This window comes from Nilaparvata lugens, chromosome 2 (genome assembly GCF_014356525.2).
Source record: "Nilaparvata lugens isolate BPH chromosome 2, ASM1435652v1, whole genome shotgun sequence".
Lineage (NCBI taxonomy): Eukaryota > Metazoa > Arthropoda > Insecta > Hemiptera > Delphacidae > Nilaparvata > Nilaparvata lugens.
The window spans coordinates 51984466-52056554 of NC_052505.1; the positions used below are offsets into that span (position 1 = coordinate 51984466).

Genomic DNA, 72089 nt, shown 5'->3' on the forward strand with positions numbered 1-72089 from the left:
AATAATTAATTGATGTGTTGGAAGTGCTCTGTAGAAGAAGAGTAGTCTAATTGCAGCGAATTTTGTAGGATATGGGGCGGGGCTTAAGAGTCGCCCTCAACTTTATTCATTGGCAATTAATATTTCCCGTTGACAGTTATCAAATTAGCAGTGATCATGTTATTTTTGCTTTGGCAATTGAAGATTAAATTCCAAATTAGGTTGATTTGGAATTTGATGACTCTGGTATCCATCCATGGATCTCTTGCTTATTCTGGAATTTTTGGCATAGCCTGTCGCTTACTTTTCATTTCACTTATCCAAAAGTGTGAAAGCAGCCAATCCACTGATCCTTTCTTGCATGGAAGTCCATTCATAATAGTATAACATTTATTGTGGCTCATTCACATGTCTTAAACTCCACAATCATAAATATCAAAGTGGGATCATTTTAATGTGAATTTGCATAAATCTGAATAGAGTTTATTCAATCGCTTTGATTATTGACTACCATTATATGATTTCTTTCTTCAATCTTAGCTTGAAACCGAAAGCTTAGGGATGAAAATTTGGATGTAAACTAACATGTAACTCAATTTAATCTCTATCTAATTGACAACTTTAGAATTTACTTGTTATCTATCAATATCAATAGGTTTGTCTTGTGTCATAATAACATCATGAAAGGAAATAGGAGCAGCTGATGGAATATTATGTTTTTTTTCGATTTAGTTTTTAGCTGATTTTGAAACATGAAAATATCAGGCCCAGTAGCACAAAAGCATTTTCAATTTCAATCAGGATTAAATTTCATGAGAATTAATCAGAGCAGGGTTTTTTTTAATAAAAGTCTTCTCTGATTGGTTCTCGTGGTATTGAGTCCGGATTATGAATTAACAGACAGGGCAACTGGCTCTCTCAAGGCCATGGCTGCGTAGAAACATAGAACAACAGAGGAACCAATACAACAGAAGCTGAAGGAAATAGTCGCATTTCTATCACCTCACGATAAACATCAATTCAAATACCGTTTGGAGAGATCGACTTTAAATTTATTTTGCTATCATCCGGTCACTTTCTGTACCTATTCTTCCAGATGTTCCATGAATACTGCAATGTTTTAACATAAGATCAGCTATTATAATCTTTTTCACTTGCTCACACTTTCTTTCTCACGTTTTCAACAGAGTATGGAAAATTTTTTTGATCAGCTGCTACTTGAGGAACCAATAATTATTTCTGAAAGAGCTTCAGCGATTTTTCCCAGAGTTGAGACGTGTTCCAAAATAATTTTTTATCACAAATGTACTCTATTCCTAATTTAATAAAAACAAAAATGTTAGAGGCGTTTTCGAGATCCGTTAGACATACATACATATCCGCAAACACACATATTTAAACAGAAATTGTTCGCTTAGTATAATTGACTTCAATGATTATGATTTCATTAGAGCTTATTTCACAAAATAATAACAATCGGTATAAAATGCGAAAATATCAATCATAATTCAAATCGAAACTAATAACAGCTGGCATAAAAAACAAAAATGGCAATCATAATTTTGAAATCGAAACAGTAGCTATCATCTTATCTCCAAAGACCCTAGATGCATAGATGCATAGACTCACATGCAGCGCTAGTGACGTACTTGGAATTGAAATCGGCCATTGAGGGGTATCCTATAAAATTATTACATACCAATGCCTTTGTAATCTATAATATTACAAATATATAGATATAATATCTCGTGCTAAAATACCCCAATGGCGGCCTTCAGTTTCAAGTAAGAGCTATCATTGGGAAGACATAGGCATTGTGGGTCTATATCTCTTTAAGGTCTTTGCTTATCTCCATCTGATCTAATGTAAACAAATTATAGTAAGATTCACATCAATGTGTCAGCATTATTTGAATGGGGAGCATTGATGCTATTAATGAGGTATAGGCTACTGACAGTTTCAAGTGAATATCAACGAACTGTTATGCGTATTCTCCAATATTTTTATCGAAAGCTACCTTCTATTTTCTTTGGTAATACAACTAATGTTTGGGAATGATTGATTCATGGGAAAAGCGCCTTGCTTCGATGGACGATATTTTTACATTAGGAAAAGCAACAACAGCTATTTGGCCGTTTTAATAAATAACTCCTTCCTTTCGCCAAGATAAATTCTGGCCGATTGGAATAAGAAGAATATAGTATACATGCTAAAAGACGAACTTTAAACACTTAAAAACCACCCTTAGAGTTGAAATATTGCCAAAAGATTTCTCAGTGAGCACCTAGGACTTTTAAGGAAGCTATATTTCTAGTTTTGTTGCAATCCGTCCAGTAGTTTTCCAGAAATCGTGATCAGTGATTCAGTGAGGTCAATGAATTTCCTCATTCTTTACAAACAGATTTCACAACGGTCACTTCTGAAGTTTTTAAAATACCCCTTCAAGCAGTTTTCGCGATCTGTCGGATATACAAACAAAATTAGTCTTGATAGAATAGGATCAATTGATAGAAGCAACTCCCGTCATAAAAGTTTGTTTTATGAAAAATAAAAATTATCTATACTCCCAGGAATAGCTCTGATTGAAGCAGCAGCGCCCAATCAATTTGTTCTCTATAAATGCATTTTAATTGATTCTTCAACTTGGTGCCAACCTAATGAAATAATCTCAACTTAATGCCAACCTGACAAAATTATTAATTGGTCGCCAGTTATCAATTGTTTCGAATAGGTACTCTCTCTAGATTATAGTTCTATAGTAACATATGATATGGACAATTCAATTATAATCAAGAGATTGGGAGAAGAAGAATATACATGCTAAAAGACGAACTTTAAACCCTTGAAAACCACCCTTAGAGTTGAAATATCGCCAAAATATTTCTTAGTGAGCACCTAGGACGTATAAGGAAGCTATATTCTAAGTTTTGTTGCAATCCATCCAGTAGTTTTCCAGAAATCGTGATCAGTGAGATAAGAATTTTATAAGTATAGATAATGTTGTCTACTAACGCTTTTCCAGCTTATTAACTTTTTCGTGTCACGTTTTTAGATTCTTGAAAAACTTCATTTTATTCATACAAGTTGAATGAACTTGAAATATTTAACATCATTAGAATCGGTGATTCATTCGCTATAAGTATGGAGAATTTTTAAGTTCTAGGTCATTCTTGAGGGTATTAAACGACGATGTATTTGAAGATACAGTGAATAAACTGTATGCTCAGTGTGGTTACTCTATCACTTTTTTACTACACGTGACGTCACGCTGGCGTTCCCCCCACGACTTCGAATCTTACACCTGTGAGTAATCAACCTTCTGTCTACTAACGTTGACTTAAGCCCATGCCCATATTCCAATACACAAAAAATGACCAATTTCTATATTCAAAGCTGCATGTCTTGTGAAATACTTCTGATAAAATTTCCAAATCTAGTAAGGATGTGAAAATTGTCCCCCTCTACTCACTCCAATAAATAATATTTTCGATTCCAACACAATTCGAAAGTTACACAAGATTTTAAAAATGGCGAATTCAGTTTATAAATTTTTTTCGTGATTTTACTGTTGATCAACAGTTTCTAATACGAGTCTGATACATCATAGAAACTCACGATTGATTCCATATTGTAGATAAATTCATCCTCTACTGGCTCAGTTGCCTAAAATCAATCTTGAATCACTTTTCCCTATTATAGAACTGCCAAAACCGTTAATATGAAAAATATCTACAAATAGAAATAAAAATAAAAATCTCTGTACCCTTTTTGAATTATTTTCACAACATGTTTGATGCCATTTTCAAGTGATATGAAGTAAATAAATAAATAATACTGCTGGAAGATTCTTATTTTTGAACATATGTTAGTGTATTCATATGATTTTATGAACTAGGACTGTAAATTTTGGATTTATTAGCATGATTCTATCAAAAATTGGGTTACTGGTGTCTAATTGGATTGAGTTTATTATTTTATCTCTGTTTAATATTGCCGCTTCATAAATATGAAAATTTTCTTTAACATTCAGTTTTCCACTTTTATTACCATAATTTAGTATTTTCATATTGAAATTTATATATGTAAAATTATGGCCTGAATCTATCAAGTGTTCAGCAAATCCCTAATTTTGTGTATAATTTTTAGATTTTAGTGCTTGGATATGTTCTCGAAACCTAATATGGAAATTTCTACCCGTTTGTCCGATATAGAATTTGTAGCAATCACTACATTTAAGTTCATAGATTCCAGATTTTTTAAACTTATCTTGCTGTACATTTGAATTTGATTTCTTTTTTTTCAGTTCAAATGCATTATTTGTTGTCCTATAACCTAAAATGGATTTATTTCTTGTAAAGGTCTTTCTTATAGCTCTATTAAATATTGTGTCATTTGGAACCCAAATATATTCTCTATTTCCTTGATTATTTTGATATGAAAATGCTAAATTATGGTAATAAAAGTGGAAAACTGAATGTTAAAGAAGAATTTAATATTTATGAAGCAGCAAAATTAAACAGAGATAAAATAATAAACTTAATCCAATTAGACAGACACCAATAACCCCATTTTTGATAGAATCATGTGAATTTAAATTTAAAATTTACAGTCCTAGCTCATAAAATCATATAAATCTCATCTTCCAATAAACGGAATGACTTGAAATTTGTAACTCAAGGTCCTTACAATATAAGGATCCGACAAGAACGTTTTCGATCAAATGCAATTCAAGATGGCGGCTAAAATGGCGAAAATGTTGTCAAAAACAGGGTTTTTCGCGATTTTCTCGAAAACGGCTCCAACGATTTTGATTAACTTCATACATGAAATAGTCATTGATGAGCTCTATTAACTGCCATAAGTCGCATATCTGTAAAAATTGTAGGAGCTCCGTCCAATCTATGCAAAGTTTGATTTTAAATTCCCAATTATCAGGCTTCAGATACAATTAAAAAAAAAAATTGAAATGGAAAAGATTGAGCATGAAAATCTCTAGAATTGATGTTCATTAACATTTTCACCTAAAATTGAAAATAAACACGAAATTCGAGAAAATATGATTATTACTTTCCTTGCCCTATTACCATAGGTAAGGAAAGTATTGCTTCCCGAAAAAAATTAAGGTACCCAAATTTCTATAGGTACGTTTCAAGGTCCCCTGAGTCCAAAAAAGTGGTTTTCGGGTATTGGTCTGTATGTGTGTGTGTGTGTGTGTGTGTATGTGCGTCTGTGTACACTATATCTCATCTCCCAATCAACGAAATGACTTGAAATTTGGAACTTGAGGTCCTTCCCGAACAAATCCAATTCAAGATGGCGGCTGAAATAGCGAAAATGTTGTGTGAGTGCGCCACACCAGATTTTTTCAATATTGCAAACTGTTGGAAACTGTTCATTCCATTAAATTATTCACTACTAGCAGGTACCCGTGCTCCGCAAGGTCTATTTTAAAACTTGGCGTAATGAAATCCAGAAGAATTGAAAATAGGCCTATAAGAATCCTCGGTTGATTAAGAATTTATAAGCAGCATTTCAAGTAAATCAGTCCAGTAGTTCAGACGTGATGATGCGTCAAACATAATTCCCTTATCCTCTACACGTGTGTATACATGTTTAAGCCAGTCCTTTCCACTATTATAGAATAGAAGATGAAAGATAGATGGATATATCATCCATTTATCTATTATCTTCTATACTATAACAAAGGAAATGAATGAGAATAAATTTTGAAAGGTTTGAGATATCGATGTGCGGTTTTCACCATATCTTTTCTCTGGAAATCCTGTCTAGGAATCATGTATCATATGACCACCTTTCAATTAAAACATAATTGAATGCGTCAAACATAATTTTCCCATACTACTTTACACCTGTATACGTGTATAATCCAGTTCTTTAATATAATAAAAATTTTTAATTCCGACCATATGATTTGGTGATTTTTTTATGAAATCGTATGTACTATTAATGAAGTTTGAACATTAATTCTAAAAAATCTAGGAGGAAAAATGAAATTTGGGCTTCCAGGTGCACGAGATTGATATTTTTAGAATATATGTTCAAAATTAGGAGATCTATATCATTCCCGTTTTTCCGGTATGCAATCCACAAGTTGACATGTTTTGATGCGAACAAACGAACACACGAACAAACACAACCCTACTCTCTCTTATTATAATAGATGAAGAGATAGCAGACCTCGTATGTCTCCAGCGTTATTGTTCTGTCACCAGCTGGCTCAGATCTTAGAATAGTAGGCTTGAGATGCGCGTGAACACTAGCGTCAGGTGATCAATTTTCATAACGCAAGGAAAGATGTGTGAGTGCGCCACACCAGATTTTTGTGTATTGGAATATGGGCTGAAGTACACTCAACAATAAATTTTCCATTTTTCGACCGAATTTGACTTATGATGCATGATTTTGGACCGCCTTGACGAGCCGAGAAGAATGAAGTGTAGTACGATGGAATCTGAGCATTGGGTCAAAAGTTATGTGTTTTAAATTTTGATCCTTGAGGTGTCCTTAAGCGCGCCTCTCCACTAGGAAATACTGAAATGCATTTAACGGGTTATTCTCTTAGAACATAATGTCATGAACTTATGTCATTCTGCGAAATATCTATGTGAGGACAATGTAGTTGGTGATGACGGTTGAAGCTGAAAATTAGGCTTTTTTCACAATACAAGGAGCATTGTTGTCAGGTGTACCTGGAATCTACATGAGATAGAGCTCTCAATCAGAAAATATTGTTGATCAAAAACTAAAATTAATTAACTTTAGAGTTAAATTAACTTTAGAGTTAATTGATCAATCAGCTTCAAATTTTGAACTCGAATTCTTCGAACCTTTTTACAGATCAAGTTTGTTGGACAAAAAAATTGACTCACTCCTTCGTCCTTTTTCAGGATATCATAAAAAAATCATAATAATAATATCGTGTGACCTGGCTGGCCCAGGTCAAAATAAGGAAACAAAATTTTTTCGATTTTATTATTTAGTCAGCTGGAATCAATTGCATGCTATTTATTTAATTTTTCCATTCATTTAAAAAAGCTGATGCTATTTGTGAGATATCACACAGACTGTCAGACAGACACACTTTATGCATCGACCCATGATTTCAGCTGAATAATACACAACATTAATTTATAAGTTCTACTAGCCGTCAGGCTCGCTTCGCTCGCCATATCCGTCTGGCCAGGGGGCTCCGCCCCCTGGACCCCCGACTGGATCGTCCAAGAATGAGATCAGCAGGCTCGCTTCGCTCGCCTGCATTTTTCATTTGAGCATTTTTATCATATGTTAGGATAATCCAGTCGGGGGTCCAGACTAAACGTCTGGCTAAACGGATATGGCGAGCGAAGCGAGCTTGACGGCTAGTAATATAATATTCCCAGGATTGAAGTAGCAGTGCCCAATCAATTTTTCCGCGATAAATACATTTAAATCTTCAACTTGGTGCCAACCTAACAAAGTCAACTCAACTTAATGCTAACCTGACAAAATTATTAATTTAGTTGCCAGTTAACAACTGTTTCGAAGAGGTACTCTATCTAGATTATAGTTCTATAGTAACATATGGAAATTTCAATTATAATCAAGAGATTGGGAGAAGAAGAATATACATGCTAAAAGACGAACTTTAAACCCTTAAAAACAACCCTTAGAGTTAAAATATTGCCAAAAGATTTCTTAGAGCGCCTCTAAAGGGCCAACTGAACATACCTACCAAATTTGAACGTTTTTGGTCCGGTAGATTTTTAGTTCTGCGAGTGAGTGAATCAGTCAGTCAGTCAGTCAGTCAGTGAGTGCTATTTCGCTTTTATATACATAGAAGAAGAAGAAGATATTAACTCGCTTCAGTTAACGTCTGTCTGCCTGTCTGTAACAGGTAATTAATACAGCATGTAATTAATACTACTTGTGATAGCAGTTGCTATGAAAAATTATTTTTATTTGAAGTTTTAAAATGTGAGTAGAAGCTACTATTAGTGTTCACTAACACTTGATTATTCAATGTATAGGTACCGTACTCATTCATTTAATTTTTGTATCATTTAAATATTGAGATCACTGAAATGGTTTGAGATATCGATGTGCGGGTTTCGCCATTAATTTTCCATTGAAATTCTGTATCGAAATCATGTATCAAATGAACACCTGCACTTTTGAAAAAATGAAGTTGGACTCAAGATGAAGCTGGATCCTAAATGAAGTTGGATCCATATGACGGATCCAAGATGGCGGACAAAAGTTTTAAAACGACAGAAAATATTTTTTCAATTGGAATAGGATCCCCATTGGAGTAATATCATACTTGTAAAATATCTCAGAGATCAATACAACAGTTCATGAGGGTGTTCTTCAACCCAGGGGGTCTCTAGTACTAGCAGACAAACCGTCTAGTCATCACCCACGCGCTACCAACTAAGCTACGGAGTTACTTGGAGAAAGTCCTATTTGGTTGGACTTTTATAGTTAATTATTAGTTTTAATTATTAAATTAGAATTAATTATTAATTGCAATAAAAGTTATCCTATGTCCATCCTCGGTAAATTCAGAACCTTTATGCATAATTGCAAGTTAATCGGTTCAGTAGTTCAGACGTGATGATGTATCAGTCGTGTATTTTCTATCACGTACATGTGTAAGCAAATTCTTTCCTTCAAAATATTGAATAGCAGGTAACCCGTGCTCCGCAAAGGGCTATTTAAAAAAATTGACAAACTGAAAACTTAATGTAATGAAATCTTGAAGAATTGAAAATAGGCCGAAACCATACTCGATTAATTAAGAATCTATATGCAAAATTTCAAGTTAATCAGTCCAGCAGTTCAGACGTGATGATGCGTCAATAGTTATTTGTATATCTAGAGTGAAACATACCGCTTTTTCTCCTTGAGGGGAAAGTTTGATGCCTGAGGCAAAGCCGATAGCAACAATTTCCCTGAAGGAGAAAAATATTTTTTCACTCGTGATGTACATAACATTTTTCCTCCACCTATTTATAGAATCTGCAAATCAAATAATTTAATAACTCACGTTATTGATCTCTTTTACACCATAACGTGAAATCTGAGAAGTAAAAAACCTTGCTGTCTGGCACTGACTATTTTTTTTGCTGTCTATCGGCAAAAGTTGTAACAATCTCAGCTGGCCGACTCAAGTTCTCGCATTTCAGATTTAAATCTTAGATGTGAAATATTTGTTGGCTGGTATTTTGAATAAAATGGAATATTTAAATTATGTATTCATTATTTTTATCGTCTACTAATATTAAGTATGTAATATCATACAAACAATCATATGAGTTGATAAAATTAAGGTTAATTTTAAGGTATTGAGTCCAGTTGACTCAATGACAGACAATCCTATTATGCTTCCTCATCTGAGCTTCGACCTACCAACCTATTTCCAATGTGAGTTTTTAAAATAGAGATGATTCCCATTTTATTCAAATGGAGTTAATTTTCCTCCCTTGGGAGTTTTTCTGTTTTTTCGTACCGAGGGAAAAAAGTGACACTTTAGTATTATGTTTTAGGGAGTAAAGTAAGTGCTTAAGACAGTGGGTGGAGGGAAAAACATTTCAAGCAGAAATAGTCTAATATTGGAGAAATAGTCTTAGAATTAGAACATTATATTGATTCTTATAAAACTGTCTTCATTTTTCTGAAAAAATGGAATAAAATTGATCTCAATTGAATAATTGTTGGTTGTCGAGTGGATTCATGTCGATTTTATATTGATTCTTATAAAACTGTCTTTATTTTTCTGAAAAAATGGAATAAAATTGATCTCAAGTGAATAATTGGTGGTTGTCGAGTGGATTCATGTCGATTCCAACAGCATTGATGCCAGGATACTGGAGCACAGCATCCATGTGCATGTTGTCTGGCACATCCGTCCCGCTGCTGTAGCTCTTGGATTGCAGCGGACTCCACGTCTCGTTCACCACACGAGACAGCACCGACGTGTAGCGGGGCCACTTGTTATCGGCCGCTGTTTTCGACAGATCGCGTGTGCACTGAGAGAGGTATTCTGAAATAGGAATAGATTATTGGCTATCAAATGAATTAATTAAAAGATATAGATAGAAAGATACTATGGATATAAAAGTGTTTCATTCATGTAAAATATATTTACAAGAAATTCATAGTAATAAACTATAAGGTTCTAATGTGTCCTATATGCTATATATTTGCCAAAAACAAAATACAGAAGAAAAGCTTAGCAAAAAAAATATAAGCTACTGCATCAAACATGGAAATTCAGGAACTGCTAATTTATTTCATTAGAAATAATCAAGAAATGATATCCTTATTCATAATATCACATATAATAGTAATAATAATAATTAAATAAAGATTTAATTAATTATTCTATTAACAGTAACCATAATTATTATGCTCCTATGAGTACAGTAGATGAGGTAAAACACCAACAGAAGGAAGATTCCTTGTGCGCCAGTGTGAGTCACGAAATCAACTTGATCAGAGTAAGATAATACGGTAACTTAAATTCAGCGTATGTAGTGTTCAACATGAAATGTATAATATGAAATTGATTATTATATAAAAGTCAATGATTGGAAATATAATAATTTAAGTTCAGCAATGCCTCTATTATGGCTCTTTTTCTTCGGAAATTATTAAGTGGAAATTCACTTACTAGTATATTTATGAATTTACTGCTAATGTAGTAAAGTTGTTTCTAAGAAGAGTTGAGTTGGTATTATATATTTGATATTTGAAAAATGCAACTATTAAACCACCCTCATCCCTTAAGAACAAGGGGTAGGGATGGGAACTTTTGATATGTTCACCCCCTAACTGGTTCCAACAAAGCTGCAACGTCAAAAATTGTGTTCAAACATTCTCTCCAAATTCCTTTGTCAATTTTAGCTCTATTTTAGCAAAACTGAAGATCTCACACTCAACACTGAAGCTGCAGTTGTGGGGATGTGCGTATACTTGTGAAATTATACATCAAATTGAAGAGAATTCGATGCTGATAAGCTCAAGATCAGCATGAATTTTTTCAAATGATATTCAAAAAGTTATAAGAGCAAAAATTGAAGGAAAATGTGTTTTTTTTCAAAAATGTCACATCTTTAAGAGCGGATATCTCGAAAAGTGAGAGAGATATAGAAAAAGTTGTTGAATCAATATTGTAGGAAATTATTGATGCGTAATTTTCGAGTTATATGCGAGAAACCAAAAAATGGCACCTTTGAACCACCTCCACTCCATTAGCACAGGGGGTAGGGGTGGGGACTTTTGTTATGTTTACTTCCTTACTACCCTAAACAGAGCTGCGGGGTCAAAAATTGTCTTCCAAACTTGTCCCTCTATACCCTTTTTTGAGCATTCATTGCCTGGACTAGATAGAAGAAAACCACAATGAAGTAATAAGCTGGTAATTAAACAAAATAAATAAATAAAAAGGAAATGAAAATTCCGAACAGAAGTCAATAATATTACTTATTAGGTATTTAACTTTGAAAAGAAAAAGCATTCTCATCTCTCAAAAATAAGTAAATGAACATAGTAGAGAAAGAATGCAATAGAGTAATTTAAAATTGGTAAATGTATTATTTATATAATAGTAATTTAAAGTTGGTAATGTAATAAAAGTTGGTAAAAAAAATCTGGTGTGGCGCACTCACACAACTTTCCTTGCCGTTATGAAAGTTTATCACCTGGCGCTTGTGTTCTCGCGCATCTCAAATCTACTATTCAAAGATAATGAGACAGCTGGTGATAGGACAATAACGCTGGAGACACACGAGGTCTGCTATCTCTTCGTAGTGAATGATTTCCTTCTGGTGTAAATCTATACTTATAAAATCCTTATCTCACTGACTCACTGATCACGATTTCTGGAAAACTACTGGACGGATTGCAACAAAACTTGAAATATAGCTTCCTTATAAGTCCTAGGTGCTCACTAAGAAGTCTTTTGGCGATATTTTAACTCTAAGGGTGGTTTTTAAGGGTTTAAAGTTCGTCTTTCAGCATGTAAATTCTTCTTATTCCAATCTCTTAATTATTATTGAAATGTCCATACCATATGTTAATATAGAACTTATCTCTTTTCTGTATAGGGCTACTTTTATAGAAATAGAAAGAAAAATAAAAATCTTAGTACCCTTTTTGAAATATTTAATCACAACATGTTTCCTAAATATTGTGATTTTAACATGTTTCCAAACATGTTGTGATTAAATATTTCAAAAAGGGTACTAAGATTTTTATTTTTCTTTCTATTAGTTAATATAGAACTATAATCTAGAGAGTAACAGTTGTTAACAACCTCTTCGAAACAGTTGTTAACTGGTAACCAAGTTAATAATTTTGTAAGGTTGGCATTAAGTTAAGTTAACTTTGTTAGGTTGGCACCAAGTTGAAGATTAAAATGCATTTATCACGGAAAAATTGATTGGGCACTGCTACTTCAATCAGAGCTATTCCTGAGAATATTATATTATTATTAATTTATTTTCCAATCACTTGATAATGGCATTATTTATAGCCGAAACATGTTGTGTTGAATAATTTTAAAAAGTGTAATCAGATTTATAAATATTAGAATATAAATTTAAGAATAAATATTTTCATTTCTATTCCTGGGAGTAGGCTATAGATAATTTTTATGTTTCATAAAATAAACTTTTATGACGGGAGTTCTATCAAGACTAATTTTGTTTGTATATCTGACAGATCGCGAGAACAGCTTGAACAATTTCGATGAAATTTTAATTATTCAGTATGATGAATGGAGGGTATTTTTAAAACTTCAGAAGTATCCGTTGTGGAATCTTTGTGCAAAGAATGAGGAAATTCGGTCAGAATTTAATTTGACGAAAGAAAAGGGTTATTTATTAAAACAGCCAAATAGCTGTTGTTGCTTTACCTAATGTAAAAATATCTTCCATAGAAGTAAGGCGCTTTTCCCATGAATCAATTATTCCTAAACATTAGCTGTGTTACCAAAGAAAATAGAAGGTAGCTTTCGATAAAAATATTGGAGAATATACATAACAGTTCGTTGATATTCACTTGAAACTGTCAGTATACCTCATTAATAGCATCAATGCTCTCCATTCAAATAATGCTGACACATTGATGTGAATCTTACTACAATTTGTTTTTATTAGATCAGATGGAGATAAGATGATAGCTTCTGCTTCGATTTCAAAATTATGATTGACATTTTTTCTTTTTATGCCAGCTGTTATTAGTTTCGATTTCAATTATGTTTGACATTTATACCCGTTGTTATTGTTATGTGAAATAAGCTCTCATTAAATGAAAACATAATCATTGAAGTCAATATTATACTAAGCAAACAATTTTTGTTTAAATATGTGTGTTTGCGGATATGTATGTATTTCTGACGGATCTCGAAACATGACGCCTCTAAAATGTTTTTATTAAATCAGGAATAGAGTACGTTTGCGATAAAAAATTATTTTGGAACACGTCTCAACTCTGGGAAAAATCGCTGAAGCTCTTTCAGAAATAATTATTGGTCCCTCAAGTAGCAGCTGATCAAAAAAATTTTCCATACTCTGTTGAAAACGTGAGAAGGAAAGTGTGAGCAAGTGAAAAAGATTATTGAATGAAAAAGACTAAGAAATTGTCATAAACTGTTTATCAGAGATTGACAATGGTGTAATAACCGAAACCGGTCTTTCTAATTATCAATAAATCAGTGGTTTTTTGACAATTTCTTAGTCTTTTTCATTCAATATGAAAAATTACCACAATATCAACTTCTCAACTACACAAAAAGAAAAAGATTATAATAGCTGTAGTTGAGTTACCAAATTTAGCGATCTTATTTTAAAACATTGCAGTATTGATGGAACATCTGGAAGAATAGGTACAGAAATTGACCGGATGATAGCAAAATAAATTTAAAATCGATCCCCCCAAACATTTGGTAGTTGAATTGATGTTTATTGTGAGGTGATAGAAATGCAACTAATTTCTTCAACTTCTGTTGTATTTGTTCCTCTGTTGCTCTATGTTTCTATGCAGTCATGACCTTGAGAGAGCCAGTTGTCCTGTCTGTTAATTCCTAATCCGGACTAAATACCACGAGAACCAATCAGAGAAGCCGTCTATTAAAAAAAACCCTGCTCTGATTAGTTCTCATGAAATTTAATCATGCTTGAAATTGAACAGGCTTTTGAGCTACTGGACCTGATATATTCTGTTTCAAAATCAGCTAATAACTATATAAAAAAAAAACATAATATTCCATCAGCTGGTCCTATTTCCTTTCATCCTATACTATTAAACGAGCAATTTCTGTTTATATGTTTAGATGTTTATATGTTTGTATTTCACCAGATTTCGAAAATGGCTCTAACGATTCTCACGAAATTCAGACCATAGTAGGTTTATAATATAAAAATTCGATTGCACTGGGTCTCATCCCTGGAAAAACTCGCTGAAGAACATTGAAATGATAATTATTATTTATCCTTGGAAAAACAGCTGATAATGATTATTTCATCATCTGTTGATGATGGAAGTGAGTGAGCGAGTTCATGTATGTGGGACTGTGTCAAAATTATGACTCAGCTGTTGAACTTTTGTAATCATTCAATCAGGTACTTAGTGCCGGTTGCAAAAAAGCCGGATTATTTTCAATCCTGATTCCAGTAGATCCATCTTTTTGTAATGGTTTTCTCTGATTTGGTTCATGTGTAATTAATTAATCAGGATTAAAATTCAACCGGCTTTTGTGCAACTGGGCATTTGTGAGGGAAATTTTTGCATTCCTCTGGGAATTAATCTCAATTTACTGTGATTAGATAGAACATTTCTGTATGAACTATGAATGATATTATAATTTCTTCTTTTGTAATAAATTGTCTATGCTTTTGTACTCCAGAGCGAAGCTCGGTCCCCAATATTGATGTCATTACATGACACAAGACAAACCTATTGATATTTATATTAATGAATCACAAGTAAATACTAAAGTTCTCAATTTAGATAGAGATTTAATTAAGTTACATGTTAATTTACATTCAAATTTTCATCCCTAAGCTTTTGGTTTCAAGCTAAGATTAAAGAAAGAAATCATATAATGGTAGTCAATAATCAAAGTGATTGAATAAACTATTCAGAATTATTCAAATTAACATTAAAATGTCCACTTAAAAATTCCCACTTTAATATTTATGGTAGTAAAGTTTAGGACATGAGAAATCAGCCACATTAAATGTTAAACTAATTATTATGAATGGACTCTTATATATAAATGGACTTCCATGGAAGAAAGAATCAGTGGATTGGCTGCTTTTACACTTTTGAATAAGTGAAACGAAGAGTAAAAAAGCTGCGTTTACACCAAAGTTATTAACAAAATGTAAACATTTGATGAACATATGTGTTAGTCAAGTTTTGTTCAATCTAATAGAATCCATAAGGATTAAGTTATCAACATTTTGTCAATAACTTCGGTGTAAACCAGCTTGAGCGAAAGGCTATGCCAGAAATTCCAGAATAAGCAAGAGTTCCATGGATACCAGAGTCAACTAATTCCAAATAAACTTGATTTGGAATTCTATTTTTAATTGCATCAAGCAAAAGCAAAAATAACATGATCACTGCTAATTTGATAAATGTTAACAAGAAATATTAATTGCCAATGGATAAAGTCGAGGTCGACTCTCAAGCCCCGCCCAATATTCCACAAAATTCACTGCAATTAGTCTACTATTCTACAGAGCACTTCCAACACATCAATTAATAATTCAAATGATTAGACTCAATAATTTTCATGCCAAGCTGTGGCAAAATTTCTTTATTTATTACTGATAGAGGGCAGATCATAAGATGCTCCTAGCAAATAGTAGGTCCGTGATACAAAAATTTGAGCTAAGTCTCATCTCAGATAACTCGAGAGGAAAAATTGATCATCCAAGTGGCAGCTTATTGAAACAGAAATTTCCATCGTTTGTTGAGAACTAAAGAGAGGAAGAGAGAAAGCTAACAATTAGCAATATAATTTGAAACATTGCATGATTCAATAAAAATATTCCCTGATGTCAAGATGAGAGATGGGTGTCTGGCTTGGAAGTGTTTCGGCCAAATTGCAGGATGACTGTTAACGGTTGCCGGAAGATCAACAGCTGGATTTTTTTCGTTATTTTTGGTAATAGAGAAATTCTGATTGCAGATTCGTTCTCAGCGACCCCAAGGCTCAGAATGTCAACAATGTTTTTAAATAATTAAAAATCATCATGAAAAGTCATTAATATGGTAGTACACCACGTTTCTGGAAACTTTTTACTGGTGACTGGAGTTATTATTGACACACAAAAATAAAAATAGTCGTGAGAAAGAAAACTGCTGATGAACGCGAATAAGACCGTCACTCCATTGTTCTATTGTCTCGGCTGCTTGGCTGAGCCTGGCTGGAGGGATCAAATAACCAACTGGTTTGTTCTTTCGTCTGTCCGCTAGGCGTAACTACGCCGACCATTGCTGGGTGGGAGGTGTTACTGCGGCCGCTTGCATTCCCACCAACGCTGCTATTATTTACTCAGCGCCTAGTCCGATTCAGCCAAGCAACCAGCCTGCACTGTGGAGCTAGGTTAAGAGCTATCATTGTGTTGCTGACTAGTTGAAGACGAGTTGCTCTTTTTAGTGTGTGTGTGTGTGTGTGCTACAGTGCAGTGCAGTTTTTAGTGAATAGCAAAGTAAGTACAATCTATATTGTTTATTATTATTGTTGGTTATTATTTTAAAAGATCCATTTTGATGAATACTTTGTGTGGGGGACTTTAAGATGTCTCCTCACACATCATGATGATCATTCAGTTTGAGAGAGAGAGAGAGAGAGAGAGAGAGAGAGAGAGAGAAGAGAGAGAGAGAGAGAGAGACAGAATAAATATTATTTAGAATTTTAAAAGACCCATTTTGATGAATATTTTGTGTGGGGGACTTTAAGTAAGATGTCTCCTCATCATTATCCATTTTTTTTTTTTTTTTTTTTAGAATTATTGATTTGAAATTCAGTAATAATGATTTAAACTATTCATTTTTTTCTTATTATATAAAACTATTCTTGTTGAATGGGTGGAAAGCATTGTAAAATCCAACCAAATACTCCATCATCCTCATCATCATCCTTAAATATGCTTCCTCCAACACCACTAATGATGTATGTTAGAGAGATTGCTATATTGCCATCTGCCCTGTCTGCCATATTGCAGATCAATGCAACTTACTATTACCATGCATGCACCTTGCATGCAAAAATTGTACTACTGGCGCCCCCACCCAAATGTCCTTGTTGTAAAATACGTTTTCAGGGATGGCTTGAAGTCAATCAAACTATCCACCCTTGAAGTAAATTAAACTGTCCCCCATCTTACCGTGTCCAATCCTAAAAACCGCCTTTCCCCTAACCAAAGCCTCCCTATTTGCACATCTAGAAGCGAGATCATGAAGATGAAATAAGCAGGTTAGATAAAAATATTCACCTTTCAATAGATAGTGAGCAGCAATGTATAATACAGCTACTAATGCATGTGCATGATGATCATCTACTATATAATTCTATGTATGTATGTATGTGTATGGTATAACTGTTTTATACATAATGAAACTTTTTGTTTTGAAACAGATGAACAAGACCTGCAGACGTGAGTTGGCTGAGGAGGGGAAGTTCGTTGTGTTGGAGGACACATTCAACTCATGCCTCCGCACCCTATTCTACAAAACTGGATCATCATCCAACTCGAGCAAGGACTTCCACTCTCTGCTGGGAAAGTTGGAGAGCCAGATCATAGACCTCATCACCCAAGAGTGTATCACCTATGGAGCCAACAAGTTCAACATGATGCTGGAGGCAACATACTACAAGATCAGCCTTGATGAGCAGAACCAGGAGAAGGATGAACTACAAAATATAGCATTCAAAACCCTCAACTATCCAGTGTTCAATATTGATGAAGTTCCCAACATGGTCAAGACTGCTTGTCAGAGGATACTGAAGGAGGAGCTCAAGTTTGAGGGGCAGTCAAGCAGATGGACCCTACTTACCATCAATGGTCTGCTTATCTGCACCAGCAGGCATGTACCACTAAGAGGATCATCATACATTGAGCTTCCACCGAAAATTGCTGCAAGGAAAGCAGTCATCAATCCAAAAAACCAAGACCAAGAGTGCTTCAAGTGGGCAATGCTTGCTAAGCATGTGAAAGGGGGACATCCTGAACATGTCAACCATCAATACCACCAAATTGAGGACAAATACAATTTTAATGGCTTGACATTTCCAGTATCAATCAATCAAATAGATCGATTTGAGAAAAATAACCCTAATATATCAGTGAATGTGTACAGCATTGATTCAAAAAACAATATTTTCCCTAGACAAGTAGTTAAGGAGATCAAGGCAGACCATACAGACCTTCTTCTGCTCAGTAAGACGTCAGATACTTCAGAGGACATTGATAATGATGATGATGATGATGACGATAATGTAAATACTTACTATTGTTATATAAAAAAATTTGAGAAACTTTTGAGAGCACAGATTACTAAACATGAGCATGGAATCATCATTTGCAGATGATGCTTCACCCACTACACCATTAAGAATGATGGAGAACAAAGGCTTAGGGATCATGAAGAGTACTGCGCCAACAATAAAAACGCTCGTGTCATAATGCCTCAGCAAAAATTGGAAAAAAAATAAATAATTAAAAAAAATTAAAAAAAAATAAATAAAAAAAATAAAAAAAGAAAAAAAAAATTAAAAAAAATAAAAAAATAAATAAATAAAAAAAATAAAATCACATAAAATCGGGAATAAATGAGAATAATGGCCATGCCCACCAGCATTAGGGGCATCAATGGGGGACCTATCACTCTAGCTCAAGTTGGTCATGCAGGAGCATGGTTGGGGGTCGTCCACTCAGTGGTCAGTCAGTCAGTTCAATTACTGATCAGTCACTGTTCAATCACTGTTCAGTCACTGTTCACTTACAGCTCACTAGAAGCTGCAATGAGCTTGGATATAGTTGTTAAAGTATACATAATAAACAACAAGTAAATAGATATCCACCATGGTGTAGTGGTTAGCACATCTGCTTTCCATTCTGGAGGACTCGGGTTTGAATTATTCATAAGGTCCCAGGTTCGAATCTTCATTGTATATATGGGGATGTAAGATGTTTGGTTAAGGAATGTAGGTAGGTAGGTAGAGTGTAGGTATAATTGCTTGTAAACCATTACACCACGATGGATATCTTTTGTTGAAATATGATTGAACATGAAAGTTTTCACGTTTCAACTGGTCAAACTCTGAACTCTGAACACTCTGAACTCTGAACTCGGGGCTCTGAACTCTGGACTTCTGGATTCTGGACTCTAGACTTCTGGACTCTGGATTCTGGGACCCTGGACCCTGGACTCTGGACTCAGAACTACTCTGGACCATGGACTCTGGACTCTGGACTTCTGGACTCTGGACTCTGGACTTCTGGACTCTGGACTCAAATGTCCTGCATCGTTAAAAAAGTGTGTCAATGAGATAATACCATGATTATGTAGTTCCTCCTCCTCAAGCTCAATCACTGCATCCCGCAGATATAGCTCACTGTTTGACAACATGTTGCAGTAGACTGAGAAAAAGTGGAGGGGAATACAGCGAAAGATGAGTCATCTAAAAGTATAAGAGGGGATGACAATGGCTATCAATCATCATTCTTCAATCATGGTGGCTACAAGCATGTACCAAGCAGCGCTCTACCTTGTGCTAGCACTCAGTGCTAGTGCATTGGATCCAAAGTACAGGACACAGGAATTTCTCATTTCAAGGGAACATGGACTGGATACATCAAACATCCGTCATATGCAACAGTGTCTGCTAACATCAGGGATTCCTGCTCTACGTGGTAATCAGTCAGCAATCGATCAAATGTACATCAATATCAGAGACTGGTACATGAATATGGCTGGGGAACGAGTGTGGAGGGATCTCTCTGCAAACGAGTCTACTGCGCATACAATCTGCACACCTGTCTTCACCCTACATTCACATTGCTGGACTTTCTGGAAGCGGTTGTTGCAAGGTCAGTCAAGGTCTGTGCACCATGCTGTGAAGAACAAGCATCCATTGTTATTACTACTCCAGTGAGTACTGCAACTGCTACAACAACTCTTGCTGCTAGCACTACTACTCCTGCTAGTACTACTTCAACTAGTACTGCTGCTACTACAACTCCTGCCACTGGAGCAAGCAGACATGTGTGAGTTCGGAGACTGTCTAAACAGCGCCAAGTGTCTTTGAGATTGAAAAGGTTTTAAAGGAAAGCTGCCAGTGCATTGGAAAGGATACAGTTCAAGTCATGACTTGTGGATCAACAAAAGTGACTTGATCTAGGATGAGAGAGGTTGTACAACGGCAAAACCTGTTCAAAGTTATTGATTTCGATCGTGTGGTGAGAGGTTGTGGTCTGGAAATGGACAATAAGAAGAAGCGGAATGGTCCTTTGTTCCCCAACCATATAAGATGCATTATATGTGGACCTTCAGGGTGTGGTAAGACAAATCTACTGTTCAACATGCTTTTTGATCCAAATGGAATACATTTTTCAAATATACACCTTTTCTCAAAGACTACATTTCAGTCCAAGTACAAGCTACTTAAAACCATCATGCAGGGACTAGGCAATGAGATGGAATATGTAGAGTGAGTAGATACAAGTGAGGAAATATCTGAACCACATGAACTGCCTGCCAATTCAATAATTATCTTCGATGATGTAATTTGTGAGCAACAGGATGCCATCAGGAAATACTTCAGTGTAGGCAGACACAGCGATGTTGATGTTTTCTATCTGGCACAGACCTAAAGCCGCATTCCAAAATAGCTGATTCATGACAATGCAAATTTTCTAATCATGTTTGAACAGGATGAGCTGAACTTGAAGCATCTGTATAGAGACCATGTCAGCGCCGATATGACCTTTGATCAGTTCAAGGACATGTGTAACAAGGTTTGGTCATCAGCTGCACATGCATTCATTGTTATTGACCGCTTATCAGGAAAGAATGCTGGGCACTACAGAAATGGTATTGACACCTATTTAGTTGAGGTGTAAGTCTAGTAGAGTATGTCTGTTATTGTGAGGCAAGCAGGATGGTTCGACCTCGTCAGAAGACATTGGAGGAGGTAGCTTCTACCATCAAGGAGATTGCAAAGCTAAGACGTAACATCAAGAGAAAGCATAAGGAGCTCACACTTGGAAGAGAATTGACAGAGGAGCAATATGCAAAACATTTCAAACCGCTAACTGAACCACTGGGAAAAATTATTGAGACTCTTCAGATTCCTACAGCCCAGCAGCAACCACCTCCAGCTCAGCAACAAGCACTTCCAGCTCAGCAACAGCCACTGGCTCAACCATTAGCAGAACAACATCAGCTTATACCGCCTACACCGCCAACAACACCGATCCGACCCAGGCATGTTTGACATCCATTACCATCACAACTAGAAGTTGTTGAGGAGCAGGAGGAGGAGGAGGAGTCACCAACCTATGAATCATTTGGAGAAGCAGCAGGCTCCACTCCGGATCCAAGTACTTCAGCAGTTGCAAGAAAATTATTGTCTGAGGCTAGGAGTGATGAGGAGGAGGAGGAGGAGGAGGAGGATATTGAGGCAGTGTTGAATAACAGCAGTCCTAAGGAAGTGTACAACATTTATACTCAGAGTGGATTGAGTGGAACCAAAGTGGGTCCATATGTTTATAGAGCGATGTTGAATGATAGTAGTTCAGATACTACATTTGGACCAAGATTAGTTGGAAACAAGTACTATTTGGGTAGTAGGTATCTAACCTTTGGAAGTGATGGCTCAAAGATTGAACTGACTGACCCTGTAGATGAAGAACATAAAATGATTTTTGATGCAACAGCCGGACTATGTGAGCTGATTTTTAAAAAGAAGCCAAACAATCAACTTGTTATGTCACCTGACTCAAATGCATACAAATGCATTCTGTATTTGACCAATTTGTATAGAAAAAACTATGACCCAGTTGGACGTATTATGAACTCCAATGATGCCAAGTACAAGAAGACAATTTACTCACTGATAAGGAATGGTAAGCATAGTGGGAGAGGACTGGTGACACCATTTAATATGGTGGCAAGCAATCGAACTAAGATTGAGTATGTCTACTACAACAATCCCAACGAGTTGGTGGACAGACTAAGACTGTTGGATCAGTCCAAGGCAGTTGGCAACACTGGACATGAGAATGAAATCAATTCGATTCTAGAAGAGTTGGTGTAAGGCGGCTATATAGTTGGTAACCCTGCATACTAGCTTTGCTATATAAGAGATCTAATATGTATATACATAATAGTTGAGCTATGGATTCTGTGGGAATCATTAATGCACGCTATAGATGTTTGATAAATTTAGCACATCCATGTGCTGATGGAGATGCTGTTAACTCTGCAACATGTAGAGAACTGATTTCAATGTGGCTGCCAAAGACAAGGGACAATACCACATCACAGGTATTCACAAGTCTCAACAATTCAATACTTACTGATATGCTGGATCCAATTAAGCCTACTGATGGAGTAAACAATCGATATCTTGAGAAGAGGCTGATTGAGTTTGCTGGTAAAATGTTTATATTTTATTTAGACATTGTGTTAGATCCAGAAAATGCTAAAACTATGAAGGAATTGCCACCTGATGAAATGAAGAAATATTTCATAGATCTTGGGATTACCGGAACCACCACCTGAAACATCATTGCCACCAGCACAAACATCACCCACACCAAAAAGTATAAAACCAGCTGCTAAAGCTGTTAAGAGGCATTAGATGGCTGGATGTAAGAGAGTGAGGAGGTACCAAGGGAGAGGGGTACTATCATCAATTGCAAAAGCTGCCGGTTCAATAGTTAAAAATAGTGCTGGCACTATAGTTAATAAAGCAATTGACATTCTACCTGTTGAACTTCACATCCCCGGTTACTAGTACTGTGGACCAGGTACCAAGTTGGAGAAGCGATTGGCACGAGGCGATCCAGGTATAAATAGTCTTGATCGAGCCTGTAAGGAGCACAACATTGCCTACTCCAAAAATAGTGATACAGCGAGCAGAGCAAAGGCTGACAACATCTTGGCAGATCGAGCTTGGAGTGTGGTAAACTCTTCAGATGCAGGAGTACTTGAGAAGGCTGCAGCACTAGCAGTCACCAACATCATGAAGGCCAAGGCAAAGTTTGGGGGAGGAGCAAGAAGTTGTAAGAAGAAGAATTCCAGGGAAAGTCAGCACACATCGTCCAAGAAAGGTAAAGGACTTTATCTGAGACGTCAGCAGACATTGTCCAAGAAAAGTAAAGGTCTTTATCTGAGATGTCAACAGGGGACAGGAAATGGGGCACGCCACCATTGTCAATGCAGAAGACAATGATTGCTCTGCCTGACCGAGCACTCACCGACGCAGACCTCTACAAGTATGTGTGTTGTCTAAAGCTGAAACACTTTCGAGGAGTGTTTATGCAGGATGTCCTACCATTGGATGGGCCCTTGAGACAAGAGTGTGGTATCATTAACCTGGATACCAGCAGTGGAGCAGGCACACATTGGGTGTACTATGTGAAAAAGGATAATGTCACCCAATACTTTGATGGACTTGGCAACCTGAGACCACCGCAGGAGTTTATTGACTACATGCATCGAGGACTGGAGCCAGCATCAAGGATCGAGTATAACTATGAGCAGAAGCAGGAGGATCTATACTCACATATCTGTGGACATTTGTGTTTGAAGTTCTTGATTGATAATAATTAAAATTGATTAATACCACAATCTGTCCATCTATATTTCTTTTACCCTTTACTCTTAGTATATAAGGCTGATGAAGGGGAATTGATAGTCATTGTATAAAAGTATATTGAGCAGGCAACATCATGATGCTCTATTTTGGAGGTAAAACGTCAGTTCTGGAGAGCAACTATTTTCCACCACTTGATGTGAGCAGTGGTGACTGGGGAATTGGATTAACTGGCTTTACAAGTTGTAACTCAATACCAAATGTTGAGGAAGGTTTTAACAATGTACTACATTTTTATGCAGGTAATAGAATTCCTAAGAAGGGTGATACTAGTGCAGAGATAACACATGACGAGCTTCAGAGTATGGCAAAATCAAAGTTTCATAGCTACTGGAATAGTATGATCTCCAAACATAAACCTGGTGAATCTGATGAGGATGAAGATGAGGAGGTTATTGGTAAAAGGTGTACAAGGGCTACTACTACTACTACCAGTAGAGATTTGGTTATGCATTATGTAACATTACCAACAGGCAGTTTTGAATTTACCACAATTGCCGACTTGCTTGCACAAAGGCTGTTGGAGCATGATATTGAATTCCAGGCAACTATAGATCCATCAACCTTGAAGTGTTTAGGTTTGAGCACTGCTAAGCTGGATTTCAGCCATTCAAATTCAATAGGAAAGCTGTTAGGATTTACTAATACTCAAACAATAGAGGCCAACACGTCTACTAGAAGTGATACTACTGTACAAATCAGTAGACCTAATGTGATACGCGTCATATGTAACATTGTTACTGGATCCTACTCCAATGGAATTAAAGATCACGTGATCTATGAGTTTTACCCCAATGTTGATCCTGGGTATAAATTGGTGGTGACTGTGCAGAATATAATCTATTTACCTGTAGACGTCAAGCAGATTGGTAGCATTACACTGCAGGTAGTTGAGAAGAACGGACGTCTGATAAATAATAGAGGAGAGGAGATTAATATAGCTCTGCATCTAAGACAACGTAAGTGAAATGGTGTTGTTATTTGAAAAGTGGAATCAAGGATTGAATATGGAGGCTGCAGTCCATCCTCCTCCTTCTTCTCTCCATCATCATCCTCTTTCACCTATAAAAGAAGATAAAAGGAAACAAAGATTCATTCAGCATTCAACCTTGGTGAGGTTAACATCAAGGAGCATTGAGTATTTGAAGGAACGAGGCTGTCAAGTTAGACAATAGAAGAAATGGGAGTTTTGGATGTGATATGACGAGGACCTTCCTCAGACGACAGTATCATTGGCTATGACTATCATTCTCATGCCCCCTATACTGCAAGCTTCAATGCCAACGATGAAGTGAGGATACCAATCCAGCAACAGGACATTTACACACTACCATCAGAGAGCTATCTACATCTAGAGTATACTGTGCTTGGAGCTGGCAATGCTGCTGTGGCTGGAACACCATGTGTGTCTGGATTCTTTGCCAATCTGTTTTCAGAGATACGCTATGAAATCAATGATGTAGAGGTGGACAGCATATGTAATCCAGGTATCACCAGTCTGATGAAGAATGCTATGACATTCGAGCAGGATGAACGCAGCAAGATGGAAGCGGCCGGCTACAAGTTTAGTTCAACCACTGGTTTTGCCAATTTTGCTGCAGATGGTACAAAAATGGATGTACCTCTACGATACCTGCTAGGCTTTGCTGAAGACTATAGACAGATTCTGTTGAATGTGAAACAAGAGTCAATCCCAATTTCAATGACTGTGTGAGTGTTGCCGGTGCTAATGTTACAATCACAAAGCTTTTGTGGAGAATGTCGTATTTAGAAGTGGCTGATGATGTAAGAATGCATCTGCTACAGATTGTGCAGAATGACACAGCAATCAATATACCATTTTGACATTGGGAATTGTATGAGTACCCAACCTTGCTGCAAACTACAAAACATACATGGACTGTCAAGTCAACAACTCAGCATGAGAAGCCACGCTACATTGTAGTTGGCCTGCAGACTGCAAGACGAGGTGTAGCAGCAGCTAACAGTTCAAAATTTGACAAGTGTAGTATGAAGGATATTCGAGTGTTTTTAAACAACAAATACTACCCATATGAGAGCATTGATGGTGATGATAATCGTGTCTACAACATGTATACAGCTTTCAATGGAGTCTACAATCATGATATTGCTCGCTCATCTAAACCTCTGCTTGAAACAGGAGCCATAAGCACTGGTAATATAATGTTGTTTGCTTTCGATTGCTCCCGCCAAAATGAATCACTCAAAACTGGAAGTGTCGATGTGAGGATTGAGTTTGAAGCTACTGTCAACATACCCGCCAATACACGAGCCTACTGCTTAATGATTCATGAAATGATCAAAGAGTACCGACTTGACTGGTCTAGTACAGTCAGCATAGAGAGAATATAAAATATTCATGATCTGGATTGTGCAGCTCATTCTCATGTGGAGCGTTGAGTGATACAGTCATGTTCAAGTCGGCTACTGTTACCTTCTCTACTAAGGAAGATGGAGAGATAAGTGAAGGAGAGGATGTGTTAGACAAACTGTTGATGAAGGATGATTCTACAAGTACTACAGACCTACATACTGCTTCTGATGATGGCGGTGGTATTTGAGGACTGTAGTGGAGATGACAACTTTGCAACATTTACACCGAGAAGAGCTAGCAACATTTTCGGTCCACTACCAATCTACCTGATAAACTTCCAAGGATTTGAAGGACTGGGTCATGATTTCATTGTGAAGTGATGGCAGTACTGGAATGTGATGATAATTATCATGTAACAACACATCACTACTTTTTCGAGCCACCCTACCCAGATATGCTGTTCAAAGCTAGTGCAGTGCTTGACAACAATTGTCTACATCAAGCTAAACATGGACTAAGATGGTCAGTCAAGGGAGCCGGTCAACAACATCTTCCCTACAAAGCTCTGAAACCAATTGTTTGCGATATGATTGGTCGATGGCTGTCTGACAGCAACTTGGGACGGTCAATCAAGATCTTTGTCTATGGATGTGACACAATCACTCTATTGGACAAGCTGCTGCAGCTGGATGATAAGGAGAATATAGAGTATGTCGACTTGACATCACCCTATCTCTACTACAAGATACCGAACCTGGAGGAATTGCTGAGGACTAGTGCTGGACATGGAAGCTACTGCCTGGAGCATTACCTACTCAACTATGTGGAGTCTGTGCGGAAGAAGCTGACTGGATCAAGGAAGGAGCCTATGGATGCACCACTACTCTGCGCACTCAATATTGTGAACTCAACCCATGATTGGATTATGACGGCAATGCTGGAAGATAGATATTTTTGTTGTAACCTTTTCATGTCAATAAATAAACATTTGATTTAATTTACTGTTTTCTCATTCACTTTTACCCCCACCACCATCATTATTGACTATAAATAAGTGGAGACGTTTGTCTCTTGAACATCAGTCAATCACTAACTGTTGACAATGTCATACTTTAGAGGTTATGTTCTGTTTGGCGATAGCCAAAGAGTACCTTTGGATACTATCTACAGTCTCAAGTATAGTGAAGTAGCTGTTGTAAATTTGGATAAAGTCTATAATTGGCGAAATGAGGATGTCAAGATTGAATTAATCTTTGATGATCGTTCATCCTGAAAGTATTGGTGTGAATTTGAATGCAGTGACAAGAGTCTAACTCTTATCAGCAACAACAGGAAGGTGACCTTTGCAGGATTCTCATACTGCAGAGATGATGGACGTGTGAAGAGATTCAGAGTTACAGAGGGCTGTTCAGGAGACCCTGCTCTACTAATATCTATCTACAGTGCTGTTTTTCGGGATACTGTACAAACTGATGGAGTATGCAGCATTTCAGAACGAGAGGAAAGGTCAGCAGAGGTCTATCAGGAGACCACAAAATATAGAAGAGGATTTTCAATGACTAATATATATATATATTCTGTTTTATAATGGAAATTAAATGTATATGGGAAGAATAAAAATATGGTTTTCTTCTCTCTACCCACTACATACAAAAAAAATATATCCTCTGGTTCTGTTGATACTGACCTTTACCGCCTTGGATTCGAACCTGGAACCTCCAACTTGTAAGCTGACATGTTAACCACTACACCATAGAGGATTTATGTTTAAAGACTTAAATTATATAGAATATGATACTTCTTCCTACTAATGATAACGAAGAATTGAGAAGTGAGTCATGATGGGGTGACATCATCATAGACCTGTTGACAAGGAAAGTTATCCCCACCACCACCACTACTTTTCTCTGTTTGGTATAAGACAGCTTGTCAGCACTGAGAGGTATTCCATCTACTGCAACATGTTGTCAAACAGTGAGCTATATCTGCGGGATGCAGTGATTGAGCTTAAGGAGGAGGAACTACATAATCATGGTATTATCTTGTTGACAGACTTTTTTAATGATGCAGGACATTTGAGTCCAGAGTCCAGAAGTCCAGAGTCCATGGTCCAGAGTAGTTCTGAGTCCAGAGTCCAGAAGTCTAGAGTCCAGAGTCCAGAATCCAGAGTCCAGAAGTCTAGAGTCCAGAGTCCAGAAGTCCAGAGTTCAGAGCCCCGAGTTCAGAGTGTTGAGAGTTCAGAGTTTGACCAGTTGAAACATGAAAACTTTCATGTTGAATCATATTTCAACAAAAGATATCCATCATGGTGTAATGGTTTACAAACAATTACACCTACACTCTACCTACCTACCTACATTCCTTAACCTAACATCTTACATCCACATATATACAATGAAGATTCGAACCCGGGACCTTATGAATTATTCAAACCCGAGTCCTCCAGAATGGAAAGCAGATGTGCTAACCACTACACCATGGTGGATATATATTTACTTGTTGTTTATTATTTATACTTTAACAACTATATCCAAGCTCATTGCAGCTTCTAGTGAGCTGTAAGTGAACAGTGACTGAACAGTGATTGAACAGTGACTGAACAGTGACTGATCAGTAATTGAACTGACTGACTGACCACTGAGTGGATGACCCCAACCATGCTCCTGCATGACCAACTTGAACTAGAGTGATAGGTCCCCCATTAATGCCCCTAATGCTGGTGGGCATGGCCATTATTCTCATTTATTCCCAATTTCATGTGATTTTTTTTTTTCAAATTTTTTTTTCATTTTTTTAATTTTTTATAATTTGTTTTTATTTTTTTTTAATTTTTTTCTTTAATTTTTTATTAAAACAAACTCTCAAACTGAATGATCATCATGATGTGTGAGGAGACATCTCAAAGTCCCCCACACAAAGTATTCATCAAAATGGATCTTTTAAAATAATAACCAACAATAATAATAAACAATATAGATTGTACTTACTTTGCTATTCACTAAAAACTGCACTGCACTGTAGCACACACACCCACACCCACACACACACTAAAAAGAGCAACTCGTCTTCAACTAGTCAGCAACACAATGATAGCTCTTATGGCTAGGAGCTCCCATATATATATATATATATATATATATATATATATATATATATAATATATATATATATATACCCGAACAGTCTCCCACCACTCCCAAAGGTCGTGAAATTAATTCTAATTTATTTTTATTTAATTTTGATTTTTATTATTTATTGTTTTTTTTCTATTTTTTTTTTTTGGTTGGGTTAGGTTAGGTTAGGTTTGAATGTCGTGGATGACCTTGAAATTGAAATGGCGGTTCCAATGTTTCCAATTTTATCATAAAAGTTAAATTTCCTTTTAATCCTTCAACCCTGAAACTTTTTTAACACTACTAGGATATCGGGGATGATATTCTGCATCCAATTCTGACGTTGAATTGGAAATTTGAGAAAGTTGCAATTTTACACGAATTGGCAACCTTGTAATTTCTTCGGATGGAGGGCCAAGTCTCAACTTATTCTACACAGGCTATAGACGGGATACTTGAGAGGGGGGGGCGGCGGTTGCCGATCACGCCCAGGGCGGCAAAGTCCCTAGGGCCGTGCCTGTCCTCATGAATAAACTGTATTATATTGGTTGGTGTAAGGGATTGAACTGGTTAGGAGCCATCTCTCGGACCGTCGCCAGATTGTCACTATTCTCAATGAAAATAGTATGAGTAGAGAGTTGAATTATGGCGTTCTGCAGGGAAGCACCCTAGGAACAATTTTATTTTTGATTTTTATTAATAACTTGGGAAAGCTGAGTCTACAGAACGGTGATTGCTTCTTATATGCCGATGACACATCTTTATTTTTTGATGGTCGCTCTTGGAATGAGGTCAGGACAAACATGCAGAGTGTGGACTGAATAAAGTGAAAAGATGGTTCGATCATAATCATCTAACTGTCAATGTGAGTAAAACTAAGTGCATGCCAATTTGTCTCAGAGAAGATGCCGAACCTGTGGATTTGGAATTAAGATTGCACTCATGTGGAGCGTTGGATGAATGTATGGTATGTGACACAGTTGAAGCTGTCTCAGAATATAAGTATCTAGGAGTATTATTCGATAAACGTTTGAAATGGAGCTCCCATATAATTTTTACCAGGAATAAATTAAGGGAATTATTATACATTTTCAATTTTCTAAGTAAAATCATGAATATTGAAATGCTTAAGCAAGTATATTATGCGTATGCCCAATCTATCTTACAGTATGGTATCTTAGCTTGGAGAGGCGGCACAAAGACTGTCTTGAATCCCTTGGAAGTGACTCAAAAATCCATTATTAAAACGGTGTTACAGAAAAATAGTAGGTATCCTACTAAAACCCTATTTAATGAGTCTAAAGTATTTAATATTTATCAGTTGTATGTTCCGATCCCTACTTATGCACATCTACAAGAATAAACCAGACATATTCGCTCAAGTCCAACATGACTACACAACCAGGAGCTCGGTGAACATTGGCATTGTTATTCCTAGAGTATCCAAATCAATAAACACAACAAATTCCTTCTATAAAGCAAATATACTTTACTCGAAACTCCCCCAACACATTAAAGACTGAAGCACGGTCCATAGGCGTATACAAACGCCACATTAATAGATGGCTATTGGAGGTTAGTAGGATAAGAATTTTAGATTTTCTTAAATCAGACTATACTTTCTGATACGAGTGGAGTCGAGTGAAGTCAGTGGTAGTGGATGGTTGTGTTTTTTGGAGCAGCTCCGTCTCAGATAAGATAGCCTGTTTTCCTTTTGTTTCTTGCTTTCAGAAGTTTACGTAGAATATTGTGTTCATAACCTTAATTATAACTCGATAGCTTAATATTTTCGCGTCATTGAATATTAAAATAAAATTCAAATTAAATTTTGATAGATTATGCATTATATCTTCGTGCTATAAAATGTAGGTTTTAATTTCTATTACAAAATAAATTAAACAAAGTAATTAGCCTTTTCTTTTTCTTTGCTTTTGCAAACAGTTTCACAAATTGAATTACATAATACACTGTGCGGCATAAGTCACTACCCAGCCGCTAGAGCCCCTGTATTGTTACGGTAGGAGTGGAGGGGATGGGCGACCTTGAACGCTGGCCGGGACTTGTACACAGCTACCGTCTCTGTTCACAGTTTAGTTGTTTTAGTAAAGTTGGTGCGGTAGGTTGCAACTCTTCAGTCAACAGCGTAGCCCAGTCAATGAAGGTCCAAAAAAGCAGTTTCGATCCGAAAATTAAATAAAAGCTGAATTTCCCACCATCGATAGAACCCTCCCAGAGGGTCATTCTCCCAAAAGTCCCAAAAAATCCCCTTGGAGCTTTCCGCCCCAACCCCCTAAAACATGAAAAATGCAGGTAAACACGGGAAATCAATTATCTCTGTAACCATTGATCGGAAACAGTTCTATTATATGCCATTCAATTAGTTACATTATGGACTACAATATTAGTTATATTCATTTTTTCAATAAAATTAACATTTTTCTTGATAAAATGATATATATGTAAAAATTGAGGGGGTTTGTGATTTGATTTTTTGGTTTTCTCCGATTAACCTCGAAACAAGTAGTTTTAAAGAAAAATGAGCCAAATAATTAATGTAGCCACTCTCATTGCAAATCCATTGGTGTATATTGTTATGTATTTGTGATTCAATTTGACGCTGTGGAAGGGGAAACAGTCGACGCGGAACGGCGCGGCTGACTCTCTTAGCCATAGTAAACAGCAAACTGGAAATCAATTATCTCTGTAACCATTAATCGGAAAAAAATCTATCATATGTCATTCGATTCGTTACATTATGGACTAAAATATTAGTCGTATTCATTTCCTCAATAAATCAAACAGTTCCCTTGATAAAATAATATATACATAAAAATGTAGGGGTTTTTCGATTTGATTTTTGTTTTCTCCGATTAACTTCGAAGCAAATAATTTAAAGAAAATTAGACAAATAATTAATGTAGCCGCATTCATTGCGAATCCATTGATGTATATTGTTATTCATTTGCGATTCGATTTGACGCTGTGGAAAGGGAAACAGTCGACGCAGTATGGCGTGGCTGACTCTCTTCACCATAATAAACAGTAAAATACGACAGTAGTAGGCCTACTGCTTTCTAAGTTGCATCTTATTCACACCATGGCGCTCGAAACAATCAATTTTGTCTATTGTTTTGACATGCGATGAAACTAATTTTTCACATTTTAATTCTCTAAATTCTCTAAAATCATTTTGTTGTTATAGATGTGCTAAATCATGCATTCTATGACAGACAAAGATATTGTTTGCAACCGATAAAATATTCATACTATTACATAATATAATACATATTTAAAATATGTGTGTATGATTATAATTCTATGCTAAAATTTATCATAAGTTTTTTCAAAAACTGAGATAAATCATAGATTACAATAGTGTTAACAGTGGCAATTTCCTGAAAAATCATAGCGTGCAGTCTTAGCTGTTTTCTACAGTTAATATTCTTCAAGCCAGGTTGATAATATACCTTCAGTTGAGCCAAATATATATGATGGCTGAGGCATAAAAAAAATATACATTGGGATAGTTGAGTCGAAGCTTTCAATGATTCTCTCTGTAAAGTAGCTTATCTTCCGTTCTTACTAGTTGAATCTAGATTATTAAGACAGTTCAATATGAAAATTCAGTAGATTCTAAAGATGAAAGCCATGCAAAAATACAAATTAAGGAAGAGTAAGCATGCATAAAAGGTAGGAAAATCATGAAAGTGTTTCACATTTAACCACAAAGTACCCTACCGTATAAGATTAATTGAAAGACGATTCATCATCTTCTATTATTTTTGTTAACACATCGATTTTTCACCTCCACTCGCATCTTGTCATTCACTATACAAGGTTGGCAGAAGCTTTTCTTTATGTCGATTAATGTTGATTGAAATTGATTTTGATTAGGGCACCAAAAGGATAGATCATTTTCTATTTGAAGCATTCAAATTGAATCTATTTACAGATTTAGTTGGGTGAAGCTATTTGAAAAATGTACCTGATTATCAATTCCATGGTTTTTATACCATTCTAGTTCATTGTGATCATTGAAGGGTTGAAGTGATGAGTTAGTTCAAGTGAATTCTAGTACACAAGTATATTGTGCTTATGATGGGCTCTTCTTTATTTTCTATCGATGTTTTGCTCCAGTAGAGAAAATTAAAAATGTTGGTTCCACATTTTATAAGCTTTATAAATAATATAATTTGATAAGTCCAATATCAAATTAATCGATGTTGACTTTCATTGTATCGCTTTGTATCAATGTTACTTGCACTGTTTGCAATTCATCACTATTCTCTCAAGAATTAGTTTTTTATGAATTTCATGATATGAAAATTGAAATTCAAATGCTTTTTGGATGACGTTCACATTCCACTGGATTTTTCAATAATTGTTACGTTGAAGAGTGAGGCAAGTCAATCCATTTGGAAGTAAAAGGAAATCACAGTGCGATTTGAACAGTGGATAGTAACTTTGAAATTCAGTTGCTCAATTCATTATGGCTTGATACTATCATTTATAATTATAGTTGATCAGAAATATGGATTGTCTATAATGTTTATATTTCAGTTTGACCAATCTTCTATCACAGTCTCGCTTTCATTCATAAACATGATAATCCTAAATATGTTGGGGTACCTTAAAGATGTAGCTTATCTTACGTCGAACAATGTACAATATAAAAAATTTTCATTAAATTACTATTATGATAGGTAATCATTGGAATTTCTGCCTGTGATTGAGAAAAAGTCATTTTATGAGCCTTGAAATTCATACCTAGAGAAAGTTGCATTATTACTAGAAATTTTGTTATTTTTACTATTTATTATAGGTACTGTACATTGATTTCTGTGATTATAGAGATCATATTCTGATCTCTATTCTTTATTCTGAATCAGGATAAGGATAAATAGGGAAATTGTGAGATGGGGATAACATCCATAGTTACATAGCATCAATTTGAAAGCTCTGATAATAATGATTTGAACGGAACTGCGATTCTGGCTTGGTATTGCCTCTTCATGTTCAGTGAGAATAGTAAGCTTCAGAATAATTCGTTCTCACTATATGTGATAATATTTGGTAACATTTGTTAATATTTGAACCGAATGTGCAACAAATTGATCTACTTTCAGCTTGAAAATTTTTTTGTTTTTTTGTTCTTGAAAATAAATTTTGAATCTTAATTTTTCACAAAATAAGGATAAGATGAAGGAGTCGGACACATAATATAACATGAAACTTTGATGAAAAACATCAATATCTGAAATTAGAGTTATCAAATTGTGCTACCTCTGACTCGTATGGAGAAGGCACACTTCAAATTAATATAATAAATTCTGTGAGAAAACAACGAAATCCTGATTTTTATCATGAGCATGGTTAAATCAAGAAAATTGTAATATTTTTTAAGAGTATTGAAAAGTGAAAATCTATATACAGCGCATGTCAAAACAATAGACAAAATTGATTGTTTCGAGCGCCATACTGTAAATGAGATGCAATGTAGACAGCAGTATTATTCTGTTTACTATGGTGAAGGGAGTCAGCTGCGTCGGATGTTTCCCCTTCCACAGCGTCAACTTGAATCGCAAATACATAACAATATACATCAATGGATTCGCAATGAATGTGGCTACATTAATTATTTGTCTAATTTTCTTTAGATTATTTGCTTCGAAGTTAATCAGAGAAAACAAAAAAATCAAATCAAAAAACCCCTAGATTTTTACATTATATTATTTTATCAAGAAAACTGTTAATTTTATTGAAAAAATGAATATAACTAATATTGTAGTCCATAATGTAACTAATCGAATGGCATATAATAGAGCTGTTTCCGATCAATGGGTACAGAGATAATTGATTTTCCGTGATTACCTGCATTTTTCAACTTTGAGGGGTGCTAGGGGGGAAAGCTCCAAGGGGATTTCTTGGGACTTTTGGGAGAATGACCCTCTGGGAGGGTTCTATCGATGGTAGAAGATTCAGCTTTTATTTAATTTTCGGATCGAAAAAACCTTTATTGACTGGGCTAGCGTCTGTCATCATGAATAGAAAACTGTCAGTTCAACAAAGAGTATTTATTATACAGATGTGGATCAAGTTTGATCGTAATTACGAAAAAGTACGTGAACAGTTCTGCATAAAATTTCCTAATGTTGTGCCACCGTGTAGGAAAAGTATGTATAATTTAAATAAACACTTTGAAAGCACAGGCACAGTCGATGATTTACCCAGATCTGGTCGCCCTGTTTCTGTGACTACTGAAGAAAATTTACACCAGGTAGCACAATCATTTGTCATTAGTCCGAAGAAATCAGCAAGACGTGCTTCCAAAGAGTTAGGCATTTCAGATAGAAGTGTTAGAAGAATCTTATCAGAGTTAAAAATGAAACCGTACAGGCCGGCTTTATTGCAAGCTCTACATGAAGACGATCCAGACCGACGCTTAGAATTTTGCGAGTGGTATACGATTCGTGATGAAGGAGATCCTAATTTTTTTAAGACAGTCTTGTGGACAGATGAAGCGTCATTTAAACTAAATGGCAGGATAAACAGACACAATTGTGTTTACTGGTCTGACCATAATCCCTTCCAAGTCATTGAAGAAGAATTGAATGTTCCAGGCGTTACTGTTTGGGCAGGCATTTGCAGCGTTGGTATCATAGGTCCATATTTTTTTCAAGGTACTGTAACTGCCGAAACGTACAGAGCTATGCTAGATGAAGTTATCATTGAACTAGACAATAGTCCTATTTTTGAGTGTATTAGGCATAACCTTATCTGGCAACAAGATGTTGTCCCTCCTCATTACGGTTTAATCGTTAGGGATTTCCTGAACGAAAATTTCAATGAGTGGATAGGCAGACGCGGTACTGTTGAATGGCCGTCACGGTCGCCAGACCTTACACCGTGTGATTTTGCCATTTGGGGCATTTTAAAAGACAAGGTTTTCGCGACAAAACCAAGAAATGTGGAACATTTGAAAGAGTTAATAGAGGAAGCGTTTCAAAATGTTTTCGGTAATGCTTCAAAGCGGTGTGAAGATATCTGTAAATCAGTGGCCAAACGTGCATCAAAATGTATCGAGCAAAATGGTGGACACTTTGAGCAGTTTAATTAAATCACATACACACATGTAAGTTATTTATTTTCACTATTGTTATTAAAGAATTTATAAAATACCGTTGTATATTAGTTTTGATGTTCATAACCTGATTATCCATAAGTTCGGGGTAGTGACTTATGCCGCACCCTGTATTACTAAGTCCTAGATTGATCACAGTCAGCAACAGTAAATAAAAATTTTCTCTGATATTTTCTTAACTTTGTTACTAGTATCGTACTGTTCTTGTATAGTTCAAAATAGTCTTTTTACTTATCATTTTTTACTTGCTCTGCTTCTCATAAAGAACGAATTTATAAAATGGTAATTATTTATCATAACTTATTTCTATTTTGTAAGTGGCAAACAAATTTAATGTGTTCCAAGACTGTCCCTGTAAGCGTCGTATATGGGTGAATAATTTGTAAACCCTGTGCGGCCTTGCTCAGGATATCTGTCGCGCTTGTCCCGGAACTGGACGGGATACGCGCGATTTATATGTTTGGATTCACAAGCGCCACATTACCTTAAACGAACTATCCTTACTTGTTTGAAGTGAGAAGCGGGCTAAACTATTTAACGGTTACTCTGAAATATATTTCTCAATTATTAACTGTTTATTTCATACGAAAGATAGCAAACTATCTAATCAGTTTGTTTGTTTCAGTGCGATAGAATAGTATAGTCTCTTGTTTTGAATTGTCTCCTTTCTAGCTCAAAGTATCACTTCCCGAATTTTATCTTTATAAGCGTAGTAGACTTCATTATCACTCAAAATATATATTCTTACACTTTATCTGTGAGATTCCATCTAGTCACCTTGATACCCCCCTGGTACCAATATCAATTGTTGCTTTTACTTTATTCTTCTGACACAACAGCGTTCTAAGCGCTTTAAATATTACTCTTATTAATTTCCTTTTTTAACTTTGATAACTGATACATCCTATGTCAATCTGTTTCACTCTTCCTATTTGGATTGGACTCTATTTGATTATTGGGCAAACTCGGTAGTAATTGTTTATTGCAAGTTCGAAATGTAAGACTTTTATCCGTTTATCAATTTTACAGAATTAACTAATTTATTCTCACTCATTATTTTGATTCACTTTCTGCTGAGCGACAGTGTCATACGGTACTAACTAATCGTCTAAACTCGATCTTTGAATGGAAATGGATGATATCATCTTAAGTAAAACTAATAAGGGTAGTCCTAAACTCACTTTTAGAGATTTTTCGTACAGACTAACAGGTTTTAATACATCTGGTCTAGCTCAATGGCGTTGTCTATCTAAGTCTTGTAAAGCTACCTTGAAAACCGACAAAGATGCTACGAAGATTGAAGAAATCAATGTTAACAACTTACATAACCATTCTCCACCTGAAAATAAATTAAATCAGCTTTTTAATGATTCGATTACTGAGGATTCAGTAATAACTGTTAAAGAAGGACAGTCTTATCGTGGAGATTCTCCATCACCTTGTGTGTCATTAATAAATGAATCTCTAAGGGAAGTTGAACTCCAAAAACAAAGAGACGACATAATTGCACATTCTATGAGCTAACAGATAGAGTTGGAGAAAAAAAATTCCTTGTTAGAGTCTCTCCAGGCGAATGATGAACTTGAAACGGCCCTCCAAGATCAGGCCTTATTGAAACATGAAAATGAAAACATAATTGAAAACAATGCAAGAATGTTGACAACAATAGAAGTTCTGGAGGCAGAAAATATCTTATTGAGAGCCGAGAATAAATCTCTGAAAATTGAGACAGAAGAATTTAAGAAATTTCTATTCACCAGGTGACACTATAATTGATTCATCTTTCGAGTGTGGTGCAATAAGAGTAAAAAACTCTTTCAATGTTTTCAGCAAATCTGGAAAATTGGCTATGTATAATAAGGAAAATGAGAATATAGATGCAAATTATAGTAAAAGAAAATCATCTGCCCAAACTGACAAAACCCAAAATAAAAATAGGGTGATAAGACAGGATCAAGATGGTAGTAATGATGTGATCGAGAAAAACGGAAATAAAGTTAAGTCACATGTACAAGTGAAGAGGAAAAATTATACTAATTTTAAAAAGAATACTATCATTAGAAATAAAATATTAATTTTGGCGGATAGCCATGGAAGAAAAATAATGGATTTTATTGGTGAAAAACTTCCAAATTAATTTTGAAACCCAGGTTTTCTTCAAACCAAATGCTACACTGAGTCAAATTGTTGAAGGAGCTGATAGGCAAACGAAAAATTTTGGTCCAAATGATTATCTTATAGTTATGGGTGGCACAAATGACATTAAGGCTAACACAGTGCAGAATGTTAATGATGTGAAGAAAGTACTTGATAGCTTGGTTCCGATAAGTCTGAAAACAAATCTTATAATGACAACTATTCCAAATCGCTTCGACAGACCCGACCTGAACCATTCGATAAACAAGATGAACGAAATAATACACAAACACATAAATAGTATTTCAAGAAAGAATGTAAAGAGGATAAGTATTTGTTTTCTCAATGAGAGATTGAGGAGGGAAAATTTCAATCAATATGGGCTTCATCTCAATGGATCGGGGAAAGAAATCCTGTGCACTAGACTGGCAGAAATAATTGTAAATAAATCACCTTGCAACAGTGCAGTAAGCGAAGATTCTTTTTTAGTGAGATGGCTGAAGAGAGGGAAGAAGCCTTGGTGTGTCCTAGTACAGTTATTCGGTTTGATCTTCCTTTGCTGACGGATACAGAGAGTATGGAAAAAGATTCAAACCACTCAAAGTGTTTAAACGATTTAATTCTTATTCACCAAAATATACAATATATCAGAAATAAAGTTGATAGGATAAATGTATTTTTGAAAGCTGAATCTCCACATGTTGCTGTTTTTACAGAACATGGACTCACAGATGCTGAAATATCACAGTTGAAATTTGATGGCTACAACATAAATGGAAATTTTTGTAGAAAATCACACAGAAGTGGTGGAGTTTGTATTCTAGCAAGAAATACTGTTAAAGTCCGTAAACTCCCTTACCTAGATAGTTGTTCGATTGAAATGGATATGGAAATAGCTGGAGTGGAAATAGGAAGAGGTAGAGAGAAGTTTGTGATTGTTGGAGTATACAGATCACCAAATGGAGAGTGGAATAATTTCTGTGATCGAATTGATACAGTTTTGCATGATCTGACAAACAAGTATGATAATATAATAATTGCTGGCGATTTCAATGTGGATCTGAATGTGGAGAGCTCTATGAGTGATACGTTTAGAGACATATCTACTGTGAATAATCTTACCATAAAAGTGAATAAGTTCACTAGAATCACTAGAAACTCACAAACAATAATCGATAATATAATGACCAACATAAATGACTGTGAAGTGGCAGTGAGAAGCTCTGAACTATCCGATCACACATTTCAGTTTTTGAAAGTGACCAGTGGTTTGTATGTAGCTGAAAAAATGAAAAGATGTATTGAAGAAATTAGAGAAATGTCTACAAGTAACCTGAACTGTCTTAATAACCATTTATCCAGAGAGAAGTGGAGAAGTATGTATAGTGAGGTTGATCCAAGCAATCAGTTTTTGGAATTTTCAAAAACGCTTGATTATTATTTCAATATTTCCTGTCCAATAAAGAGAATTAAAATTAGCTGTACGGAAAATAAAAATAAGTGGATCACTGAGGATATATTACAATATATTACAGGATGTAAGAAATGCTTTCAAATTATTCTCGCAGAGTAGAGATGCAACAAAAGAGAGAGAGTACATGAACTTGAAAAAGCACTATACAAATGAGATAAGAAGAGCAAAAAGCAATTACGTTGTGGATACTTTGAGTGCGTCAAATAACCTGAATAAATGTGTCAACTTTTTGACTGAGAATTTATCGTAAATGATTGTGTTGCATTGTTCCATGGTGTCACCGAGGCTGAGTTGACAGAATTAATAGATAAATGGATTATTTAAATAGAGATGATATATAAAAATTTAAAATAATAGTTTCAAAATAAAGTTTTATTGAGAACAAATATAAAATGTGAATTCTAAACTTGTAATTTATAATTTTTTTTGGTGACGTGTCCGTAACATCGACATTGAAGAAGCTCTGCTCTGTTCCTTGTAGCTTGGCTTCTTCCTCCTTCTCTCTGAAACTTATGGCTGGCTATGTGTGTTGTAATTAGTGCTGTCTGAATATTTTTCTGTTTAAGTGAATTTATTAATGTTTTAAATTGAGTTTTAAACAGTTTATAGTGTTCTATTTTGTCTGTATATTGTTTATTGTGTATACAAGCCAATAGCCACTGTTTTTCAACTATATAAACTGGATAAGTACTTAGCTCATAGTGACTTTAGATGCTTAGGCTTGTAAGATACTGTTCTTTGTGTATTTGTGTAGTATATTGCCAAAATTCTTCTGAAGATTATAAGTTCATTTGCTCTGAAAACTGGATTTCTCATTCATAGGCGATAGATCCATTCATAGTTTATCAAGAATCTATTACATTGGAGCCGACAACTATCCTTAGGTTAATAGGTGTGAAATGCTATCCAACCGATTTAGGAAAAATTGGTAGCACGGCAGTATGGAGGATCATAAATGATGAAAAAACTGGATCAAGGCAAACAAATGGTAACAGGCACATTGGTAGTATGAAAACAAAAGAGGGCAATGTTTTGAAAGATGGAAACGAGATTTGTGAATATCTAAATAAGTTCTTCCAGGAAGTTGGCTCAAACATTGAAGACTCAGTTTTGGATGGTTTTACCCAATCATGTGTTGAAACAGAAAATGACTCAAGCCATATTGAAAAGATGGTTGTTGCTCCTTTCACAGAAACAGAAATTCTCGAAATTATTGATCCCCTGAAGAGTAAGAGGGCAACTGGTCTTGATGGGATCTCAACTGTTGTTATAAAAAGTTGTAAAAAGTATTTAATTGCTCCATTAACAGTATTGGTGAATAAGTCCTTGGAGTGTGGTGTATTTCCTCAGAAATTGAAAGAGTCGAAGATAGTGCCAATCCACAAGAGTGGCGAAGAAAATCTGGCAAATAATTTTCGACCAATCACTATAGGGAATGCACTGGGTAAAATCTATGAAAAAGCAATGTTAATTCGTTTTGTGGAGCATTTGTTTCGAAATGGAATTTTATCATCCGAGCAACATGGATTCCAGAAGGATAAATCAACCAGGTCAGCCATTGCGTCTCTTGTGGAGAATGTAATAGATAGAATGGATAATGGTGAAAGGGCAGTGGGAGTTTTTCTCGATATGAGCAAAGCATTCGATTGTGTGGACCACACTATCTTGTTGAAAAAGTTGGAATATGTGGGAGTTACTGATGTGGAGCTTGAGTGGTTCAAATCCTATCTTGTGGGTAGAAGTCAGTGTGTGGAGATGACTAGAGAGGAAAATGGGCAAAAAATTAAATACAGATCAAATAATCTTAGAATAAAAACAGGTGTACCACAGGGTTCAATCCTCGGACCATTATTATTCATTTTATATGTTAACGATTAAAACAAATAATAACAAGTGGTAAGGTTTTGATGTATGCTGACGACACATCCTACATTTGTAGTGCAAAGGATGCAGAAAAATTAGAATTAGATACTTTTGTCAATGTACATGCCATAGCCCAATTCCTCAGTCAACATAACCTCAAAGTGAACGAAACTAAAACGCAGTTCTTGCAGTTCAAACATAGAAATAATTATAGAGATCTTGAAGAGATAAACGTTCAAATAAATGGAGTGAATGTTGAACAACCTCTGTCTGTGGAATTTCTAGGTGTCTTGCTGGACCAGAACTTGTCTTGGCATAACTATATTGATCATTTGTGCTGTAAAATATCATCTGGAGTGTTTGCACTCAGGCAGATTTCAAGATTAAGTACTGGTAACACTATCTTAACATGTACAGTATAATATTCTGTGATTGATTGAATCGAATGCCTTTGAGAGATCCGTATAAACAACATCAACCCGCCCTCCACCGTCAAGAACTCTGGATACCTCATTGCTGAACTCCATTAGATTAGTCACCGTAGAACGGCCTGACAGAAATCCATGTTGCTCGTCCGCGATTACCTCATAATGTCACATATTCGGTATGCAATATTGGTTTGGGGGGGCTCCAGTCTCAAAAATTTAGATAGAATCTTTAGAATGCAAAAGAGAGCTGTGAGAGCGATTGAAGGTCTTAAGCCATTAGAGTCCTGCAGAGAGTATTTTAAAGATCTAGGACTACTAACTGTGCCTGCACTGTACATTTTCAAAGTGATCATGTATATAAGAGATAAAAAATTTATAAGAAACTGTGACATACATAATTATGACACTAGAAATAAGAGTAAATTTTCTGCACAATACCACAGGACAGCTCAGTATGAAAATAAGCCTTCTTATATGGGTATGAAATTTATGAGTAAACTGCCGTCAGCTTTGAGAGAAAATGAGAATATGATATTTTCAAAAAGCTATTGAGAAAATATTTAGCAAACGGGGTTTACTACAGTATTCAAGAATTTATGGCTTTTGGGAGGATTAAATTGCAATGTACATTGTGGAATGTGATGTATATAATATATGTTTATATATATTCCTTTATTATTTTGACAAATAGTCCTTGACGGTTTCCTATACTCTTTAAAGAGTCTCCAGGGAGAAAATTTAATCAAATCAAATCAAAAATCAAATCTGATAAGACTAGCCTTAATGCATGCTGAGTCGGTTGGTTCGTTTAAATTGTATATGAAGGCTGGTAATTGAGAATCTAAAATCAAAATTTGCAATGATGGGGCGGAGCTCCTGAAATTTTTACAGATATAGGACTTAATGCAGTTGATAGAGCTTATCAATGACTATTTCAGGTATTGATTTGATCAAAATCGTTGGAGAAGTTTTGCGAGAAAATCGCGAAAACCCCTGTTTTTTACAATATTTTCGCCATTTTAGCCGCCATCTTGGATTGCATTTGATCGAAATTGTTGGTGTCGGATCCTTAAAGTGTAAGGACCATACGTTCCAAATTTCAAGTCATTCCGTTAACTGGAAGATGAGATACCGTGTTCACAGACGCACATACACTCATTCATACACACACACACACACACACACACACACACACACACACACACACACACACACACACACACATAGACAAATACCCAAAAATCACTTTTTCGGACTCAGGGGACCTTGAAACGTATAGAAATTGTGTGTGTGTGAGTGTGTGTGTGTGTGTGTGTGTGTGTGTGTGTGTGTGTGTGTGTGTGTGTGTGTGTGTGTGTGTGTGTGTGTGTGTGTGTGTATGAGTGTATGTGCGTCTATATACACAATATCTCATCTCCCAATTAACGGAATGACTTGAATGATTCAAATTTGGAACTCAAGGTCCTTACACTATAAGGATCCGACACGAACAATTTCGATCAAAAGCAATTCAAGATGGTGGCTAAAATGGCGAAAATGTTGTCAAAAACAGGGTTTTTCGTGATTTTATCGAAAACGGCTTCAACGATTTTGATCAAATTCATACCTAAAATAGTCATTGATAAATTCTATCAACTGCCACAAGTCTGGAAATGTAAAAATTCCAGGAGCGCCACCCCATCTATGCAAAGTTTGATTTTACATTTCCAATCATCAGGCTTCAGATACAATTTAAACAAAAAAAAATCAAATGGAAAAGATTGACCATGAAAATCTCTACAATAATTAATGTTCAGTAACATTTTCACCTGAAATTGAAAATAAGCTTGAAATTCGAGAAAATGTGATTATTCAATTGCAAACTGTTGGCAACTGTTGATTCTATTAAATCATTCACTATGAAGAGATAGCAGACCTCGTGTGTCTCCAGCGTTATTGTCCTGTCACCAGCTGGCTCAGATCTTTGAATAGTAGACTTGGGATGCGCGTGAACACTAACGTCAGGTGATCAATTTTATAACGGCAAGGAAACATGTGTGAGTGCGCCATACCAGATTTTTTAAAAGTGAAAAAGCATTTTCCTTACACACTAAAAAAAATAATGGAGAACATAAGAAAGAAAAAAGAACATAATAAAGTACAAATCAATAACTGGAAGCCAGTACCGTAGTAATTATTGGTATTTTAACTCCTTAACTTAACCAATTGTCATGTATAACGCCAAGCGTCTCTCCAAAATAATTCTAGATTCTTACAATTCCTGCCATTGAAAACATTGATGAAAGTCTCCTAATTCAGTTCAATAGATTTGAAATATCTGTCTTCATTCAGACAGTATGGGAGATACTGCCATTATATCCTCTATTGCACAACTAGCAGCGCATGCCTCTATTTTCTATTCAGCGCTTGAAATTTGATATTTGTATTTCAGTTTAATGTATTAAATTTTATTTTGCTTTCATCACCCATTCCAAGTTCATTCAATTTGGTCACATACGGTAGCTACCATTTCCCAGACTCAAATTGAGACACTTATAATGTGAGTGATAATTTTACTCATTTGCATTAACCAAACGATCTATAGTGAGGTCCACGTTATAATAGCAGTGTTTGATTAGCAATGGTATTGCTATCCTTGTCTATCATTCAAAGCGGATAGCGCTATCTCTTTCTCGCTTTGCTCTGTTGCCAGATCGTCTTTCAAAAATGTAGAATAATTAATTAAAATATTTCATCTCAATTATGAAATTATTGAAAAATATAATTTCTTGCTTAATAAAATATAATTGATTATTTTAAACGAGAATGAACAGTTAATATTACATCAATAAACCTGTATCAGCTACCGTCTATAGAAGGCATAGAAAAGACAGAGGATTTGCAACGTTCTTCTCCTATGTTTCTCTGCTGCCATTATAACATGGACCTTTCTATAGTCTAAATTCTTCACGCTTCCTACCCAGTAACTTTGACATTACACCCTTCCAGTTAGCAACATTACCATATAAAAAATCCAAGTTCATATTGTTCTCTGTTGCCATTTGCGACCATCAGCTGTGCCAAAAACATCCATTTTCTATTATCATTTTCTAGACCCATAAACTTTGATAATCGATCGTTCCTCATGTTGCCGATGCGGCGGAGACAAATTCGAGCTAAGGATCGCTTCCTTTGAGTGATGGGAAAAGCGGTGCTCGGACACTGTCCGTAGGGGTTGGGGAGTACTGGGAAGGAAGGGGTTATATGAGGCGGAGACTGGGTTTTAGGTCAAACGAGAGGATAGCGGAGCACCGTATCGCTCGGTGAGAGGCCGGCATTCTGGCTAGAGTGCCTGGGACCGGCAGGAAGCCAAGGAAACCGCTACATGTAAGTTCCGGCTGCCTGGCAAGATTTAAAAAAAAGGGTTTTGGTGCGGTACCTGCCGGAGTGAACGGTGAGGTGATTCGCTCAGAAGGTAGCTAGGGGGAGTTCCGCCTGCCTACGAGCACGTAGTTACGAGCTTATCATGTTAAAGGACTCAAGATGTCCTACGGGGTCCAAAACTTTGTTGGAATTTCTATAAGAGGTAACTAATCCTATGCTGTTTTCGTGGCCGGTCATTTGAACAATATTCTAAGCTAAGACTAAGCGTACCTGCGGTGGGCACAGACAGACTGCGCATGGGTTGCCCGCCGATCACCTCTGCCAACCACAGGTAGAGCTCTCTGAAATCGATGCCGTCAGCCTCTTCGACGGTCGGCAGCGCTTCGAAACTGGCAATCATCTTCATAATTGCCGCCAAATTCGACAAACCACCTTTGCCGATTTTGCGCAGCCGTTTGCTCAACATCTCCATCCATAGCTCTATGCCGTCAACCAATCTGTAATTCCTCTGCGCAAACCTGCCTCGCCCTTTACATTTGTTTCTGTAGTTCATCCGATTGAGGCTGTAAATGTTCTTTATGTTGACCTTCATCGCCTCCGCCTTCCAATATTTGATGGCACACATCACCTGTAAATATCATATTATCGTATTAAATTATAATTTTGATTGAATAGAAATAGCCCAAATTAATAGTGCAGCGGACCATACGAAAATTAAGGTAATTGATGATACGTATTGATTTTGTAATGAACATATTTCTGCTCTCTTTAAATCTGGGATATTTTATCTATTTGATAGGGTAACAATGGTTTTCAGACTTATTTGAAAGCGAACTCATTCAGCAATAGTCTAGAAAATACAATAACTATAGAGATAAATGTCTATAAAGAAGCTGGTGATAGCCCAGTCAATGAAGGTCCAAAAAAGCAGTTTCGATCCGAAAATTAAATAAAAGCTTAATTTCCCACCATCGATAGAACCCTCCCAGAGGGTCTTTCTCCCAAAGGTCCCAAGAAATCCCCTTGGAGCTTTCCGCCCCAGCCCCCTAAAACATGAATAATACAGGTAAACACGGGAAATCAATTATCTCTGTAACCATTGATCGGAAACAGTTCTATTATATGCCATTCGATTCGTTACATTATGGACTACAATATTAGTTATATCCATTTTTCCAATAAAATCAACAGTTTTCTTGATAAAATAATATATATGTAAAAATTTATGGGGTTTGTGATTTGATTTTTTTGTTTTCTTCGATTAACTTCGAAACAAGTAGTTTTAAAGGAAAATGAGCTAAATAATTAATGTAGCCACTGTCATTGCGAATCCATTGATGCATATTGTTATGTATTTGCGATTCGATTTGACGCCGTGGAAGGGGAAACAGTCGACGCGGAACGGCGCGGCTGACTCTCTTAGCCATAGTAAACAGCAAACTGGAAATCAATTATCTCTGTAACCAATAATCGGAAAAAAATCTATCATATGTCATTCGATTCGTTACATTATGGACTAGAATAGTAGTCTTATTCATTTCCTCAATAAATCAAACAATTTCCTTGATAAAATAATATATATGTAAAAATTTAGGGGTTTTTCGATTTGATTTTTGTTTTCTCCGATCAACTTGAAGCAAATAATCTAAAGAAAATTAGACAAATAATTAATGTAGCCACATTCATTGCGAATCCATTGATGTATATTGTTATTTATTTGCGATTCGATTTGACGCTGTGGAAGGGGAAACAGTTGACGCGGTACGGCGTGGCTGACTCTCTTCACCATAGTAAACAGTAAAATACAGTAGTAGACCTACTGCTTTCTAAGTTGCATCTTATTCACACTATGGCGCTCGAAACAATCAATTTTGTCTATTGTTTTTACATGTGATGAAACTAATTTTTCACATTTTAATTCTCTAAATTCTCTAAAATCATTTTGTTTATATATGTATGTGCTAAATCATGCATTCTATGACAGACAAAGATAATATTGTTTGCAACCGATAAAATATTCATACTACATACATACGACCGTTCCACGTCGACTGTTTCCCCTTCCACGGCGTCAAATCGAATCGCAAATACATAACAATATACATCAATGTATTTGCAATGACAGTGGCTACATTATTTATTCGGCTAATTTTTCTTTAAAACTACTTGCTTTGAAGTTAATCGAAGAAAACAAAAAAATCAAATCGAAAAACCCCTAAATTTTTACATATATATTATTTTATCAAGAAAACTGTCAATTTTATTGAAAAAATGAATATAACTAATATTGTAGTCCATAATGTAACAAATCGAATGGCATATAATAGAACTGTTTCCGATCAATGGGTACAGAGATAATTGATTTTCCGTGATTACCTGCATTTTTCAACTTTGAGGTGGCTAGGGGGGAAAGCTCCAAGGGGATTTTTTGGGACTTTTGGGAGAATGACCCTCTGGGAGGGTTCTATCGATGGTAAAAGATCCAGCTTTTATTTAATTTTCGGATCGAAAAAACCTTTATTGACTGGGCTATGACTTACATTTAGGAAATAGAACCCAGACATTCTCACAGGCATTTCTCACAAGTAGAAATAAAAATAATTTCTAGTTACCCATAATTAGGTTAAATTCAGTTGGAAGAGGTAGTTGACATAAATGTATGGTTGACATAGTAACTGTTCATTGTTTCCAGACTGTCGTGCCTTTCATATCTAGTATAGGGTGCCTCTATTTCAGTGAAATGGTAAGATTTCAATAGGTGATAAACTATTCTTTAAGAAAATTATTCTTCAATCCAATGGTCATAAATGTGAAGTAAAATGCAATTTTCTATGTAATTCTCAAGTTTCCTTTGACATTTTGCAGTATATTTATTAGTATTCAATATAGGGCTAGGATAGTTCTTATTTCGGAGTTCAGTTCGAGCAGTGTGGCTTGTTGCTCCGTAAACAACATTGCAACACTACAAGAGTTGCCATAAACGTTGTGAATGCTTTGTTTCCAGGCAACGCCATTACCTAAAACAGGGATGAATCTGTTCCCGCCCCCGCACCACAGACTTGACAACCTGCAAACTTATTTAATGGGCTACTAGAAACAAGAGTTTTCCTGAACACTCCACTCAGAACTATCCCAACTCAAAACAAACGAGTTCAGTATTAATTTTATGGAATATGTTGCAAAATGGTATGGGAGAGTTGAAAATTGCATAGCTTCCAATGGAGGACATATTAAGCAGATGTTATATTAAAAAACAATTAACCTCTTGTGGAGTGAATACCTCTCATCTTTACATTCATTACCATTGAATTGGAAAGATACATTTTCTCAAGGAATTAGTCACCTATTCACGGTAGAACGGTAGATCTTACCGTCTCACTGGAAGACAGTATAATATAATAAATTGTATATGATTGAATGAATGAATAGTAAAACCCTATAAAGGTTGCAAATCTGCTTTAAACTCCCCCAAAGGCTAGCACTAGCGATTGATGTTTTCATGGATTGAACGTTCAACTTGAAATTTGAGTAGCTGTCAAGCAGTCCACATAAGGTTGAAAAATATCTCAATCTCAAAATTTTAATTCTCAATCAAATACTGCTTATTTTTTATTTATTATTCAACGTATACCCTTCATAATATACTGTAATTTTTAATAATACAACGAGTTTATTAATCATGATATACAGAGTGAGTCATAAGTATGGGAACCCTTCAATAAATTGGAGACTTGTAGAAATAATACTGTAACTTACAGGATAAGTTATTGGTCAAATACTCTAACTTTTGACGTATAACTGAATTTCGACCTCTCATAAGGGGCTGTTAATTAAGATGTACTATTTAGCGTACTTTATGTAAAATGAACTGAAAAATCTGGTGTGGTACACTCACACAACTTTCCTTGCTCATTGAAATGCAAGCCTCATTCTTAAACGAGAATAATATAGGGGAATAACATAACGACGATTGGCGGCAACATATTTGAAACTACGATCAGACTACTGTATATGTGTATATATAATTGTTTTCAGAGTACTTTTTCCTTTGTGTAAATTGTGAAATTCGATGATTTTTTTTAAGTCGTCAAAACAGCTGTTCTACAAATGAAATATCTCGACTATGTGTTCTTTTTATAAACTGCTCTACCTACCTACCTCATGCACGAGAAGGAGAAAATACTCATGTCAGTTTACAAAGTACATTTCTCAATGATGGGGTGGACCCCATTAGTTTCCCAGGAAATAGACTCATGCCAGTTGATAGAGCTGATAAATACAGGGTATGAATTTGAAATAAATCAGTCAAGTCATTTTTGAGAAAATCGTGAAAAACATGGTTTTTTTAGTGACTATCCGCCATTTTTCTCAAGAATATTAGGGAGCTCCTGCAATTTTCCAAGAAATGAAACTCATGTCAGTTGATAGGGCTTATGAATAGCTAGCTATCCATGGTATGAATTTAAAATAAATCGTTGGAGCCGTTTTTGAGAAAACCGTGAAAACATGGTTTTTTATTAATCATCAGCCATTTTTCTCAAGAATATTACGGAGCTCCTGCGATTTTCCCTGAAATGAGACTCATGCCAGTTGATAGAGCTGATGAATAACTATACAGGGTATGAATTTGAAATAAATCGGTCAAGTCATTTTTGAGAAAATCGTGAAAAACATGGTTTTTTAGTAACTATCCGCCATTTTTCTCAAGAATATTACGGAGCTCCTGCGATTTTCCCTGAAATGAGACTCATGCCAGTTGATAGAGCTGATGAATAACTATACAGGGTATGAATTTGAAATAAATCGGTCAAGTCATTTTTGAGAAAATCTTGAAAAACATGGTTTTTTAGTAATTATCCGCCATTTTTCTTAAGAATATTACAGAGCTCCTGCAATTTTCCCAGGAATGAGACTCATGTCAGTTAATAGGCCTCATAAATAGCTACCCATGGTATACATTTGAAGAAAATCGTTAAAGCCGTTTTCGAGAAAACCGTAAAAACATGGTTTTTTAGTAATTATCCGCCATTTCTCTCAAGAATATTACGGAGCTCCTGCAATTTTCCCAGAAATGAGACTCATGTCAGTTGATAGGGCTTATGAATAGCTACCCATGGTATAAATTTGAAGAAAATCGTTTGAGCCGTTTTCGAGAAAACCGTGAAAAACATTGTTTTTTAGTAATTATCCGCCATTTTTTCCGCCATCTTGGATTGAATTTCTTATTGTCGGGTCCTCATGGTATAAGGACTTCAAGTTTAAAATTTCAAGTCAATCGGTTGATTAGGAATGGAGTTATCGTGTTCACAGACATACACACATACACACACACAGATCAACACCCAAAAATAAAATTTTTGGACTCAGGGGACCTTGAAACGTATAGAAAACGTAAAATTGGGGTACCTTAATTTTTTTGGAAAGCAATACTTTCCTTACCTATGGTAGTAGGGCAAGGAAAGTAAAAATTGAATAAAACCGTTTCAAGACCTTTAGCTACAGTAATTTTTCAAGATATGTGACGAAATAAGCTAAACTTGGTCCCGAAAATAAACACTGTACAATAAACACAACATGAACTTGTATAAAATCTAATTTCGAAGAGAAAGATGTGGAATAAGTCTATAATAGACAAACGCAACCTTTAAAAAAATAATCCTTAATTACATACAAAACGCATGAAAGATAGATAAAATCTGTTTTAAGATCTCTATTCATGTGATTTGTATGTAATTAAGGATTATTTTTTTAAGGGTTCCGTTTGTCTATTATAGACTTATTTTACATATTTATCTTTGAAATTAAATTTTCTACAAGTTCTGTAAAAAAAATATGTTGTGTTTATTGTACATTTGACATAGTAAATCTGCTTCAAACCTTAAAGGAACTTGTTTTTCGAGGCCAAGTTTCGCTTATTTCGTCACATATCTTAAAAATTACGGTAGCTACATGTCTGGAAACGGGTTTATTTAATTTTTCAGTTCATTTTACATAACGTACGCTAAATAGTACATCTTAATTAATAGCCAAGAAATACCCGTAGGGCTTAGTTTCATCAGGGGAACTGCAATTCAGACGAAATCTCTCACTCTGAATAACTTGGTAACTAAGAATTTTCGGACTTGGGTTAATTAGAACTTTTCTTCTTCTTTTGATGTGGGGAATCACGCCCTGACTTATGGGAATCTTTTTTCAGAGCAACCTGTATATTAATTATCCATGACCCCAAACGTTTAGTTGCATCGATCTCCACCGCGATCACCGCGATCACCTCGTTCTGTGATAATCCTTTATAGATAAGATGTAAAATTGATTTTGTAATTATGAATTGGAACGAATGAATGAATTACCTCATGCCGATTGCGTGTGCCGACCACTTCAGTGATCTTGGCGAGGTCTCGAGGTCCATGAGCCTCCAGTCCTGCCAACAGCAATTTCCTCTCTTTCTCAGTCCACCGCTTGTAGCAGTTTCTCATGCCCGTCTCCTCTCCACCACCCCGCCCTCTCACCAGCGGCTGCTGCTTCTGCGGCTGTCGAGGCCGCAATCTCTTCTGTTTAGACATTTCACTACTGCCCGCTTCAGGACCATGCATTTCACTGCTGCTCGCATCAGGATCATGCATTTCACTGTTTTCCGCTTCCAAACTCATCAGTTGTCTCTCTTCTTGTGTCTCGTCCGACTTCGTACGTTCCATTTTGCTCTGCAAGAACATAGATTTCACAATTTTTTTTAAATCTATAGCCACAAATCAAAATACAAACATGCATGCAATCAACCAAATACATGATATTTTTAGGCAATCTTGACACTGTATACGAACAACATAGAAGACTGTTTGATACACACAGAAATATTCTTCATTTATTTCTGCAGGTCATTTCTGATAGTTTTCTATGAAAATTACTAGTAGCCTCTTATTTTTTGGAGAGTCAACCAGTTCACGTCCATACACCTATCAAGTCTCCAAATGAATTAGGAAGTAAGCAAATATTCCAAGACCAAGATTCTAGCAGACTTTATTTTATCTATTGGTTTAATGGTCTATAGGATTTAATACGTTTTTTAGAAACCGGGCCCAATTGTTCATACGATTTATGATATGAGTATTTGTTCAATACTGTAGTGAGATTCACTTCAAACTGTCAGCATACCTTACAATTAACATCAATGCTTCCCATCCAACCAATTGTGACAGTGTGAAGAGTTTGAGACAGTTTGTCTGTCTCACTGTGAGCATCGGTTGAATAGGCCTGTGAGACGAAGCACTGATGATATTTGCTTGTAAGGCCTACTGTGACATGAATTTCACTGAAAATATAATTACAGTATGAAGAAAATTGAAGAGAAACAGTAGATGGTGTGACAGATCTCAGCTTTGTTTTCTATTTCATATTAAAAATATAAATAGTCAATCAAATCAAATCTAATCAGTTTTATTTCGCCTAAACAATAATAAATCAAATTACATACAATAAATCCAGATCAAGAAATATATAATACATTTACACTTATCAATAAGAATACAAGATTAAATAAAAGCTTCACTTCACTCTGACAAAGCAAAAGTGCCACTAGCTGAATTGAAACAAAAAATTAGCTAATTTTATCAAGATTTCAAGGATACCTCATTCATTAAGATTGGTCGGAGAATAACAGAGAAATTAATTATTTTCGTACAGCTTGCATGATCTTGAAAAAAATCATCTGAAAAACATTGCAAAATCAGCTAGATGACCATATGGAGCCATACCGAGTTTCAAAGCTTCATCTTGAATACAATTGGAATTAAAAATGTAATATTGATGTTTAAATGATTGTGAAAGTGGTCATGCATGCAATACGGAAATAATCAATTTCTCTGTTATTCTTTGACCAATCTTGATAAATGAGGAATCCTTGAAATCATAATAACATTTTCCAACTTTTTTTCTCTTGTGAATTTTCTGTAAAGTGACGGTTTTCGTGAAATTTGCAATCAAAAATTTAAAATGACCGCCATTTTGAAAATTAACATAGAAAAGTTTTTATCTCATTTTTAAAGTTGAGTCTTTATAGTGTAAACGGAGGGGGGTGTTTCTTCTCTTCTATAATATTTACCAAAATTATGCTATCAAATCTCTAATTGAATCCTTGATTGGTTGGAAGCTTTTAGTGGATTCGTTCATTCAAATGCACAGATCATCATCATTATCTAATTGTCACCTATTTTAGCAACTAGCAACTACGAGCCAGGAACTTCATTGAAAGAAAAAATGCTTTTAACATTCAACTTCAGGTTTATTGAGCTGATCGAAACTTCCTACTTAAAAAAATCCTGTTGTCACATCTCAAATTTCCAAACAAAACAAAGTTATTCAGCAATTGATTCATAAAAAAGTATATTCAATTCCAATCTTCACATTTTGGGAACCTGCTAACTTGCTGCATTTATTTCGGGCCTCGGTCATTCTATGTAACTAAATTTTGAGTTATATAAGAAAACAACTAAAGTTTGAGTTATATAAGAAAACAACTAAAGTTTGGCTTTCACCATTTCAACAATATTCAAACTTTACTTTTGAGAACATATAATCCAAAACTCAATGAACTCAAACGTTATGAAACTCACTACACTCTACCTAAATTCACGCACACAATTAACCTCTTAATTTTACATCTACTGATTCTATCTAATTCGGACTTTTACTTAATCAAAATTACTGATTACCGAAAAACGTTTTAATTTGTCCCTCTGGATGGGTAACAGACCCATTCAGAGGACCGAGGCTCGCACACCGTTACATGATGTTTTTCCGGTTTCGTCTCAATACGTACTGTGGCCTTTTCACTGAAAATTATTCCCCCCTCCACGAACGTTGAGCATAACTTCCAGTGGAAAAGCCAAAGCTGCAAAAAGGTCAATGGTCGTACAATTCCCAAATACAGTAGCTTTTTCGACAAGAAATTGAAACTGCATTTGAAAAATGCACGAAAATTGCTTTAATTTCGACAACTAAGCAACAAGTTACCAAATTCAATAGAAACATGATCAATTCTCACACTAAAAACTGAAAGTACAAATCAAAGTTCATTCCAGTTCAAAAACCTGAAAAATAATATAAGATACACAAAAACAACTACAATAATACCCACTCAATATTCACACTATTACAATAGCATTAATATTCATGCCAAATTTCAGATCAATACATCATTTCGTTCTTGAGACAAAAATTCCTAAGTGAAAAACACAAAATGGCTGCTATAAGGATAACCGCTGAGTTTTGGACACTTAAAATACTACATTTGTAGTCTCCTATCATCCAGGAACAATACCCTAAAATGTTCGACACTACTTCTGAAACACTCTGTATATAAATAAACTGTATATGGATTAGTTGTATAGAAAATTATAGTGCAAATCATTCAATGCTCAATGCACTGGAATTTGAGCATGCAATATTGGGTTTTCAGAAAATGTTTAATTATATCCCACCCATTCAATTATCAATTAGTCTAATTAATGTATGAGTGGTGGAAATAGGCAGTAACAGTCATTGCAGTAAGGTGTTTATTGATGTGTATACCTATAATACAAACTAATATGGGCCTATGTTTAGGACTACTTTAATGCAAGCCAAATTAACCAATAATAGAAGGCTACGCGGTATATTAAGCCTATACATGAACTTGTTTTATTAAACACAGTATGTTATTTTACTTAGCTTCACAAGTGATCACTTAGATCGATAGTATCGAGTTCCATTATATTTTACTTTTAGTTATTTATTAGTTAGTTAACTATTATTATTATTTAGTTATTTCAGTTTTATTTCCAGTATATATTACTTCTAGTTTAATTTTCAAAACTATAAATACTGAAATTCGATTCTAACGATATTTTATTACCGATAGTCTAGTGCACTCAAAGTAATAAAGTGTCCCCTTTGACTTATTTGATTCAATGAGTAGTATAGGTCTAGTGGGACTATTAGATATCAACTTATTCTCATCTACCCGGTACTTCATTTAAACTAGGCTTAGTAAGTAGACAAAAATGCAGTTGATCAATAAATTTCATACAACTAGTAATGTTCAAGATGAAATAAGAATAAGAAGCTAAACTCGCCTGCCACAACGTAAACCGCGGAAGTTTGATCGAGAGCTCGATGTGGACGGTTGTAACTCGGCTGATTGGTCGCATATCTGCGTGTACGTGCTAGCTAAGGCATTCCTGTTCCGACGATACAGTTTGACTTCACTTATCGACTTCTTCTCTCTTCATATTCATAAACTCACTTCGCTTATTAACTCTTTCTCTCTTCATATCAAATTCTATATTCTTCATATCCGTAAATTCAATATGAGTGACAAATGTAACGAGTGTAAAAAATCGATTGGTGGTAAGAAGCCGAAGATTCAGTGCAGTGATTGTGTGAACGTATACCATGGCGCCTGTGTCAACCTATCTGCAGACGGCATACTGTAAGTTTTTTGCGGAAGAGGATAGCTGCTGGAGATGTACGCCGTGCAGGAACCATTCTTTTCGTACTGCATGCATGACAACTTTTCACCATTTAAACATCAATATTAAATTTTCAATTCCAATTGTATTTAATATGAAGCTTTGAGACTCAGTATGGCCAATAATATTCTAGGACATTCTTCTTGGGTGAGAAACATATCTAAGCATCATTTTCAAACAGTCCGAAGGGCCTGATAAATTGAATCAATAAAGCCAGTTTGGCTCTACCCGTACCAAGCAGGGTTCTTCGACGGCACAATGCAGAAATGGTCGGACTTATGGGGCTCTCAGGCAGTGAGGAACAAAGATCTTGTGACTAACCCAAGCAGTAGAGTCCCAGGAATAGAACTGCCCCAACGGCAGTGGGCTCGCCTGACCAGTTCACAGCTAGCCAAGGGAGATGCAATAAAAGTATGGGGATTTGCAGACTCTCCCAATTATTGTGAATGTGGAGAGATCCAAACAATGGACCACATTTTTTCTGTCTGTCCATTGTCTCGGCTCTCTGGAGGGTTGCCTGGATTGCACCTGGCAGATGAGCGAGGCCTTGCTCTGGCTGCAAGGGTTAAATAACATTTGATGCTGAGCCTACTGACTTTGAACTCTATTCCAACTTTTTTTCTTGTTTGTAATATTTTTATTCTGGCAAATCCTTTAAGAGGCTGCATATTTGTGTGAGCACATGCATATTTAATTATTGACCTTTCAACCACTGCGACACCATACGCTTATACAGAATGTCCATAGATTCTACTCGACATTTCTGACATAAAATGTTCAGTAAACTTTTTTCCTATCGACCTTAGTTTTCGTTATATTCAGAATATGCCTACTTCCGGTCATTGAATACTCAATAACTCGAAAACTACTGGTCGAATTTCAATTTCAAGGGTATTGTTGGAAAGAGAAAAACATTTCAAACAAGATTAATGTAATTTTATTTGTTATATATAGTGTAGTATTTTATTAGGGCTTAAACTTGAAAAAATGCTATTCTTCAAATTCAAAGTCAAATTTCAATCCGTTTTTTCTCGATTTTTCTCCGGGTAGTTATAGTGGTTTCAATATTTCAAAAGCTTCTCCATATCATAGGCTTTCGAATGAGTATAGATTCGAAAAGGTAAGTTCCATGATAAAATTTATTGACTATCATTATATGAATAGCTATTATATGAATATCTCTATTCTTAGCTTGAAACCAAAAGCTTAGGGATGAAAATTAACATGTAACTTAATTTAATTTCTATCTAAATTGACAACTTTATAGTATTTACTTGTGATTTATTAATATCAATATCAATAGGTTTGTCTTGTGTCATGTAATGACATCATGAAAGGAAATAGGACCAGCTGATGGAATATTATGTTTTTTCGGCATAGTTTTTACTTAGCTGATTCTGAAACATGAAAATATCAAGCCCAGCAGCTCAATAGCCTGTTTAATATCAATCATGATTAAATTCCATGAGAACTAATTAGAGCAGGGTCTTTTTTTTAATAGAAGGCTTCTCTGATTGGTTCTCGTGGTATTTAGTCTGGATTAGGAATTAAACGACAGTACAACTGGTTCTCTCAAGGCCATGGCTGCGTAAAAACATAGAGCAACAGAGGAACCAATACAACAGAAGCTGAAGAAATTAGTCGCACTTCTATCACCTCACAATAAGCATCAATTCAACTACCATATTTTTGGAGAGATCGATTTTTAATTTCTTTTGCTATCATCCGGTCACTTTCTGTACCTATTCTTCCAGATGTTCCATGAATACTGTAATGTTTTAAAATAAGGTTGCCAAATTTGGTAACTTAATTACAGCTATTATAATCTTTTTCACTCGCTCATACTTTCTTTCTCACGTTTTTAACAGATTATGGAAACGTTTTTTGATCAGCTGCTACTTGAGGGACCAATAATCTTTTCTAAAAGAACTTCAGCGAATTTTCCCAGAGTTGAGGCCTGTTCCAAAATAATTTTTTCATCGCGAACGTACTATGTTCCTGATTTAATAAAAATCATTAAGAGGCATTTTCGAGATCCGTCAGACATACATACATATCCACAAACAACACACATATTTAAACAGAAATTGATTTCTTAGTATAATTGACTTCTGATTATGATTTCATTTAATGAGAGCTTATTCCACATAATAATAACAACTGGTATAAAAAGCAAAAAGGTCAAGCATAATTAAAATCGAAACTAATAACAGCTGGCATAAAAAGCAAAAATGGCAATCACAATATTTTGAAATCGAAACAGTATCTTATCTTCATCTGATTTAATGTAAACAAATTATAGTAAGATCCACATCAATGTGTCAGCATTGATGCTATTAATGAGGAATACTGACAGTTTCAAGTGAATATCAACCAACTGTTATGCATATTCTCAAATATTTTTATCGAAAATTACCTCTATTTTCTTTGGTAACACAACTAATGTTTGGGAATAATTGATTCATGGGAAAAGCGCCTTATTTCTATGGAAGATATTTTTACATTAGGAAAAGCAACAACTATTTGGTCGTTTTAATAAATAACCCCTTTCTTTTGTCAAGTTAAATTCTGTCCGAATTCCCTCATTCTTTGCACACAGATTCCATTTTGCACACGGACTATGAAGTTTTAAAAATACCCTCCATATATCATACTGAATAATAAAAATTCCATCGAAATTGTTCAAGCAGTTTACGCGATCTGTCAGATATACAAACAAAATTAGTCTTGATAGAATAAGATCAATTGATAGAAGCAACTCCCGTCATAAAAGTTTTTCTATGAAACATGAAAATTATCTTTACTCCCATGAATAGAGATAAAAATATTTATTCTGACATTTACATTCTAATATGTATAAATCTGAGTACCCTTTTTAAAATTATTTAACACGACATGTTTCGGCAATAAATAATGCCATTATCAAGTGATTGGAAAATGAATAATAATATAATATTCCCAGGAATAGCTCTGATTGAAGTAGCCGTGTCAATTTTCCGCGATAAATATGCATTTTATTCTTCACTTTGTGCCAACTTAACAAAGTCAACTCAACTTAATGCCAACCAGACAAAATTATCAATTTAGTTACCAGTTAACAACTGTTTCGAAGAGGTACTCTCTCTAGATTATAGTTCTATATTAACATATGGTATGAACATTTCAATTATAATTAAGAAATTGGAATAAGAAGAATATGCATGTTAAAAGACGAACTTTAAACCCTTAAAAACCACCCTTAGAGTTAAAATATCGCCAAAAGATTTCTTAGTGAGCACCTAGGACTTATAAAGCTGCGTTTACCTTTACACTGTGTAACTTTGTTATAAAACTTCGGTTATAATAACAACTTTAACAAAAATGTAAAAAAATCATGTAACTTGTTACATGTAACTTCGGGTTTTAAAACATAATTTCGTGTTATATAACAAGTTTTTCCATTAGCTACGTTTATACTGTGTAACTTTGTTATAAAACGTTGGTTATATATAACAACTTTAACAAAAATGTTGTAAATTCATGTAACTTATTGTCATGTAACTCCGTGTTTTATAACATAATTTCGTGTTTTATAACAAGTTTTTCCTTTCCCGCACGATGTCGGTAAAGATCAAAGAAAAAGTATAACTTTGTTACATGTAACATGTGTTATAAGAACGTTTTACTACTTATAACAGGTTACAAGTTATAGAATGGGGTTGAAATGGAAAGTAGCTCTGAATCATCAGCTGCTTGGCAGTTGTTGACACTTGACAGTGGTGATTGCATGCGCGGATCCGATCGGTGCGATCGCCCCCCCCCCCCGTAACTTTCCAAGAGGTGTTTGAAAAGCTACAGTTACAGTTATTACAGACCAGTCAATATAGACATGACAAAGGGGATGTATTTGGATTTTATATTGTAGTTCTAATTTTTCAATATATTGTTTGGATACATAAAAGAAGTCCAGAACTAATTTTTACATGCAAAATTTCCTTGTGCTAGATAAACGATGGCCCAAAAACCTCGTATTTTCGGTTCATTTTCCAGTTTTCAGTTATTTCCGCCAAATCCTGTAATCGGACACAAAAAATAGTTTTCGCCTTTTTTAGATCATGAAATTCTTAATACTCCATTGTCATCACATTAAGATTTCGCACCATGATATGAGTTCATTAGATCATGTTCTACTCGTTAGATGCTCTTAATTTAGTGAAGAGGCGCGCATAAGGACACCTCAAGGATCAAAATTTTAAACACTCCTAACTTTCGATACAATCATCAGATCTTATTGTACCACAGCTCTTTCTTCTCGGCTCGTCAAGACGGTTCAAAAAAATGCATTATGAGTATTCATGAGTCGAATTCGATCGAAAAATATGAAGACTTGATCTTGAATTTTAGAATTAAATTTGATTTTTTTCTCCTCTTTTAGTTACTGTAAACGGAAGAATAAGATCGTAATGTAAGATTCGATCATAAAAAAATCAAGAAATCGAAGATTCTTTTCTCATATTAACGGTCTAGGAAGTGCTATGATAGGAAACAGTGATTCAAGATGAATTTTAGGCAACTGAGCTCGTAGAGGATGGAATTGTCTACAATTTGGAATCAATCATAAGTTTCTATGATGTATCAGACTCATTTTAGGGAATCGCCATTTTTAAAATCATCTGTAAATTTCTAATAATACTGGAATCAAGTTTATTCTTCATTGTAGTGGAAAGAGAAAATACTTTTCCACATCCTTACTAGATTTTGAAATTTTATCCGAAGTATTTCCCAATATGCAACTTTGAATATGGAAATTCGTCATTTTTTGTGAATTGAAATACTGGTTAAGTACACTCAAGGATGAATTTTCGATTTTTTCATCGAATTTAATTAAATTTATGATACGTGCGTGATTTGGAACCACCTTGACGTGCTGAGAAGAAAGAGCTGTGGTACGATGAGATCTGATCACTGTGTCAAAAGTTATGAGTGTTTGAAATTTTGATTCTTGAGGTGTCCTTATGCGCGCCTCTCCACTAAATTTATTCTTTATTAAATTAAGAGCATATAACGGGTGATTCTCATAGACATGATCTAATGAACTTAAATCATGGTGTGAAATCTGAATGTGATGACAATGGAGTTGTTGATGATGATTGAAGCTAACACTCAGGTGATTTCCAAAATACAAGGATAATTGTTGTCAGGTTTACCTGGAAATCTATATGAGATAGAGCCTGTAGAGCACAAAATTACTTTCAGAGGAATCTCGAATTATACATTTAAATGGTGACAATCAGAAGATATTGTAGATAAAAAACTAAAATTCATCAAAATTAATTTTTAACACTTTTATCAGAGATATTGTGGAACTTCTCCATATTAAGATAAAGAAAGGAAAAAGAAAAAAGATGTTGTCGAATTCCACTATAACATTTTTATTCACCAAAACTAGTTTTCGTTGCCTATGGCTTTTCCTTTCTTTATCTTAAATTAATTTTTTCTTAAAATTTTACTCATTTTTGAAAAAAAAGGACTCATTGAAGATAGAAAGTTCCGAATAATCTCATTTTATTAGAAATTTCATAACTTAATCTAAATAAAAGGCGGGACAAATTGTTCTGATTCTACAGGATTTGGCAGAGATAACTTGAAACAGGAAAATAAACCGGAAATACGAGGTTTTTGGGCCAATCTGTATGTAGACAAGGAAATTTATGTATCCAAACAATATATTGGAAAATCAGGACTACAATAGAAAATGCAAACATAGAGATTTTGCAAACACTTGAAAACCGCCGATTCATGTAGTTGCATCACAATATTTTATACTATCGTTATTCAAATTGCATTCAATCTTCATTCTCACTAATCATTATCATACACTTTGTAAAATTCGTTGAATAAATAGCAATACTGTCATTTATTGTAAATTAGTGTATAAACCAGAATATATTGTAACATACTGAGACATACAAACGGGAGGCAACATTCGTCCAAATTGTCTTGCTACCAATATTGCAACTGCTCTGTAGTGATATTCACTTTAAACTGTCAGCATTAGTTGAAAGAGAACAGCATTGATGCTATTTATAAGTATGCTGATACACAACCAAGCTGCTCTATGATAGCATTCATCTTTAACTGTCAGCATTGATTGAACGGGAACAGCATTGATATCATCGTCTGGAGTCGCCATGATGACTCAATTATTGAGACTCACAAACTCATGTTTTTGTTTTATAACATGTTACAAATTCCTTTTTGTCTATCAAGCTTTTGTTGTATGACAAAAGTTTTATAACGCATTTATCTAACCAAAGTTACATATAACAAAGTTACACAGTGTAAAAGCAGCTTAAGGAAGCTATATTTCAAGTTTTGTTGCAATACGTCCAGTAGTTTTCCAGAAATCGTGATCAGTGAGTGAGTGAGTGAGATAAGAATTTTATAAGTATAGACTAGCAGGGTACCCGTGCTTCGCTACGGGAATTAAATGTTCAGATTATTTTTGTAAAATATTTATAACCTGAATTCTACCAAAGCCGTTATAATCGTTTTTGAGATTCATCATACAAACAAAAATTGCCTGCTGAATATAACTTGAATAATAAATTAATATAGTCTCGTCACTGTCATAGAAATTTGTATCCGAAAAGGTACTCTCCCTCGATGAAAAATAATGTTATTATATATATGACAGTTTCAAGTTCCGTTCAAATACACCTCTATAATACTTAGTTACCCAATAATCGTTGTCAGTAAGTGTGATGATTAGTTGCGTTGCTATCACCTCAGTTTGAACAACACATTCAACTCTGTTGAAATATACATTAAACTGCGTATTTTAAAAAGCAATCAAAAGTTAGCGATGCCTTATGGTGTAACCCAGTTGCTCTTATGCACTCATCTTGACATCAGGGAATTGTAACTTATCAAGAAGCAAGGAGTGAACTACACAATCAAATGCTTTGCTCAGGTCACAGAAGGTTGCCTGAGTAAATTCTCTATTTTCAAAAGATCTCAAAATTTTCTCAACAAGAGCATTCATAGCTCCTGTTGTGGATCTACCCTTTACAAAAACGTGCTGAGAAATACTGATGATGTTGCGCGCAATAAGATATTTGTATAGTTTCCGATGTATTAAAATCTCAAGAACCTTTGAAAAGCATGGCACTAATGATATGGGTCGATAGCTACCTGGATTGTCTTTAGGGCCCTTCTTATAAACAGGGACAGCTCTAGAAATTTTGAGCACTTCTGGAAAAGTTCCATCTTTAAGGTATCTATATATACAATATAGTCAATATACAATATTATCATACAATACATGAAAGGATTAAGAATATTTCTAATAATTTTCTTTAATAGGTTATTTTGAGAAGCCAAAAATGTCTACACTGTCTGATGATTTACAGCATCAAGTACTTCACAAGAGGAGACTTCCTGAAATGAAAATTTATATTTATTCTGATCAAGAAAAGCAGGATTCTGCATCAATAGATTCCGAGCTGTTTTATTGGGCTGAGCAATCTGTCGTGAGCGTCTTGCACAGAATCCAAGAAAAAAGTGTTCAACTCAACAGGTGTTAAAGGAATGGGTTGTTATGGGCTTGCTCCTGAACAGATTTAATTATTCTCCAAGCGGCTTTACACTTACCACTAGACTCAATCTCGTTGATATTATATCTCTTTCTAGTCTCATTGAGTGACTGCTTATATGCCTTTCTAATACATGCTGACCTAGACTCCTCTGTTTCATCCCTTCTATAAACATTTAAATTTAATAGTACTTTATTTTGCATCTGTGCCAATTGTGGTGTGTACCAGCTTTTAGATTTTGCTCTTCTTGATTAAAGTATGTGCTGATTGTTCAGAACAATCTTCCTCTCGGGGATGAACATATAGAAATAATCTAAGATTATATTGAAGAATTTCTCAAATGTTATACTCATTCGAAAGCTTATGAAATGGAGAAGTTTTTGAAATATTGAAACCGTTGAAATTGGACTTTGAATTTGAAGAATAGAATTTTTTCATGTTTAAGCCCTATAAAAAAACTACAAAATACCTAACAGCAAAAAAAATACATTAATCTTGTTTGATTTTTTTCTCTTTCCCACGATACCCTTGAAATTGAAATTCGACCAGTAATTTTCGCGTTATTGAGTATTTAATGACCGGAAGTAGGCATATTCTGAAAATAACGAAAAATCTATAAATCTCGAAAACTAAGGTCGATAGGAGAAAAGTTTACTGAACATTTTATGTCAGAAATGTCGAGTAGAATGGTCAACGGCTGTTACAACCTTAGTGGGACACCCTGTATATATCAAGTGATTTATGTAGAATAAAAATTATTGATACAGTATGATAAATTAGCTCATATTACAATGAGCTACAGCATTTCAAAGAAATGAAACTGAACAAGAATTGACTCCAATTTAGAAGATAGACTCCAGTTTAGAGACCAATCTGTCAATATGGGAATTAGAGACCATCTCTAATTGGAGATTATCTCAATATGAGAAAAATTTCCCATAAAAAGAACATTTTCTGCTTGCATTTTTTTCGTCTTATTTTACATATTGTAACAACAGTTTCTATATAATTCAAATTTGTTGCTCATGACTTCGAAATTGATGTTTCAAAGCATGAATGTGAAAAATACAACTTCATATCAACATGATGTCTAAAGCTCAAAACACACAGAAAGCAAGCCGCGCCTCTTAAATTAGCAATGATCTAGTTCAATATTTAGCAGCTGAGTAAGTTAGAATGCGCACACCGGAGTCGAGCTCGCCTTCCTTAATGCTAATGTTCATAGAATAGATTAGAATTTATAGAATCAAAATTCACTACATAGTCAATCATAGCTCGTTTCTACGAGTTTCTGTAGAATAATCATAGAGTAGTTTTGGGCGTCCTGTAGAGAGATATAAACAGATATAAGTAATTGATGAAGGTCGGTGCAGCGCGTCTACTCTTTGCTTCCAGCTAAATAGAAACGATTTCAATTAACAATTGGTTTCCTAAAACTTTTGATAAAAAGGAGTGGGTGCACTTCATACCGTAAAGTGTGATTAAACTAGAATTCTCCCAATTTGAATTATTAATGCTGTATCCATCGATTCAAACACTTCTTTTGAAATTTATTAAGAACTTGGAACCATGGATTTAATCAATGAAATAAAACACAATAATTATGTAGTCTTGAACAGGACTTTAATATTATAACTTGTGTTATGTGTGACTGAAACTATTCAAGATGAGAAGATAATATATTATGTTTCTATTTCATTATATAATATGTTTACATTACAATTGCATTAATTGTAAGAGCGTCACTGTTATCCATTGTACTATTTAGTCCAGGCGATGAATGCTCAAAAAAAGGGTATAGAGGGAAATGTTTGGAAGACAATTTTTGACCCCACAGTTCGGTTGAGGGTAGTAAGGAGGTAAACATATCAAAAGTCCCCACACCTACCCCCTGTGCAGATTTCACACTCAACACTAAAACTATTGCAAAAGGTGTAGGGAAATTCGTAAAGGAGTGAAATTATACATATAATTGAAGAGAATTTAATGCTCTATAAGCTCATAATCAGCATGGATTTTCCCCATTGATTCTCAAAAAGTTATAAGAGTAAAAATAGAAAAAAATTGGTGGCAAACGTGTTTTTTCAAAAATGTCACACCTTCAAGAGCGGATATCTCGAACACTAGAGGAGATATGAAAAAATTTGTAGGATGAATATTGTAGGAAATTATGTAAGCTTTTATTTGTTATATGACAGCCAGGTCCTCAAGATACATGGCTTTTGAGTTTTATGCGAGATACCAAAACATTGTACATTTAAACCACCCCCACCCCCTTAGCACAGTGGGTAGGGGTGGGGACTTTTGATATGTTTACATCCTTACAACCCTAAACAGAACTGCGGGGTCAAGAATTGTCTTCCCAACTTTTCCCTCTATAACCTTTCCTTGACTGGACTAATTGCATTCTTCAAATTTTCTGATAAGTGTTCAATTAATTAAATTATTTTCTTCATTCAAACAGTTTTATAACTTGAATTTAGTTCCATGCAAATCTTACTAAATTGTTAACAATAAGAACTTTAAAATTCCTTCCTATTTTAATAATAGCATTTACATTGCAGTTTGCATTCTTTCAAATCTGAACAATTTTTACTACATGTAAACCTTATAAAAATATTGTCTTGGAAACAGGAATTCTAATTTACTGAATTGCGTAAACTATGATGCCTCAGATTTCAACGAATAACTAGCCATTGGACTTAATTTAATAAATCTGAATCTTTAGTCTACATTCTAAGACAAGTCATTACATTTTTATCTATCTATCTATCCATTTATCTACCTATCTATCTCATCTACTTATCAATTCTTTCTACGCACGAAAGTGAGAACACTACTTATAACACCCTTTGCTGGTGTTTCCAAATAAGAAATACTTTAGTAAGATGGTTGAAACTAACACCAGACATTGCTTTACAGCTAGTTTAATTCAAATTTTAAAATACAATAGAATCAATCATTTCGCATCACAGTGAGGATAAAGATTAAACATATGTGCACCCAAAAATGGAAATGTAGTAGTTTATTCTAAGTGCAGCGTTTAAAAAGGTATAAATTGAAAATTTCAAGTTTTTTTCTAGAATATCATCGTCGAACAAATAAAATACTCTTTGAGCACAAAATATCACAGGAAAAGTTTGTTGGATTGTTTAGAATTCATCACTTTCGCTATCGTATTCAACATACGAAAAGCGAGGTTTCTGTAGTCATCCAAGTTGTTGGTTGTTTGAGTACGGTGATTTACCGGGATCAGCTGCAGTTTTGTAAGACATGGCAGTTGTCATTCTCTCGAGAAACGAGTCTAGTTGTTTGAGGGAGAGCGCGTTGTGCAGTGTTTCGAGCGGGCGGATGGATGGGAGCCGTTCGGCGCCGATACACGCCGAGTACTGGAGATCGGTTAGGTGCGGTGAGCTGGCCGAGCCACTGATCACAGCTGTTGAGAACAGACTGTTGGTGCTGCCGTCTTTCTCCAGCAGTTGAACTGATCTGTAATAGTCGCTCATGTCTCTCTGAATCGGACTCAATAGGTTGTTCGGATCAGTATTGTCCACTTCCATGGCGCAGTAATCCCACATGCTGTCATAGCCGCAGCTGTTCTCACATTGGAACAGCTCTTCAGTGACCGCGAGGTTGCCATTTTTCGAGTCAGCCTCGTTCAAGTCGTCGCAAATCTCCATTCGCTCACTATTTCCGTTGAACGAGGTCGAAGTAAGCACGGCTAACCGTTTCTCACTCGTTTGAGGTCGGAACCCGGGACCGGGCGGTAAACTCTTGTTCACACAACAATTAACACCCGGCCCAAAATGCAGTTCAACATGGAAGCGCTCATCTGACGTGACGTCCTTTTTGGGGTCTTCGTACAACATAATCACAACTCTAGACATGTAGTTTAGCTCAGGAATCACCCCGATATAATCCATGGCACGTTTCCATTGCTCGTCGTTCTCCATATCGACCAGGCCACCAAACCTCAACACATTAATCAACGAATGTATGTGACTTTCACTAGTAAAATACAGTCTCGACCTCACGTGTCTCCCTGGGTTCAACACATCTCGCGAGTACATAGGATTCAACCTGTTAACAGTTTCATCCTCATTCTCTTCGATATTACGCTGCAAATCGGCGCGAATCTTCCTCAACAGCGGTGTACAAATGCCTTGACCAATCATCATTTTCTCCTGTTTCGTCAGACCATATTCCTGTGGCACAACTACATCCGCCAAATGCTTGGCAGTCACGTACAGCTCTTCAGCCTGATTAAACTGTAATGCCGCTTGGTTGTGCTGTAAGTCATATTTTATACAATCATAGATATCCGGTATCTTAGATATATCAAACATATTACTTTTGAAGAAGAAATCTTTCACAATTTTTCCCCATCTTCTCCCCATCAATTCCCAAGTTTCGCCGTGATACAGAGTTAGATCTCTAGTATTTGGGTTTAAACATTTTTCATGTATTACTTCAACCAGTATGTGTATCAGTTCAAGAACACGTTGACAGCATTTGACCGGGTTCTTGATGAAATTTAGTGCCACAGCTACACTAACAGAGTTACAAGGATTCAACTTTTGCAGGTCTTCTTCGGTGAAATCTCTGTCAACTTGCATAACTTCGTGTAGTTTCTGTTTGGCAAGGTTCTGATGTTTGCTGGCCTCACAATCGTTGTCGAGCAGTCCGTTGGTGTTGGCACTCTTCACCATTTGAACAAGAATAGGCGTGAGTTGACCTTCAAGAGCTAGCAGGCCCTTAGCGAAGGCAGCAGCAGTCATCTGAACTCTGCCCTCATCTGAAGCATAAATCTTCAAATCATGTCTGTAGGTGGAATGCAATCTTAAAAGTCCGAGTCCTTGATTCTCTCCGACCTGCTCGCCCGACAAAGTAGTCGATTTGCCCTGTCCACCAGGATACATGCACCGAAATATTTTGCCCAACTTCTCGGCCTGCATGCGACCGGCAGGAGTCAACTCACCGCCCCATTTCAGTATCAACAGTAGTGAAGGATCGCTATTTCTATCGTCGTCGCTGGAATCGTCACGCGGTTTCAACTTGTACTTCATTTGCACTTTTCTGTTGATGCCTGAGAAGTGACCATACATTTCCAGCACACTCTTCAACTGCTCCAGTTTTGTTTGTTTCTCTTCAATGCGAGACTCGGAACAATTGTTCTCAATATCACTGAGCAGCGAGCGAGCTGTATCCAGCACTTCCTGCAACTGTTGCGGTCTCTTCAGCTTAACATGGCCACCTGCAACACATTTACCTCCGTATTTCGTGAATATGTCGAAAAACCTCTGATGTCGGACCTCGACTTTCATTTTTTGTTTGGGGGTGCGATCGCCGTGCCTGATAACAGCCACCACACATCGCAGCTCCATCATTTTGCCAATGGTGGTCGGTACTATGGGAGGGTCGTTCAACTGGAACGGAATCGACCATGGAATGTGCAGCTGGGAGGTTAGTTCACGCAGTATGATGTTGCCCAAAACCTTGGCACAGTCATCGTAGTATTTGTTAGAGTTCTTCACAAAACTGAATCCATTGACATCGCACACAAACGACTTGCCACTGGCGCGCAACAAGTCGAAGCCGCACACAGTCTGCTTGAACGCCAGACAAACTTTTCTCGAGATAAGTTTCTCGGCGTTGCTGAGTATGACGGGGAAGCGCACTTCTTTGCCGTCACTGTCCCGTTCCACTTTTCCGTCGAGTGCTGGTGATTTGCGAGCCTCGGCGTGCGCGTAATCCGGCCCCACTGTGTACACTTTCACGTCCGTGCCGTCAGTCGGCATAAAGTCCTCGTAAATGTAAGAGCCCACCTTCCTGACAATGGACGATGGCGAGTACACACTACTCCGACTACCCACTTTCCTGAATAGATGCTGACTCCCCCCTCCCGCCGAAGTCGGATAGTAGATGCAAATGTTGTGGTTCTCTGCTGAAACCGGCTTTTCAACAAACGGCTTGTTAAAAACCACACCGTTCACCTCGATATGATCTTCATACTCGACCAAATTATCCAACGTGGAATCTGGTGTATCTCTATCCAAAACTGCGTACCTCGGAATTTTGATGCCCTCATTCTCCAACAAAGCATACACTCTCCTTCTGTCTTGAATATCATATTGCAGCTCCAGGTCGTTGATCGTAAACGGTTTTCGCAGCTCTGTGTATTGGATAGCTTTATCCAACGGGAACCCAGCACTATGGAACGAAATCAAACAATCGCACAACGGCCAATCCTCGACGGGAAACTCGAGAATTTCTTCAGAGAACACAATGATCTTCAAGTGTTCGAACTCACGCAGCCTTGTCAGGATCTCCTTCATAGCTCTGGACTCGGATTTTTTGGACATGGCGCAAACGCCCACTACAACCTGTTTCCTTGTCATTCCTTCCTCGTCGGTATCGTCCTTTGAAAAGTGAGCATCCTTACAAACATCGTCCGGCGACGAGAAGGCTTCGGCTTTCAACCGTTTCAAGCCCTGATAGCCATGCTCCAGCTCAGAGTAAGACATCTCCTGAACACGAGGAATTATCAGTCAGTAAACCAAGTCAAAATCAAGTCTCTCAATACATTATTATTTGCCCAAAACACAGTAAAAATGTCTAATTTCAAATAAAAGTGGTGAAGATATATTATCTCTCTTCACTTAATATTATTATCAGCTCTCTTAAAAAAGTTAACACTGTACACAATATCGACTTCAACATCAAGTGATATGTTTTAATGATTCATATTATACAAGTCTAAACATTTAAGCACGATACACTTTTAAATTGATGAATTATGTGGACAGTTTTTTCTTGTATCACTGCACTCCCAAGTATGATGGAAGAAGCCCCTGGTTACAAAATAGAGAAAAGTTTGTGCTTGCTACATTCATTTTCATTCATTTTTAAATAATAGAAAAGGATTACTTTTTTATTTGATGACATGGCAAAGTTTGGACAGTAATGTCCAATCCAACAACTAACCTAATAATGATAGATCATATAAAAAGTATGAATATGTATAACAAAAATATCAAATACCTAGAGACAAAATTTAGTTCCAGAGAACTAAAGCTCAATACATACAACCCAGTATGAGTACATTCTCAAACAAAGCTAAAAAAGGGTTATAAAATACTGCTAGTAATTCGACATATTTGGTCCATAAAAATTATTAGGATAAAAATAACATACCTATCATTTTCTTAATATAATATTATAAAAGGTTTTATGATTCTAACCAATCATCTACAATAATTCTTAGTGAAATTAGTTTGAATACACTAAACATATCCTCCCATTACCTTGATTTGGAAGGATTTATGAATTGAAATAGCAACAGCTTCAGTCTAAACCTGTTGAACTATTTCAAAATAAACATGTAGAAAGCAGAAATGTCAAGGTAGATAGGCGGATACACTGCTAGAATTTGAGCATAAAGGTGAACAACCTGCACTAATCAGTAAGATCCGCTAAATAAAATTAATTAACTTATATGAGAAAGATTCACATAATACAATTTATTTAGTTTTTGGTATTTCAAATCCTAGAAAAATTATTTGAGAAAGTTTAAATACAATATTTTCTCAAGTTATAAGCAAGAGATGAGGATTTTCCTCAAATTATACACACATAGTAATAATACAATAACAGCGAAAAAGTTAAATGAATAGCAGGACAAAACAACCAAGATTGACAAAATACATCTATAATAGATGAAAGAATTGGCTTATACACGTACGGGATAGGAAATTCACGAATGACACTTAATCACGTTTGAACTACTGGACTGATTAACTTGAAATTTTGCATAAATTCTTAATTTACCGAGGATGGTTATAGGCCTATTTTAAATTCTTCAAGATTTCAGTACGTCAAGTTTTCAGTTTATCAAGTTTTTAATTAGAACCTTGCGGAGCACGAGTTACCTGCTAGTTTGAAATAAAATAGATTGCAGAATAAAGAATGCTCTTCAAAACGATGTGTAGTAGATGAAAAATCACGTAGGTCTCAAGAAACTCTTCATACATTGAAAACAGGACTTTATAGCAACTAAATGAATAGTAATAAGAATAATTATAATTAATGGCCAAAAATACTAGAGAAAACTTTACTACTATAGTAAAAGTTACGTTATAAAGCCAGCATCTGATTAACATTGGTTTGCTATTCATGTCTGTCATTAGACAAAGCAAATAGCTGCTGTCTGTCATTAGACCAGATTGCTGAAGTCATAGTAAAGTAGTATTTTCAAATTGCGTAGGATTCCCAATCACACC

General features: G+C 35.6%; 2 protein-coding genes across 7 annotated transcripts in view; both read right to left on the reverse strand.

Annotated features, from left to right (window-relative positions):
• Positions 1-9590: 9590 nt before the first annotated feature.
• On the reverse strand, positions 9591-54499 carry LOC120348757. The gene is made up of 4 exons (XM_039421473.1): positions 54440-54499; positions 52082-52432; positions 46002-46359; positions 9591-10021 (listed from the first exon to the last, which is right to left on the reverse strand). The coding sequence occupies exons 1-4, from the start codon at positions 54482-54484 to the stop codon at positions 9780-9782; spliced, it is 996 nt and encodes a 331-aa protein (XP_039277407.1). The 5' UTR covers positions 54485-54499; the 3' UTR covers positions 9591-9779.
• A 10912-nt stretch (positions 54500-65411) lies between these two features.
• The window catches only part of LOC111056808 (inositol hexakisphosphate and diphosphoinositol-pentakisphosphate kinase), a 26733-nt gene continuing 20055 nt past the window's right edge, over positions 65412-72089 (reverse strand). For all 6 annotated transcript variants that reach the window (XM_039421468.1, XM_039421471.1, XM_039421472.1 and 3 more), the window contains one exon: positions 65412-70337. In XM_039421468.1, coding sequence (XP_039277402.1) covers positions 67020-70334 — 3315 coding nt within the window. In that variant the 5' untranslated portion in view covers positions 70335-70337 and the 3' untranslated portion in view covers positions 65412-67019. The remainder of the gene's footprint in view (positions 70338-72089) is intronic.

Coding starts and splice junctions, on each gene's coding strand:
- LOC120348757 (XM_039421473.1), bottom strand. CDS start 54,484: ATGGGTCTGTTACCCATCCAGAGGGACAAATTAAAACGTTTTTCG. Junction 52,433..54,439: donor ACAAATTAAAACGTTTTTCG/GTAATCAGTAAT, acceptor ATGTTCTTGCAG/AGCAAAATGGAACGTACGAA. Junction 10,022..46,001: donor TCTGTCTGTGCCCACCGCAG/GTACGCTTAGTC, acceptor TTCCTATTTCAG/AATACCTCTCTCAGTGCACA.